At 41.5% G+C, this 72,089-nt stretch overlaps 1 protein-coding gene across 4 annotated transcripts; it reads left to right on the forward strand.

Annotated features, from left to right (window-relative positions):
• The first annotated feature begins 4,798 nt into the window (after nt 1–4,798).
• mki67 (marker of proliferation Ki-67) lies at nt 4,799–52,697 on the forward strand. 4 transcript variants are annotated; one of them, XM_078223441.1, is made up of 16 exons: nt 4,799–4,934; nt 12,310–12,419; nt 12,512–12,593; nt 12,685–12,800; nt 17,987–18,071; nt 23,030–23,111; nt 26,486–28,345; nt 28,973–29,223; nt 30,608–31,274; nt 32,741–32,856; nt 33,106–33,280; nt 37,177–37,332; nt 39,617–40,449; nt 43,868–44,012; nt 47,796–51,062; nt 52,087–52,697. In XM_078223441.1, the coding sequence occupies exons 2-16, from the start codon at nt 12,328–12,330 to the stop codon at nt 52,215–52,217; spliced, it is 8,058 nt and encodes a 2,685-aa protein (XP_078079567.1). In that variant the 5' UTR covers nt 4,799–4,934; nt 12,310–12,327; the 3' UTR covers nt 52,218–52,697. The 4 variants fall into 4 exon arrangements, with proteins under 4 accessions (XP_078079567.1, XP_078079568.1, XP_078079570.1 ...); XM_078223442.1 differs by having other exon boundaries at nt 28,976–29,223; XM_078223444.1 differs by lacking the exons at nt 12,310–12,419; nt 12,512–12,593; nt 12,685–12,800.
• Nucleotides 52,698–72,089: the final 19,392 nt, after the last annotated feature.

The following is a 72,089-nucleotide window of genomic DNA, read 5'->3' on the forward strand; positions in this document are numbered from 1 at the left end:
GAAAAGAGGAGAATGGGGGAAGTAGAGATGGCTACCCCAAGGAGTCAGTGACACGTGCCTGGAGAGACTTTTCAAACTTAATGAACCTCATCACACCTGCATTGGTTGACAGCAGGCACAATTTGGCTTGAACAATGCCTCCATAAAGTTTGCAAGAGTTTTAACAACACCAAGTTAAAGTCCAACAGGTTTATTTGGTAGCAAATGCCATTAGCTTTCGGAGTGCTGCTCCTTCATCAGATGGAGTGGAAATCTGCTCTCAAACAGGGCACAGAGACACAAAATCAAGTTACAGAATACTGATTAGAATGCGAATCTCGACAACCAACCAGGTCTTAAAGATACAGACAATGTGAGTGGAGGGAGCATTAAGCACAGGTTAAAGAGATGTGTATTGTCTCCAGACAGGACAGCCAGTGAGATTCTGCAAGTCCAGGAGGGGGTTACTGATAGTGTGACATAAACCCAACATCCCGGTTTAGGCCGTCCTCATATGTGCGGAACTTGGCTATCAGTTTCTGCTCAGCGACCCTGCGCTGTCGTGTGTCGTGAAGGCCGCCTTGGAGACCACTTACCCGAAGATCAGAGGCTGAATGCCAGTGACCGCTGAAGTGCTCCCCCACAGGAAGAGAACAGTCTTGCCTGGTGATTGTCGCGTGGTGTTCATTCATCCGTTGTCATAGTGTCTGCATGGTTTCCCCAATGTACCATGCCTCGGGACATCCTTTCCTGCAGCGTATCAGGTAGACAATATTGGCCGAGTTGCAAGAGTAAGTACCAGGTACACGGTACTTACTCTTGCAACTCGGCCAACGTTGTCTACCTGATACGCTGCAGGAAAGGATGTCCCGAGGCATGGTACATTGGGGAAACCATGCAGACACTATGACAACGGATGAATGAACACCGCTCGACAATCACCAGGCAAGACTGTTCTCTTCCTGTGGGGGAGCACTTCAGCGGTCACGGGCATTCAGCCTCTGATCTTCGGGTAAGCGTTCTCCAAGGCGACCTTCACGACACACGACAGCGCAGAGTCGCTGAGCAGAAACTGATAGCCAAGTTCCGCACATATGAGGACGGCCTAAACCGGGATGTTGGGTTTATGTCACACTATCAGTAACCCCCACAGCGTGCCTCCTGGACTTGCAGAATCTCACTGGCTGTCCTGTCTGGAGACAATACACATCTCTTTAACCTGTGCTTAATGCTCTCTCCACTCACATTGTTTGTATCTTTAAGACCTGGTTGGCTGTAGAGATTCGCATTCTAATCAGTATTCTGTAACTTGATTTTGTGTCTCTGTGCCCTGTGTAACTTGATTTCCACTCCATCTGACGAAGGAGCAGCGTTCCGAAAGCTAATGGCATTTGCTACCAAATAAACCTGTTGGACTTTAACCTGGTGTTGTTAAAACTCTTACTGTGTTTACCCCAGTCCAACGCTGGCATCGCCACTCCATAAAGTTTGTCAGTGTTGAATCTCAGCACATCTGACAGCATCTGTGGAGAGAGAATAGAGCCAACGTTTCAACATTGGCTTTATTCTCTCTCCACAGATGCTCTCAGATGTGCTGAGATTTTGCAGCATTTTCTGTTTTTGTTTCAGATTCCAGCATCCACAGTATTTTGCTTTTATATTACAGTCCGTGTCAAAGATTTGTTTATCATTGACCACTTGGGTGCTTATACAGTCCCCAAAGCCTGGTATGGGATCAGCAGGAGGAAGAAATCCATCCCCTTTGGAGGGTCCATGGAATTTCAAGGATAGAGCTGTCAATGCTGGAATTTCCTGTTAGAATTCCTTCAATGTTCTTCCTACGTTCAGAAACATCAATTTAAAGGCACATCCAATGCAGAAAACAGTTGAGCACTATTTATTTGATTGAGTTCTATCATTTCATGAGCGTATTTGTTATTTTTTGAATGCAACTTTTCCCTTCCCTTTTTCAGACTTTGTTAATAGTGCCTGTCTATGTCTGCAGAGGTTTAACCAGGTGCTCTGTTTCCTCCCAGTCTTTGTGCAAGTTAGGTAAATTGCCCCTTAGTGTCCCAAGACATGTAGGTCAGGGTGGATTAGCGGGATAAACGTGCAGGATTACAAGGAATAGGCTGGGGAAGAGGGCCTGGGTAAGACACTCTGTCAAGAGTCAGTGCAGACTCAATGGGCTGAATGGCCTCCTTCTGCACAGTAGGGTTCTATGAGAAATGTGGGTTTCCAGCAATTTCTGATGCTGGATTTTTTAAAAAATGAAGTGCAACTTTTTACTCTGAAAGAAGAGGTGACTATGGATAGGTGAGTATCTGAATCTGATGCCTCCGGTGGTTGGGGGGGAGGGTACATCCAGTGGGTGGCACAGTGGTTAGCATTGCTGCCCTCTTTTTAGGTCAAACCAAATAAACAAACTCAGATGAAGTCAGGACAAAGTAAAAGGGGCAGCTCCCCAAAAGGAGGGAGAACAGCCCGAACAGAAATCAAAGTACAAAGGAAACTTAAAAACATCAAATTAAAATGTGATTGTCAGGGTCAATAACGCACCCCAACCCCTGCAGTGCCCAACGGGCGCGGAAGGCGTCAACCACGCCCTTGGACACTGCATGCTCCCTCTCCAGGGACACCCGGCTGCGAACGTAGCCGCGGTAGAGGGGCAGACAGTCAGGATGGACGGCCCCCTCGATCGCCCGCTGCCCTCTTTTTAGGTCAAACCAAATAAACAAACTCAGATTAAGTCGGGACAAAGTAAAAGGGGCAGCTTCCCAAAAGGAGGGGGAACAGCCCGAACATAAATCAAAGTACAAAGGAAACTTAAAAACATCAAATTAAAATGTGATTATTAGGGTCGATAACGCACCCCAACCCCTGCGGCGCCCAACGGGCGGGGAAGGCGTCAACCGCGCCCCTGGACACTGCATGCTCCCTCTCCAGTGACACCCTGCCACGAACGTAACTGCGGTAGAGGGGCAGACAGTCAGGATGGACGGCCCCTTCGATCGCCCGCTGCCTGGACCGGTAAATGGCGCGTTTCGCCAGGCCCAGGAGCAGGTTCACGAGGAGGTCGCCATCCTGACCCTCCCCTCTCCGCACCAGGTGTCCGTAGATCAGGAGCATGGGACTGAAGTGCAAACAAAACATCAATAAAAGGTTCTTTAGGAAAACAAAAAGGGAGTGCAGCCGAAGACACAAAACATAGTCCACAGACTCCACAAGGCCACAGAAAGGGCAGTCTTCGGAGCCCGTGAACCCTACGGTTGTGCGGAACTGCTGCATGCATCACCCTCCACCCCAGGTCCCTGACATAATTGGGGGAGATCCCTCCGTAGAGGGACAGCATTGCTGCCTCACAGCACCAGGGACCAGAGTTCAATTCCGGCCTTGGGTGGCTCTGTGCACTTTGCACAGTCTCTCCATCTCTGTGTGGGTTTCCTCCAGGTGTTCTGGTTTCCTCCCACAGATAGGCAGGTTAGGTGGATTGGTTATGCTAAATTGCCCCTTAGTGTCCATGGTAAATGTGCAGGGTTACAGGAGTAGACTGGGGGAACGCAGGCCTGGGCAAGACATTCGGTCGAGAGTCGGTGTAGACTCAATGGGCTGAATGGTCTCCTTCTGCACTGTAGGGATTCTATGAACTGAGAAATGTGAGTAGCAGTTTCTAATGCTGCACCTTCTTTAGAAACGCAACTTCTCACTCTGAAAGAGGAGGTGACTTGGGTTAGGCAAGTATCTGAATCCCAGGGGTGGAGTGGTGGGTTAACTCCAGTGGGTGGCACAGTGGTTAGCACTGCTGCCAAACAGCACCATGGACTCGGGTTCACTGTCTGCGTGGAGTTTGTATGTTCTCCCCGTGTCTGCTTGGGTTTCCTCCCACACTGAAAGACATGCTGGTTAGGTGGATTGGCCGTGCTAAAATTGTCCCTTAAGTGTCCCAAGATGTGTAGGTTAGGGTGGATTAGCCATGGTAAATGTGTGGTCATGATGTGGAGATGCCGGCGTTGGACTGGGGTAAACACAGTAAGAAGTTTTACAACACCAGGTTAAAGTCCAACAGGTTTATTTGGTAGCAAATGCCACTCTACCAAGTAAACCTGTTGGACTTTAACCTGGTGTTGTTAAACTTCTTACAATGTGTGTGTGTGTGTGGGGGGGGGGGGGGGGGGGATGGTGGATAGAAGGTCTGGGTACGATACTCCATCGAGAGCCAGTACAGACTCGATTGGCTGAATGGCCTCTCTGCACTATAGCGATTTTTATGAGCTTAGAAACGTGGGTTTGCAGCAATTTCTGATGGATTTCTTTTAAAAGAAGTGCAACTTTTCACTCTGAACGGAGAGGTGACTGGGAATAGGCGAGTATCTGAATCTGCACTCACTCAAACCCGCTCCATCCTACTTCAAAGCGGACCAACAACAACAACAGCTTCCACCATACCGCCCGGCCAGAACCAGCGCAAGCGCAGTGACTGCGTGTCAGGTTTTTAACCTGATTGGTCCAGAACATGAACGTCAGCGGACCATCAGCCAATCGAATCATTTGGCGCCAGAATTCAAACGGCTTTTTTAAACCGGCAGGAAAGGCGCGCGGCGTCTGGGGGGGGATTTAAAATTTAACCGTTAAAGGTGGGAAAGCAGGGGGGGGGGGGAGGAAAATTAAAGAAAATACTCCATTTAATCGATAGGTGATTTTTTTTTTCTCCAGTGTAATATTTCGGTGAAGATATTAGTCTCCTCCGGGCATTGCCGGGGGGTGGAGGTGCGGCTGCGGGTTTTGACGGTTGGGGTGCGGAGGGCCGGGGATAACTGTCAGACGCGCAGAGGAAGCGGGAGTGAGGGGAGGGTTTGGCGGAGCTCCGCGATCGCCCCAGTGCAGCCCAGCCAGGGGGGAAATTAAATATCGATTTAACATCCCAGCCGAATGGACATTTAAAACTTGGTCTACAGGTGAGTTGCAAGTCAGCGAAAGATGTGCTCTTGAGAGGGGAGGGTGGGAGAGGTGGACCTGCAATCCTGCAGGATTGCACCGTTTTATACACGGGTTTTATGCATGTCTGCATTTTATTTTAAATTTCTGCTCGTTGTCGAGTTGATTTATTATTGTCACATGTATTAGTGTAGCGTGAAAAGTATTGTTTCTGCAGCATCTCTTTCCCCCTTTGCTGTGGTCGAAATACTTCAATTCCCTCTCCCAGGGTTAGGGTTGGAAGATGAACTTTGGAAGTGTCTCGAGGGGGTTTCGGTGTAAGGAGCTGCCGGCATCCTTTTGTAATTTTGTTGTTTTTTTAAAAAAATATTCCCCATGTAATTTGACATTGTCCCGCTTTTTACATTCTCTCTCCCCCCCCCCCCCATCCCATTTACAACAGGGGATTTTGTTTTACTGTTTTTAAAAAATACTGATCCGCCAAGTATTTGTAAAATATTAAAGGAAACCCGCGAGGTGAGGCGGCTGAACATGCGACTCTCTCAGATTTATTTATTTGCCTTCCATCTTCTCTACCCGCACCCGAGCCAAGGAGGGAGCCCGCTCTTTTTGAGATGTTAATCCGCACTCTATCTTTCCCAAATGTGAGTGGGTGTTTATATCCCCCTCCCCCCGTGCCAGTGGGTAAGATCTCTCGGGAACGCCATTCCCACCCTTATTTTTATTTACAGCTACTTATTTTGCCTGTTTTATTGTGTTTTCATGCCCTTTCCTCTGCTAACTCCACCGTCCACCCTTTCAGTTTCCTACTCGGTAAGTAAAATGGGTATCCGGGAATTGCATGTTTTTGTTTTGTCAATGCTAAATTAGAGTGCAACGGTGCTGTGACTTGTTTTGACCGTGCAACACCAGGATAACGTTTTGATGGATGAAGATTAATTGGAATACAAATCCCAACTGGATAACAGGCACGAGTAAAGAAGAACCTACTCGTGTCAAAAGGAATGGCTCGTATAGAAATGCCACGTATGTAAAGGGTTACCCAAAAGTTGTTTGCTATTAGCCCAATTTCGCCCGCCTCTTGTCTCAACTCGTGCACCGCCCAAAACGCCCACTCGTACCTGTTCAAGGTTTGGATATTCTGATATCAACTCTTTCTGTCAACTTGAATTCATTCTGACGCGCTCAAAGTCCTGTTCGCCTCTGTGCTCGCTAACTGACGTTAATTCCTAGTCCAGCAGCATCAAATAAAAAAAATTCTCACCTGTTTTCAAATTCTTCCAAAGTCCTGTTCCCACCCCTTTTACAACTTTCGCCAGCCATTGAACTCTCCCAGAACTCACCTTTCCAGGCCTCTTGCACATTTTATTTATTTTTTGTCCCAGTGACATAGGTGAGCTGTCTGGCCCAAAGATCTGGAATTTTCCCTTTAAACCTCTGCTTTAGAAGACGGAAACCAACCTCTTTGACCAAGATTTTGGCCATCTGTCCTTATCTCAAAATTTTACATGGCTAAATGTTTAATAATGCTGTTATGCATAGCTTTTACTATGTTAAAAGTGATTTATAAATTCCATTGGCTGTGTGCAAAATTGTCCAATTTAGTACTGCCACACTTTCATGAACACTGCAATTAATCCACATTTTCCTGACTTTTTTGTTATATTTCTTTGTCAATTTATTGTGTTCCCTCAACAGGGAGTTGGTTAAGAAAGGTAGGTAACAGTGAGAAAAGTCAGTTTGTGATTACTCAAAAGATACTTTGGCTAAATCCAATAGAAAAGTTTAAATTACTTAGGTATCATGTGGGTTGATTGAATGAACTTATGATAGCTGAGTGGAATCTTGTGCACCCCTGAAAGTGGTGGGGTGCAAAAAATACTGCTTGATTGAGGAATCCAGTATCAAGTGGGGAGGCCTTCTGGGAGCCACCCTTTGCCCTTGCTGTTGATGTCTCCCCCTTCTGTCTTCACTCACCTGTGCCTGGGTACCTCTTCCTGGGCCTCAGGTGAATGAAGCACTGGTAGCAGCCACCACCTTCCCAGTGGTACTGCTGAGTACAGAAGAGCTGCTAGCCTCTGATTGTCTGGCAGTTCTTTGGCATGTAGAACTTGTGCCTATGGGGTCCATTATCCCAGGTTAGGGCCACTGCCGGCCTGTCAAGTACCTGAATGACACAAGATGCGGTGGATCTTCCTGAAAGGTGACGCAGATGTGAGGATCTAGCTGGTGGGAGTGGCTGCAGTTGTTTCCACAAGATTTTGTCCTTTTTATTAAATGTGGTCATTTGTTAGAATTGTTGACAACAAAGTGCTAAGACTACCTACTTTTTCCCCCCGATTTATTTCAAAGATAACAGTTGTGAATACTAGGTAAACTGTACCTACTGTCACCAAACACTTGCTGTATTTTAAGTCATGGGATGTGGACATCACTGGCAGAACCAACATTTATTGCTCGTCCCTAATTGCCCTTCAGAAGGGCCTTCATCTCTTATTGGTATCGTGCACCATTGACTCTTGGTGCTCCTCCCGGAACTGGAAAAATTTATCAGTTAGTCAAAATTAGAGCTCATGATATAGGGGGGTAACGGTACTAGCGTGGATAGAGGATTGGTTAGCGAACTAGAAATAGGGCACGGAGTGGCAAAATGTAACTAATGGAGTGCTAGAAGGATCACGTTTAAGCTCAACTACTTGCAATCTGTATCAATAACTTAGATTAAGGGACCCAATGTATGGTGCTAAATTCGCTGATAACAAAGATCAGCAGGGGAATAACTTGTGAAGAGGATGTAAGGAGTCTGCAAATGGACAGAAATGGGTTTAAGTGAGTGGGCAAAATTTTGACTAATATAGTGTAGGAAAATGAATTTGTTGACTTTGGCAAGAAGAATAGAATAGCAGCATATTATTTAAATAGCGAGCGATTGCAGAACTTTGCAGTACAGAGGGATCTGCATGTCCATATACATGAATCAGGGAAATGTAGTATGCATGTACAGCAAGTGATTGGAAAGGCAAATAAAATGTTGTTGCTTATTGTAAGACAAATGGAATGTAAAAGGGATGTTTTGCTATAGTTTTCAGGGCATTAGTGAGACCACATCTTGAATATAATTGCATTCGAAGCCGTATGGCAAATGTTCACTTGACTAATTCCTGGGATGAAAGGATTGTCTTGAGGAAAGGTTGCAACTGTATTCATTGGAGTTCAGAAGAATGAGAAGTGATCTTATTAAAACAAAAATATCTTGAGGGGACCTGACAGAGTGGGTGTTGAAAGGATGTGTCCTCTTATGGAAGAGATTAGAACTAGGGGATACGGTTTAAAAATAAGGTCTTCCATTTAAGACTGGATGAGGATAAATCATTTCTGAAGTTCATTAATTATGGAATTCTCTTTCTCAGCAGTGGAGGCAGGCTCATTGAATACATTTAAGACTGAGTTAGATTCTTGATTGACAAGGGTTTCAAAGGGTATAGGGGTAGATGGGAAAATGGTGTTGAGGCCACAATCGCTTTATTGAACAATGGAACAGGCTTGGGTGACCAAATGGCCAACCCCTACTTCTAATTCATGTTTGCATGACTACACTTCTTTACATCCTGCCTCTTGAAAGAACTCCATCTCTGCTGCATCTGTTCTGATGATGCTACCTTCCAAATGCTGCTTCTGCCATGTTTTCCTCTTTCCTCACCTGAGGATTCCTTCCCCAGTCTGTGGTTGATAACCCTAATCTGTGTCCAACCAATTTCCTACACTTCTGTCCTTGCCCCTTCCCCATTTCCCCAGAGCTGTGATAGTATTCCCCTTGTCTTCACTTTCACTCCACCAGCCTCCACATTCAAAGGATCATCCTCCACCATTTCTGCCACCACCAAACACACTTTCCCTTTCCATCACTGTCAGTATTCCAAAAGGACAGATCCCTCCACAGCACTCTGATTCACTCATTTATCACCCCCAACGCGTCTTTCATGGTACCATTGGCCATCACAAGAGGTGTAACACCTGTGCTTTTACCTCTTCTCTCTTCACTGTCCAAGGCCCCAAACACTCCTTTCAGGTGAAGCACCAATTTACTTGTATTTCTTCAAATTATATATACTGTATTTGCTGCTCGCCATGTGGTCTCCTTTACTTTGTGAAGATCAAACGCAGATTGGGTGACCTTTTTGCAGACAACTTCTGCTCAGTTCTCAAGCATGATCATATTTCAGTTGCTTGCCATTTTATTGGACTACCTTGCTTGCACACACATTTCTGTCCTCAGTCTGCTGCAATGTTCCAATGAATTCAAAGCAAACTTAAGCAGCAACTGTTCTTCCAATTAGGCAATTTACAGCCTTTTGCACCCAACATTTGAGTTAAACAACTTAAGATCATGAAGCCAAAAGGGAAAATGATGGAAAATCTCAGCAAGTCTGGCAGCATCTGTAAGGAGAGAAAAGAGCTGACGTTTTGAGTCCAGACGACCCTTTGTCAAAGCTTTGATTTTTATTTAATCTCTCCTGCCTTCTAATTTATTCATGACTTCCCCTACCTGGCCCTCCCCAAACCACCTGAATTTTTTCCAGCACTTGTTATTATTTCAGATTTCCAGCATCAGCAATATTTTTATCTTATTTTGCTTTTATTTGTGTGGTCCTGTTGAGGTTTTTCCTCAATGGTAAACGTAGAAACAGAAAATCAAAGCAGGAGTATGCCATTCAGCCCTTAAAACTGGCTCCCATTCATTATGATCACGGCTGATCAGCTCATTAGCCTAATCCCGCCTTCCTCCCCATCTCCTTTCCCCTTTGCCCCAAGAGCTGTATCTAACTCCTTTAAAACATACAATATTTTGGCTTCAATTCCTTCCTGTGGTAGGAAATTCCACAGGCTTACCATTCTCTGGATGAAAACATTTCTCCTCATCTCAGTCCTAAAAGATTTATCTTGTATCCTTAGATTATGATGCCCCCACCATTGAGAACATCCTTCCTGTATCTACCCTGTCTAGTCCTGTTAGAATCTTATAGGTTTCTATGAGATCCCCCTCATTCCTCTAAACACCAGCGAATATAATCCTAACAGACTCGATCTCTCCTCTTGCATCAGTCCCACTGTCCCAGAAATCGGTCTGTTAAACCTTTTCTGCACTCCATCTATGGCAAGAACAACCTTCCAAAACTGAACGTGATTTCCAGGTGTGGCCTCACCAAGGCCCTGTATAATTGCAGCAACACATCCCTGTTCCTGTACTCGAATCCTCTCGCTATGAAGGCCAACATACCATTTGCCTTCTTTACTGCCTGCTGCACCTGCATGTTTACTTTAAGTGACTGGTATGAGGGCACCAAGGTCTCGTTGCACATTCCCCTCTCTCAATTTATTGCCATTCAGATAATCTGTCTTGTTTTTGAAACCAAAGTGGATAACCTCACATTTATCCACATTATACTGCATCTGCGATGGATTTGCAGACTCACTCAGCTTGTCTAAATCATACTGAAGCATCTCTGCATCCTCCTTGCAGTTCACCCTCCCACCCAATTTTGTGTAATCTGCAAAGTTGGAGATATTACACTTAGTTCCCTCATCTAAATTAATGTATGGTGTGAATAGCTGAAGCCCTACCACTGACCCCTGATAGTCACTGTCTGCCATTTGGAAAATTACTTGTTTATTCCTACTTTTTGTTTCCTGTCTGCCAACCAGTTTTCTATCCATCTCCGTACACTACCCCCAATTGTATGTGCTTTAATTTTGTGATAATCTCTTATGTGGGACTTTGTCGAAAGCCTTCTGGAAGTTCAAATAAACCACATCCACTGGCTCCCCCTCATCAAATCTATTAGTTACATCCTCAGTAGATTTGTCAGTCCCTTTCGTAAATCCACGCTCACCCTTCCATTGTTTACCAAGTGCTCCGCTATAATATCTTTCATAATGGACTCTAGATTTTTCCCCACTACTGACGTCTGGCTGACTGGTCTATAATTCCCTGCTTTTTCTCTACCTCCCTTTTTAAATCGTGGGGTTACATTAGCTACCATTCAATCTGTAGGAATTGCTCCAGGATCTATAGAATCTTGGGAAATGACCGCCAATGCACCCACTATTTCTAGGATCCCTTCCTTAAGTACTCCAGAATGTAGATTTTTAGGCCCTGGGGATTTATCGGCCTTCAATCCCATCAATTTCCCCAACACAATTTCTCTAATACTACTTCTAATACTGATTTCCTTCAGTTCCTCCCTCTCACTAAGCCCCGTGTTCCCCAACATTTCTGATATTTGTGTCCTCCTTTGTGAAGACAGAACCAAAGTATGCATTTAGTTGGTCAGCCGTATCTTTATTCCCCATTATCAATTCCCTTGTTTTTGACTGTAAGGGATCTACATTTGTCTTCACCAATCATTTTCTTTTCACATAACCCCAGGATGATAGTTGGGGTTTTCTACAATGTTAATGATCCTGAATGTGAAGTGGGGGTATATGGTTAGACAATCGTGTTAGAGCTGACCACAGCTGAGCACCTGCCATGAATGTTACTTGTAATTATTGGCCCCAACCTGAATGTTGTTCAGTTCTTGCTGCATGTGGGTATGGGCTACTTGGTTGTTTTTGCTAAACATACCTTGCCTATTTTGTTGCTGGAATTATAAACCTGCAATAAAAACCCTGCTCTTACATCATTGGAATAAAGAAACATAATTAGGTTTTGCAGGTTTGTGGGTTGCTGCTCAGACCCTGGACTTTCTACATTCAAACTAAACAAAGTGTATCAGCTGCTTAGTTACCTCTGGTGCCTCAATCTCCCAAATACACGTATATTTTCCGAGGGCCACATCTCCTAACCTATGATGTTTGGGGGGATGTCCAAAAATTGTTCAGTTAATTGTTTTGTGCTGTATACCTACACAAGAAATTTCACTAATGCTGCCCGGACATATTGCAGGCTGGCATTTAACTTTCAATGTCATCAATCACCATGTAGTTTATTTAATGTTCACCTGAATTTGAGGCGGGTTATAATTTCAGTGTATCTTTTAAAATAACTCGGACAAAAGATTGGCAGCTATCAGCAATTTTTTTTCAGGACTTGGACCAGATTTGAAATCCATGCATTTTGGTGACAATTTGTACTGCAGTGTGGTTAAGATTGTTGCACCTTTCTATAAATTTTATGTTTAAGGGAATGTGAGGATTTCATTTTTGTATTTCAGTAATAGTTCTAACAAAAGCATGTAGTTTACTTTTGACGTCATACAAGGTAATATGTGCATGTATTGCTGATATCACTGAATAGTTATGTTTTGACCACTTTGGGAAAAGTGTTGTTTAAAATAATGAGTATATAAATATTTCCCCATGCAAATTTTCACGATTGAATTCCTCTGTTTGCAGGTAAGAAGTTGTTAGAAAATGCCGCTCTATGGTAAAATAATAGTAATCAAGCGTACTGGAGCAGATGGATATAATTTTCCTTTGACATCATCTTCATGCTTGTTTGGAAGGTAAGGGTCGTGTTCTGCATCTATGTTTCCAAACATAACTGTCCTACAAATAAATAAATGTTCTTATTTAATCTGTGATTCGGTATCTTTAGGAAAACTGACTGTGACATCCGTATCCAATTGCCTCATGTTTCGAAAGAACATTGTAAGCTTGAAGTGAATGAAAATAATGAGGTAATTTTTAATGTTTTAGTTATTTGGCTTTAATTCCTTCAGTGTAGAGCTTTCCACCTACATCTTAGATATGTTGCTTTTTGCTTTACAGGTAATTTTAACTAATTTGAGTGAAGTGAATCGAACACATTTGAATAGCAAAGTTGTTCTTCATTCTGAACGTCTAAAGCATCGCGATGTGTTCACCATTATTGATCGATCTTTCAGGTAAGAGGATCCAAATAAAATCCAACCCTTTTGTTTTAATAGTTTATACCATTGATAGGAAGGTAACATTGACATTGCATTGTTTATTTTGTAAATTATTGTCAATAATGAAATATTTAAATGTTTTACTAATTGTTCCTTGCTATGTTATCAAGTTATCCTGTCCAGCTATCATCAAGGATCAGCTTCTGGGCTTGGTCAAGTATATATTGCTGCAGATCTTCCATATTTCATGTATCAATGTTAAAGCTTCATCTGGTCACAGGTGACTGACTCTCATTTTAGAACCTGTTACCAAACAATTTTTCCATTGTTGATTCTAGCTTCAAAATGGATGCCAGTGTTCAGATAAAAAATAAAGTGAAATGCTTTGTTTATTTCTTTGGAAAATGTACAGAAGAGGATATGTTAGTAGGAAATGAGATGTATCCTCAGTCAATGAAAAGCTCAGTATGGAGGTGCCAACGAAAAAATATCATAGCTGATGCTTGATAATCAATGCCATTAGACGGATGTGGCATTGCAAAAATGACAATTGCGGTGAGACTGAAAGTATTGTACAAGTGAAGGAGCACAGGAGTTTTTAATTCAAAAATATAATGAGCTTCATCAATAAAATTCCATAAGTAAAAGGCAATTCTAAAGAAAGTACAGCTTATGCAAAACTATATTTGCCGAAAAATCTTTTAAGTATAATTTTTGCCATTTATGGTGATCTACAAGGTTGGCTTCTTTCCCTACCAGAGTTTCCTGAGGGAAAGTATCTTTTTGAGTACATCTATTGCAAATAATGGATGCCATTACTGTCTATAGGCCATCTCTTCCTCTAGCAGAACAGGAGTGGATCCCAGAGATCAAAGTCAAAGCACCTTCCAAAGCTTCTTTACAACCTATTGCTTTGGTTTCATTATCTGTGGTTAGATTTAAAAAAAGTTAAAGATGGTATTAAGTTTAAAGAAAAAGCATATATTTGTTCAAAGCTGAGTGGCAGGTTAGAAGATTGGACAGAATATAAATACATCAAAGGTTGAGGAGGAGGGAGAAACTCCTACAAAAGCAAGCTAGATAGTAATGTAAAGACAGGTAGTAAGAGCATATGGGATGATTTCCCCCATCAAAGGGGACCAGCTTCAATCCCTGCTGTCAGTGGGCAGATCGGGGGCAGGGGTGATGCCAGCCTGGCACTGCCCACTGGGCACCAGGGGGGAGGTGTCTGCTGTGCACTCTGCATTAGGGATTGGTGGGGTTGGGAGGAAAGAGGTGATTGGGGCTGCCCATGGGGAGGGTGGATCGGGCTGCACATGGGGTTGGGGGGCAGTGCGCATGCGCTGATCTCTTCTCCCCACACACACCAGAGTGAATCACGTTTCATTAAACTAAGTTCGCCCAAAGACGGCAGGAAAAACTCCTGTATTTCCGCCCGTTGAGCACTTAGTTTTCTATTTTTAAATAAGACAAGAGTTAGCAAAGTGAGCATTGGTCTTGTAGAAAGTGCATCTGCAGAATTGATAACGGGGAAAACAGGGTATGGCAGATTAATTAAAGAGTTATTTTGAACCAGCCTTCACTATAGAGGACACAAACAACATCCGAGCTGACAAATCCCTAGGTCTAGATGGACTTCACCGATAACTCTTGAAATAAGTGGCTGATGAGAGAAATGATGCACTGGTTCTAATTTTCCAAAATTCCCTAGATTTGGGGAAGATTCCATTAGATTGGAAGATAGCAAATGTAACTCCTTTCATTCAAAAAGGAAGCAAGGCAGAAAGCGGGAAACTACAGATCAGTTAGTCTAAAGTCTGTCATAGGGAAACCAATAACCAATTTACTGGAGTTTTGACTGGTCGTCTCCTTATTTAAGTAAATATGTGAATGCATTAGAAGCAGTTCAGACTAGACTAATCCCAGGAATGGGCAGGTTGTCTTATGAGAAAAGGTTGGAGAGGTTAGGTTTGTATCCATTAGAGTTTATAAGAGTAAGAGGTGACTGACAGGTTCAACGTGTAGTGGATGTTTTGTCTCATCAGTATCTAGAACCAGGGGTCACTGTTTAAAAATAAGGGATCTCTCATTTAAGACGGAGACGAGGAGAAATTGTTTCTCAAGATCCTGAGTCTGGAACTCTTCCTCAAAAGGCAGTGGAAGCAGAATCTTCAAATATTTTTAAGGCAGGATTAGGGAACCAGATCAGAAATCCTGTGTGTTATAAGACCATAAAATATAGGAACAGAATTAGGCCATTCGGCTCATCGAGTCTGCTCTGCCATTGAATCATGGCTGACAAGTTTCTCAACTCCATTCTCCTGCTTTTTCCCCATAACCTTTGATCCCTTTACCAATCAAGAACCTATCTATCTGTCTTTACAATCAATGATCAGGCCTCCACAGCCCTCTGGCAATAAATTCCAGAGATTCACCATCTCTGGCTGAAGAAATTCCTCCTCAATCAGTTCTAAAGTGTCGTCCCTTTATACGGAAGCTGTGCACTCGGATCCTAGTATCTTACTAATGGAAACATCTTCCCCACATTCACTCTATCCAGGTCTTTTGTTGTTCTGTAAGTTTCAATGAGATCCGCCCTCATCTTTCTAAACTCCATTAAGTCCAGACCTAAAGTCCTCAGGCGTTCCTCATACGTCAAGCTTCTCATTCCTGGGATCATTCTCGTGAACCTCCTCTGGACCCTCTCCAAGGCCAGCACATCTTTCCTTAGATACGGGATCCAAAATTACTCGCAATATCCTAAATGTGGTCTCACCAGAGCCTTTTAAAACCTCAGCAGTACATTCCTGCTTTTGTATTCTAATCCTCTCCAAATGAATGGGAACATTGCATTTGCTTTCCTAACTATCAAGTTAACCTTAAGAAAATCCTTAACTAGGACTCCCAAGTTCCTTTACGCTTTCGATTTCTGAATTCTCTCCCCATTTAGAAAATAGTCTGCGTCTCTATTCTTCCTACCAATGTGCATAGCCTCTCACTTTCCCATGTTGTATTCCATCTGTCACTTTTTGCCCACTCTACTAATCTGTCCAAGTCCTTTGGCAACTCCCCACCTCTTCAATGCTACCTGTCTCTCTGCCTATCTTTGTGTCATCTGCAAACGTAGCCATAATGCCCTCAATTCTTTCATCTAGATCAATGATTATATAAATGAAAAGTTCCAATGCTGAGTCCTGCAGAACTCCATTAGTCACCGGTTGCCACCCTGAAAAGGAACGTTTTATCCCCACTCTCTGCCTTCTACCAGTCAGCCAATCGTCTATCCATGCTAGTACTTTGCCTCTAACACCATGCGCTCTTCTCTTACCTTGTCAAAGGCCCTCTGGAAATCCAAGTAGGTAACATCCACTGGCTCTCCTTTGTCTAACCTGCTTGTTACCTCTGCAAAGAATCCTATCAGATTTGTCATGCAGGATCTTCTATCTTCTATGGATGATATCTATCTTCTATGGATGATATCTATCTTCTATGGATAATATTGGAATAGTGTAGATTAGAGGGGCTTTAGATTGGTACCACTGGTCGGTGCAACATCGAGTGCCGAAGGGCCTGTACTGCACTGTAATGTTCTATCTCCCCTTGATGAAACCAAGCTGACATTTTACCATGCACTTCCAAGTATTCTGAAATCTCATCCTTAATAATGGACTCCATAATAATTACTAATAGTCTACTCTACTATGAAGCCAGAGTAGACCCCAACAATTTTCTAGTTTGGCATTAGCTATAAGATGTTTCACTCTAGGCGTGATTCTACAGACAAACTAGGAAGCTTTTATCAAAACAATTTAATTAATAACAGTATAGTTAAAACAAATTTATTTGTTTAACTTTTAACAATTGAACAATACTTAAACATGACAAGACACAATTCTTAACTGCTAACCTATCTCTGAGGTCCAATCAAGCAATAGCCTGAAATCTCTCTCTAAAATTATTTAGCAAAACACAGGCATACTTGGGTTACCAGGCTTGGAGCTTTCAGAACACCTCTGGAGAGAGACAGATACACTGCTTTCTTCAGGCAGCAACTGTTTGTATTTTTAGATGAAACTCTTCCTTTCCTCGGTGGGAATATGGGGTTGAGGTACAATTGGATCAGATATTATTGAATGGCGGAGCAGGCTCAAGGGGACAAGTGACCTACTGCTCCCAATTCTTATGTTTGTAAGTCCTTTGCTCTTCTGATTAGTGTTCATTTTTCTTTTTTGAAGTGGCATTGGTGACTATATTAACAGCACTACATAAGGAAGCATACCCAGAAACTGAAAATTTCAACTGTTAAAATTGGCAGTATTTTGGAAGTGAAGTAATTCTAGATTTGTTTACCAAAAAAGATGCATTTTCCTCATTCCTTTTGTAGTATACCTGGGTCCACAATCATCTTTACCAGGCACAACTGGGCTACAGGTGTAGTGGATCAAATGACTTGCATCATCAACTTTTTTTTAAACTTCAGGTTTCCATCAATTACATCTTTAGTTGAACTACAGATTGGTTTCAGTACTGTCCTTAATTTCTCCTGGCCTCAATCTTGCTCTTATCCATGCTTCTGTTATCTTCCGTCTTTTTTTTCTCAGATGTACTTTTTCTGGTCTTTCATCTCATTCTTCATAAACTCCAGTTTGCCGCAACACTCCCTCCTGAATTTACTGATGCTAACATAACAAGTTCAAAATCCTCATCCTTGTATGACAAATCCATGACTTCATCCCAACCTACACCTGAAATATGTTCCCACACTTGGCTTGTCTTTCTGATATTGGCACTTTGTTTGCATTCCTATCTCCTGTGCATGAACAATAAACTCTTGATCCCTCATTCAGGTTGCTGCAAGTCTCCATCAAAAGGTTTCTCAAGATCTGCCTTGACTATTCCTTTAGTTGGCTTGCCATGAGAGGTTCACTGTATTCAAGGCACTGTAAAATGCATACTGTTAGTATATTTCTTGATTGTCAATTTGCATATTTTTTGGCAGATGCTATTAACTGGATGTTTTAATTTAAAATCAGAATAAGACGTGGCATAGAAGTTTGGGTGGACTATTTGGTGCCGATGATGGCATGCTCTTTCTGTTTATTTACTTACAACTTCTATAAATACGTGCAGTAGAAACAGTTGCTTACTTCAATGTGGCAAAATTCCTGGATATGAATGTCTTTTTCCCCTTTTGGTGTTAGGTTTGAATATCCTTTGGATTCAGTGCACAACACCAGCCCAAGAAAAAGACGGAGTTTGTCAAGCCTGAAGAATGAAACTCTACAAGTATGTACCTGCATCTTTATATAGCAGTGGGGAGGAAGGAGCAGGGAAGAAGATGGAGTTATCAGTATCAATCTTTGCGAGTAGTTAAACTATTTCAGATTTCCTTTAGATGGATTAGCTTCTTTCTGTAATCTATTGGAAGGGAAACTTGGAAGTGCATCTTTGTTCTCACTACCCCAGTTAGTTACTGTTGAAATTGCGAGTTGGAGAAATAATTACTAATAGTATTGATTTTCTTTATGTAAAGAGGAGAGAAAAGTCTTCTACACTGGAACTTTTTGCACTAGAATGCTCTGATTTAGGATCTCTTGTAAAGGTCCCCTTGGAATGGGTTCATAAGTTGCTGTTAGGCTGCAACAACAAATCAACCTGTGAATGAGTATGAATTCATAGATATAGTGAATGCTGCTTGATCACCTGACCACTGGATGACAGCTGATGCAAGTGAAACCTAAAGGATCTTATCTGTTGTCGCTGAGATCAGTTGTCGACTGAAGTTTCCTCTCGTGGGCAGGCACAAGATCTGCAGCAAGTGGCTGCCCACAGATTGCAAGACTACTTATCCTCTGATCTGTTAGTTCTACATTTACTGTAGATTTTCTACTTTCTTATTTTGGATCAGCCTCAGTTGAGTCCTTGGGACTTTGAATGTATCTTCTTTGTGTAAGTAACTTTTTAGCAGCATACCATAAATAATGAACAGAAAAATCTTTTGGTGTTTTAACGAGTGCAGTAAATCTGCATCAGCAGGAGTATTCTGTCCGCAGTAAGTGGTAATCACATCAGACCTCTTTTTAGTTCTAAACTATCAAGGAAATTTATTGAAAGAAAGGTGAACAGGCAAAATGAGTAATATACAACATTTATAGTAGCTATACTAGGTTGTCAAAAGTCATTCCCAATGTTAAAATCATATTGAACTACATCTATGCAATATATTTGTTTCAATTTCTCGCCACTGTAGAAACAATTAGCCCAATAGGCATAATAATAACCTAATGATTATGGTACTTGACGAGAAAGCTAAGGGGTGAGAATTCAATTCCAGCATTGCAAGTTGTGAAATTAAGAGACAAATTGGTAATTTTTAGTACAACACCAGAAAAATCTCAAAGTTGCGGGGTTGTTGTCAAATATCCATTTGTTAACTTTTAAAGAAGGAAACCTGCTATCCCTGACCCAGTTTGCAACCAGTCCTAAAATGTTGAAATTTAACATCCTCTGAATTGACCCTGAAAGCCTGTGAGTAGTAAAACAAATTCTTTAGCGATCACTCACTGACAAGTATGATTGTCCACCTAGAAACTGAGCCACTGATCATGGGTTCTGTGTGTCCTTGCATGGCTGATGAGCCTGATCCTAAAGCCGCATCTCTGACCGCACGCTTTTGGCCAATGTTTCCAGGAGGTGGAATTGGTCCTTGGACTCGATTGCTGGCATTCATTTCTCAGGCTTGTTTTCTGGAACTCCTCCTACCATTTGGTCTTTTTGAAGAATTGTGTCCCTTTGATCAGGAGGTTCCACCAGGTAGGTTTCTTCTGAGAAAGGGTCTCCCAGCAATTTACATTCATATTGCATTTCTTGAGGTAAACCTTCAGGGTGTCTTTGAAGTGCTTCCTTTGCCCTCCTCTTGTTCGGGTGCCTTCCTTGAGCTGGGTGTAGATTTGCTTTGGCAATCAGGACTCTGGAATCCTAAGCATGTAGCCAGCCCAACGGAGTTGGTTTTGGATGATCACGGTCTCGATACTGGAGCTCTTGGCTCCTTCAAGGACACTAATGTTGGTAAGCGTGTGTCCCCAGCTGATGCGGAGAGTCTGTCTCTGATGGCATTGATGCTTTGAGGTGGCGTCTGTATGTAGTCCAGGTTTCCAAGTGTTGGGAAGACAGCCTGCTACATGAGGATCTTAGTCTCAGCACGAATGTCACAGTTGGTGAAGACACTTATCCATAGCATTTGGAGGTGTGCTCACAGATTGGATATGATGTTGGATCTCCATGTTGATGTCAGCCTTAGATGATGCGTAGCTCCCCGGGCAGGGGAAATGTGGGAAGATTTCTCAGTTGATCTTGATGGAGGGAGAGACCGATAAGATTGACTTCTGAGGGTACAGAGTGACAGCAGCTGGACTGAAGCCTACACACAACAACGTCAAAACCATTCATACTCTTCTGACCGGATCTTGCCCTGGGGCGGGTTGGTAAAGGATTCGAGTCTTGAGGTTGAGGCTGAAACCAATTCTTCAAAGAACAAAGAAAATTACAGCACAGGAACAGGTCCTTCGGCCCTCCAAGCCTGTACCGACCATGCTGCCCAACTGAACTAAAACCCTCTACCCTTCTGGGGACCACATCCCTCTATTCCCATCCTATTCATGTATTTGTCCAGTCACCGCTTAAAACTCACTGTCGTATCTACTTCCACTACCTCCCCCGCCAGCGATTTCCAGGCATCCACCACCCTCTGTGTAAAAGAAACTTGCCTCGTACATCTTCAGTATGTTTCCGCGAAGGCGTAAAGCATAGCTTGGAGATTCCCTTCTGAGAGTGAGTGTATCATTGAATACTGAAGTTCCATGAGTGGTCAGGCTCATTTTCTTCTTAGATTTCAACCAGTTGAAATTGAAAAATTTTTCATCCATCCTGGAGACAATGTCTGGGAAGCTTGTTCTTGACAAGGTGAAGGATGGTGATGAGGAAGATGGAGGAACGGGTGGGGTGACGACACATCCCTGCTCGACTCCAGTCTTGACCTCGAAGGTTTCTGTCATATTTTCATTGGTGAGGAGTGTCTCTGACAGCATGGTTTGGCGGGATTGGATGATGTTGAGAAATTCCTCTGGACAGGCAGCTTTTCACAGGGTTTTCCATAGCCCTTCCTGATTGACTGAGCCGAAACTTTTGATCAGAAGGCCACGTAGAGTGGTGGTTGTTGCTCCTGATGTTTCACTGTTGAGCAGTGAAAATCATGTCCATTGTTCCACGGTTTAGTTGGAAGCCACACTGGTTTTCTGAAAGGATTTCTTCAGAGATTTGGTGAAGGCAGCTAGCGAGGATTTGGTCAATGATCTTCCTGGCAGTGGAGACTAAGGAGATTCCTTGGTAGTTCCCACAGTCCGCTTTGTCTCCTTTCTTGAAAATGGTGGTAATGATGGCATCCCTGAGATCGACAGGGATTCCTTCTGTGTCCAAGATTTTCAGGAACAGCTAAAGGAGATGACTGGTGATCTCTTTTCCCCTCAAGTTTGAACTCTGCTGGAATCCTGTCCACTCCTTCTTCAGCTTTTCCGTTCTTCATGTGCTAAATGGCAACTTCAACTTCATCTATGCTTTGTGGGAGTCCAAGATCATTGGGGAGTTCGGAGATTTCCTCGAACACGTCCTCATCTGCGATTCTATCATGGTTTAGGAGTTCTTTTAAAGTGTTCTCTCCATCGAAGGCTGATATTTTCTGTCTCTTAAAATGGTTCCATCTTTACTCCACGGTAGTTTGAGGCCGAGGGTGTTAGGTCCCTTTTATGGCTTTGGTGGCACTGGAAAACTGGGGTGTCGTGCTTATCAGCGAGGCTTTGCAGCTCCTTAGCTTTCTCAGTCTGCCATTGGTTCTTGATTTCCCTAATTCCTTGTTGTACTTTGCTTTTGCTGTTTAATGAGTTCTCCTCTTTGTCTTGCTGGTTTTGCCAGGTGTGGAAAGCTTTCCTCCTCTTGTTGATGTGGTCATTGTTAAACCAGTCTTGATGCTTCTTGGTCTTATAGCCAATGGTTTCTTCACAGCTTGAGGCAATGTCTTCAGTTCTTTCTAGTTTTCCTCCCTCCATGAGAATGAATGACTTGGAGATCTTGGTGAAGACATTGTTGGAGGTATGCTTGGTTCTTGAAGCCGTTCAACATTGATCTTTTTTCTGAGCTGTTTCTTCATCGTCCAGTACTTATGGTGGAATTTGATTGACATGGAGGAACAGATGAGTCGGTGGTCTGTCCAGTAGTCATCTGCACTAGCCCTTGCTTTAGACCCTTTTGGTGTTGGGGTTGGATGATGACATAGTTGATCACGTGCCAGTGCTTTGATTGCGGATGGCTCCAGGAAGTCTTGAACTTGTCTTTTTGGCAGAACAGTGTGTTAGTGTTGACAAGCTGGTGTTCCGAATATTTGATGAGCAGGAGAACCCTGTTGGAGTTACAGTTCCGAACTCTTTCCTTTCCAGAGTTGGGAGTACTTTCCGACCTTGTGGTTGAAGTCCCCAAAGGATGATCTTGTATTTAGGAATGTGGGAGAGTATGGTGTCCAGGGTGGAGCAGAAAGTGAATTAATGTATGTGATATGTTTTTCGTTTTTCCTTCCTTCATACTACTGTGCACCTGTGTTTGAACTTATTTTTCCACTGCTTTGCTTAGTTTATTCTATAGCTTCTGAAATGTGTCCTTGGAATTTATAGACACTCCTAGATTGCAAATTTGATTAAGTTAAAATAGATTAGAAAGTTTAGTGGCATTAAAAAATGAACACTGGACACTCTGCTCAATGTCATCTTCACACTCTGACATTACTTCTCAAACCAGAGCATTCATTTAAAAAAAAAGATTCTCATGATTTACCCTGAATCCTATCAATGTTGTCAGTGCCTTTTCACAATTTGGGCAGACATTCAAGGTTTTCTACATTGCTTGTCTTTTATTTCAATAAGTTCTGATTGTTGAAGCATGGCTTTCTCCTCCTGGAGCCATGCTCATTGACATTTATTAGATTATTGTACATAAAATTAGATTTACCCCTGAAGGTTCCATTATTTTATGTGGAATTGAAGTTTATCAACCTTTTTGAATGTCAGTGCCTTTGCCTACTTCCAGGGTACCTCTACCTCAGAAATTAACCTCCTAATATTTGGCAATGCCTCACTATTCTGGCTATGTTCTCAAGACTCTTAACAGTTCCTTTAATGTAATAATGTTTCAATTAACAGGTTCTTCATGTTCAACAGGGAGTAGATGACAGTTCACAACCTTCTGGTATTGCTCGTCGGTCAACAAGTGGACGTAAATCTGGTTTGTATTTCTTGTAGTATATATTATACATTTTTAAAAGTTAAATCACGAGTTTGAATTAGATGCTTTACAAATACACTTCTGGATCTTTGATTTGCATGTGAGCCTCACTGGCAAGGTTGACATTTATTGACCATCCAACAGTAACATCTGCAAAATGCACTGCAGCAACTTGCCATGGATTCTTTGATAGCATCTTACAAACCCATAACCTCTGCCACCTAGAAGAACAATGACAACAAGATGTATGGGAACACCATCTGTAGGTTCTCTTCCAAGTCGCAGACAGTCCTGATTTGGAACCATATTATGATTCCTTTGTTGTCACTGGGTCAAAATCCCAGTGACTACTTCCCTAATACTGAGTGTAATTATATCACATGGACTGCAATAGTTCAAGTAGGTGTCTCATTACCACCTTCCCGAGGACAATTGGAAATGGACAATAAATTTTAATCCTCCTGACAAAGCTCGTAGTGCATGAATGAATAAAAAATAGACTGAAGCAGCCAAGTGTTTGTACTCGACCCATTACTTCAAACGAGGTTGCAGGACATATTTCTGTGAATGAAGGTGAACGCCAAGGACATTCCCTAGTTGAAGCATGTAGGGCAGCCGTTTGAGATGGATAGAAAGCTGGTTAGCAAAGAGTTGACATAAATGGATCTTTTTCGGTTTGGCAGTCAGTGACTAGTGGGGTTCTGCAGGGATCTGTGCTAGGACCCCAACTGTTCACATTATATATTAATGATTTGGAAGAGGGAACCCAATGTATTATCAAAGAATATAAGAACTAGGAGCAGGAGTCGGCCATTTGGCCCCTCGAGCCTGCTCCGCCATTCAATAAGATCATGGCTGATCTTTTCATGGACTCAGCTCCACTTACCTGCCCGCTCACCATAATGCTTAATTCCTTTCCTGATCAAAAATCTGTCTATCTCTGCCTTAAAAACATTCAACGAGCTAGCCTCAACTGCTTCACTGGGCAGGGAATTCCACAGATTCACAACCCTTTGGGTGAAGAAGTTCCTCCTTAATCAGTCCTAAATTTGCTCCCCCTGATTTTGAGGCTATGTCCCCTAGTTCTGGTTTCACCTGCCAGTGGAAACAACCTCCCTGCTTCTATCTTATCCATTCCCTTCATAATTTTATGTTTCTATGAGATCCCCCCCCCTCATTCTTCTAAATTCCAATGAGTATAGTCCCAGTCTACTCTGTCTGTCCTCATAAGCCAGCCGTCTCAACTCCAAAATCAACCGAGTGAATCTCCTCTGCATCCTCTCCACTGCCAGTATATCTTTTCTCAAGGAGGCAAACTGTACACAGTACTCCAGGTGTGGCCTCACCAGCACCTTTATACAGATACAACACAACCTCCCTGTTTTTAAACTCTATCCCCTCCAGCAGTGAAGGAGAGAATTCCATTTGCTTTCTTAATTACCTGCTGCACCTGCAAACCAACTTTTTGTAATTCATGCATAAGGACACCCAGGTCCCTCTGCACAGCAGCACGCTGCAATTTTTTAACCATTTAAATAATTGTCCGTTTTGCTGTTATTCCTACCAAAATGGATGACCTCACATTTACCAACATTGTACTCCATCTGCCAGACCCACGTCCACTCACTTATATCCCGTTGTAGACATTCCGTGTCCTCTGCACACTTTGCTTTACCACTCATCTTCGTGTCATCTGTGAAATTTGACATACTACAGTTGGTCCCCAACTCCAAATCAACTATTTAAATGATAAAAAGTTGGGTGGAAAGGTGAGCTGTGAGGAGGATGCAGAGACAATTTGGATAGGCTGAGTGTGTGGCCATATGCATGATGGATGCAGTATAATGTGGATAAATGTGAGGTTATCCACTTTGGTAGCAATAATAGGAAGACAGATTATTATTTGAATGGATGCAAATTGAGCAAGATGGATACTCAGCGAGACCTTGGTGTCTGTGCATCAGTCGCTGAAAGTAAGCATGCAGGTACAGCAGTCAGTAAAGAAGACAAATGGTATATTGGCCTTCGTTGTGAGAGGATTTGAGTATAGGGATGTTGTGCTGCAATTGTATAGGGCATTGGTGAGGCCACACCTGGAGTATTGTGTGTAGTTTTGGTGTCCTTATCTGAGGAAGGATGTCCTTGCTGTAGAGGGAGTGCAGTGAAGGTTTACCAGGCTAATTCCTGGGATGGCAGGACTGTCATGAGGAGAGACTAAGTCGGTTAGGATTATATTCACTGGGGTTTAGAAGAGTGAGAGGGGATTTTGTCAAAACTTATACAATTCTAACAGGGTTAGACAGGGTAGATTCAGAAGGAATGTTCCCAATGGTGGGGGAGTCCAGAGCTAGGAGTCATAGTTTGAAGATAAGTGGTAAACCTTTTAAAACTGAGGTAAGGAGAAATTTCTTCACCCAGAGCGTGGTAAATGTGTGGAATTCACTATCACAGAAAATAGTTGAGGCCCAAACATCTGATTTCAAGAAGAAATTAGATATAGCTCTTGGGGCTAAAGGGATCAAAGGATATGGGGAGAAGGGTGGGATAATATTGAATTCAATGATCAGCCACGATCAAAATGAATGGCAGAGCAGATTCGAAGGGCCGAGTGGCCTACTCCTATTTATAATGTTTCTATGGATGCCATATTTGGATTTCACACTGCCCCTCCATTATCCTTTTCCTTATGAAGGCATGTTGCTGACATTTTTTACTTTAAAGAAAGCTTACATGTCTTCTAGTCTTTAGCTCTTTGGAGGCACCGTATATCTCCATTTCAATTTAAATTCTCCTCCAGAAAATTTAAAATAACAACATTGAAGGCTATTTGGCTACTTGCACCTGCACTGGTGCTAGTTGTGTACTAATTCCTTTTCTGTTCTCTTCCCTATGTTTTGTTATATCCTATTTTAAATAGAGCTTAGAGTGTTGCAATCACTGAAGGTTACTTCTATGAAGGCCTCAATTTCTGTCCTCTAATTTCCCATTTTTATCCTGGAGAGTAATTTCTCCTGTCCACCAACAATGGAAACAGTATTTTTAGTTTGTTTGCTCGCTCAAAACCATTTATCATTTTGTAAATACTCTACTAGAGATTGTTGCTGTGCAAAGTGCCCAGACTTTGCTCAGTTTTTTTGGCTTATCGTTGCTGATATCTAATCTACTCTCAAATGGGAAACCTTACCTATCAGTAGTGCATTAGAAAAATCATGCACTGTGTTGTCAAGCGGGTGTCTAAGCTAGGAGCACAAAGTTAGAAACTTACTATGTGTGTGTGTGTATATATATATATATATATATATATATTGAACTTTGCTTGTTAACTAATATTGTGAATGGCTTTTATCCTTTTTAATTTTACGGTTTTTTGTCAGATAAGAGAGATGTGGATAAAATCTTTGAAGCACCAACTAAATCTGCAAAGGCTACGCCAAATGAAAGAGATGGTTCAGCTCCAAAGCACCAGCGTAAAAGAAGCTCCACAAAAATACTTAATGATGAACAACCTACAGATGAGGAATACTTATCACCTTTTTCCAAACTTTATGAAATATTCAAGCAGGAGGTCACAAAACCAATTCAGGTTAAACCGAATGAAATTAATATGCACATAGCAGTTAAAGAAAACCATTCTGACCTGACAAAGCAAAGTGGTGTTCCAGGAAAAGAATCCGATGCTGCAATTTCTCAATATGGCAAGAATCCTCGAGTTTCACTGAGTGCAAAGCGAATGTCTGGTAGGAGGAGCAATATGACACCTGAAGAGGGAAAGATTGAAAACAATAATGAATATGAAAAAATGAACAATTCAGAGACACTGTTACTTGAAGGTATTGCAACTGCAGACCTTGCAAAACCGATTACTAACATAAACGACCCAAATAAAAATAATATTTTATTGGAATTAAACAAACTTCAAGAAAATGCCTCTTCTGCGATAATGGTTACATCTCCTGCATTTTCTAATGTAGGTCTTAAAGGGAAAGAGCCAGATAATTACCTGTCCCCTAAATGTACACCAAAAACAAAACACAAAAGTCAAGATTTCAACACTCGCAAATCCTTAACTGCTGATGAAGCTGTAAAGAATGCTCAAGAGATGGTTCAGTCTGCAATGGAAAAGGAACCAAGCATAGTTGTGAAAACTGTTGGAATGGAGCAAACACCCTCAGTTAATGTAGGTAAGGAAAAGGCTGAAACACCCAAAAATCGTGGCAGGTCATCGTTGCGTAACAAAAATGTGGAATCCACGGATATTCAATCAGAGCAGGCTGAATACACTGAGCCTTTGGCTGCAAAATCAGTAGAAATGGAACATACAGCAGCTAATGTAGGTAAAGAAAAGGCTGAAACACCCAAAAGACGTGGCAGACCATCATTAGGTAACAGAAATGTGCAACCTACAGAAATTCAAACAGAGCAGGCAGAATCTACAAATGTTTCTGAGCTTTCGGCTGTAAAATCAGTAGAAATGGAACATACAGCAGCTAATGTAGGTAAAGAAAAGGCTGAAACACCCAAACGATGTGGCAGACCATCATTAGGTAACAAAAATGTGCGATCTGATGTTCAATCAGAGCAGGCTGAATCCACAAATGTTTCTGAACTTTCGTCTGGATATTCAGAAGTGGAAGATATTTCGGTAGAAATGGAACATACAGCAGCTAATGTAGGTAAAGAAAAGGCTGAAACACCCATAAGACGTGGCAGACCATCATTACGTAACAAAAGTTTGCAGCCTACAGATATTCAATCAGAGCAGGCTGAATACATGAATGTTTCTGAGCCGTTGGCTGCAAAGTCAGTAGAAATGGAAAATACAACAGCTAATGTAGTTAAAGAAAAGGCTGAAACACCCAAAAGACGTGGCCGACCATCATTAGGTAACAAAAATGTGCAACCTACAGATATTCAATCAGAGCAGGCTGAATACATGAATGTTTCTGAACTTTCGGCTGCAAAATCAGTAGAAATGGAACATACAGCAGCTAATGTAGGTGAGAAAAAGGCCGAAACACCCAAAAGACGTGGCAGGTCATCATTACCAAACACAAATGTTCAATCTACAGATATTTGGTCTAAGCAGGCTGAATCTGCAGCGATTTCAGAGTCTTCAGCAGCTACAAAGTCACCTGCCTTGATTAAACAGAAACGTGGCAAAAGTGAAAGGTTTTCATCTGGAGATGGTGAACTTGGTCTCTACACCAGCAGCAAAGAATCCCCTTCGTCTACAGGTAAAATCTAGTCCTGGGAACTGATGATTATATATATGGGAAAGAATGGCTTGCATACATTAAGTTTGCCATACATTAAAACATTCAAATCTATATTTTTAAAATTATGTCTGATGCAGCTTATTGGTTTTTTTCTGTAGTAAAGGTGCTTTATAAGTTTTCTTTTAATCCAGTAAGTCTCAGTAAACAGTGAAAAATAATGGGCATTATGTTTTTAAAAAATATTCGATCAAAATTCCAGTTAAGTCACTTGAATATGTATAAATGTGATTAAGAATGCGTATTTAAAAATGAGTCACTTGCTGATTTAGCCAGTCTGATTCCCTTTTTTTTCCTTTTATGTGTACCTGTTGATAATGAAGCATTTGAACACACTTGGGACATTTCTTTTGTTGTGGACTTGACATACTATAATGCAGCACTGCTGTTAATTATGTTGTTCGAAGAGTGGAAGCTTGATGAAACTTTGCAGACTCTTTACAAGTTTACACTCATTGTTAAAATTGGTGGTTTTTTAGTTTACTTAAAAATTCTGGGGCCTGCAATTTTAACACTAATATTTCTTTGCATAGATTTTTTGTTTTTGGTCCTTTTTAACCACATTGTTCCATTTTAATTATTTCTCAGTAGCTGCTATCTCACACTTATCCAAAAAGCGCAGAAGTGAAAATGAAGAAAATTATGGCTCAAGTTTTAAACGAAAGCGAGTTTCTTTTGGTGTAAACCTGAGTCCAGAAGTATTTGACAAACGTATGCCACCAAGCTCGCCTCTGCGAAAAGGAGGTACTCCAACCCGAGTGAGCACGCCATTTCGATGTACTCCACGTACAGTGCTGAAACGTGCTTCCAGCATAGGAATACACACGTGTACAATTCAGGTAATTATTAATGTGCATTTTTGGACCGCTTAAATCTTTTAATGCATGTAACTATTCCAGTTTATCTGCGTCAACAGGACAGGGTTATTTCTAATCCAGTTAAACTTGAAGTTGTTATTGTATAGTTGTTCCCGTCTTTGACTGCTTTGTTAAAAGAATAATCATACCCACAGTAAAGACACAATATACATGGAATGATAACTCAAGTTGACATATTTCTAATATATATTATGTCCTTTTTGTGGATAACTATTTTATTTTGCAGTTGATTACTTGAAAATCCACTGACACATTGTAAAACTACATTGTGGCACTTGTGCCATGTAGAAATGCCGTGTTCGTGTTTTCCCACAGCACATTTCTTTCAATTGATTATTATAATCAACATTAAACTGTAAAAGCTTGGTGATAGTACCATCTTGTGGCAAGAATCTGGTATAACAGGTATTACTCTGAAAATGTTGTGTTTGCATGGGATTTAAAACTTTAAAAAATAAATAATGGAAAACAAAATTACAATGTTGAAATGCCTTCATGCTTCAGAGAACTTGTATCTGCGCCATAAACTTATAAAATTGGTTGGTCCGTGGAATCAAACAACCATTTCTCATCATTTTGGAGACAGATTGTACAGGGTAGTGATGCTGCTTTATTGTGAAGTACCAAACCAGTCAAAGGTGGATTTTGAACTGCCTTTTAAGCCAATAGATCTCTTGTCGCCATTTTTTTAATGGTGATTGGTTCAATTTGAGTTTACAAAGCCAGTAGCGATGTTCTGACAGTTTCCATACAGATCTGGAAATGACATAGTTACTGGGAAGCTATGTGGACCAGAGTGGTTGGGTAACTATTTGATTGATTGGACTTGTGTTACCATGCTAGGGAACTTGTTGTAAATATCAACGATACTTTAAAAAAAAACTGCCAATTTTTCTGGTTACCATTTAATATCCGCCTGTCTCAAAAGTCAGCCGTGGAATGTTGAGCCATCACTGCCAATTGCTGATAGGCACGTAGAAAATAAAGGCCGAGTAAAATCTGCTTTTAAACAGATTTAGACGCCTGATTGTTCAAAATATAAACCGTCAATTTAGTGCAGTTTTTACAAAGTATTTTCAAAAAATAAATTTTGAAAACATGTTAGTGATATTAGATTGGCTGTGGAAGCTGCATTCCTAAGTCACAGAAATTGGTTTTGAAATCCTGGAATTCCAGGATCCATGCTTTTACTTTTCATCTCGAAGGTAATATTGACTTTTTTTTACTATTTGTGTTTTAACTCCATTTTGGATAATTGAATGCCCATTAGACTACAAATAACAAGTAGTCATTTTACTTTAAAGTCTTGCCTGAAATAATATAAATTATACTTGTTTTCTCTCAGGAATTCAGTGAGCTAAATGAAAGTCCCATGACGTCAAATATCCCATCAGCAGGAGCCTCCCCCAAGCAAACAAAGAAATCACCAACCAAAGTTCCCTCACCAAGCAAGGGTTCCTTGTCAAAAGCTAGCATAAATCCATCCCCAAAGCGGACACCTTTGGTCAAGATGCCGAAATCAACCAAACCACCTTCCTTGTTAGGTACCAAGCAGTCACCTGATGCCAAGTCTCCTTTGCCAACAAAAACACCCCCCTTGACTTCTACAAAGAGGTCACCCTCTACGAGAAGTCCTTTACAAAACAAAACTCCATCAGCTACCAAGAAGTTAGATGTTGCTAAGACATTGCCTACCTTGTCACCCAGAAAATTGGTAGCCAGTAAAATGTCCTGTCCAATTACTGAAAGATCCGTTGATTGTTCTCCACGTATACGTGGGCGTTTCTCCATCTCACATGTTGCTACTCCTCCCCACTTAACCCGGTCCAAATCTCCTCACCATACACCATCTTCTCTCGATCTGGTGCTGTTTGAACAGCCTCAGCAGAAAGCAAGTTTAGTGGCAACTTCTGGGAAAAAATCTTCCAGAAAAAGCACGAGAAGAAGTGGCTCATTACTTGCAGCAGGGCGTTGCAGAAGGCAGACAGGTGCTTCAGCTGCCAATCTATTAGGTAAGGCTTTTCCTACAGTTGCAATATTATTACTGGAACCAATTAGAGTTTTTACTAACTATTTATGACGGCCTCAAGTTCCCAACTGTTCATTGTTTTGGTAGCTGGTCAGTGACGTAGCCTACAAAATTACAGTACTTAAATTGCTGGACTTTGGCACAAATCATTGAACTTTTTCTTGCTTGGAGAATGCTGTGAGTGACTCGAGCTCATTGGAGTAAAACTTGGCATCCTGTTTCATGGCATTGATTGGATGATATGGATCATAATTAAGCAGAATTGTCACAAGGGTTTTAATAAAGCATACTGTGTGAGAAGTTTTTGAAAGCATTTTACAATTGGATTGCAGATTCTGCCTATCTGCACTTTGTATATGGAGAGTATTTTGAGCTCAGGGCAATACAGTATGCAATTATCTTGAATTATCACAAGAAGCATGTTAGTATAATATTGCAGTGTCACAAGCTGTCTCTTCCATTGTATCTAACCACCTATATCCAATCCCCATATCTTTATTTTCACATGCTGATTAACTGGGCTCACATTCCAATTATTGAGGGTGGTATTAAGGTTCCTGTCCTCATTGGTGACTTGGTTTATGCCAAACATTTCAAAAATCTTAATCCTCAAGGTGTCCCTACATGATACAGAACAAACAAATGACCTTAATACGAATAATAGACTAATGTTTGCATGCTATTTGCATAAGATTGTTTGAAGGCTTTTTTGCCGATGATTAGTCATCTTGGGTTATTGTAGTTGAGCTCATGTTGCAATGTTTCTAACTCGGGAAAATGATCATCACTTGGGTGATGCACAAAAGGCCCCAATCTTGTAAGCGGAAACCAACAAGAAATGTTAAAGATCACATTACTCTTGCTGTGGCTACTTGGTGGTCTTCAGTTCATCCGAAGAACAGGCTTGGGGTTTTAATGTTGGGATCATACTACAATGGAGGGCATGTTTAATTTATAATTGAGAGCAGCTGCCATCAATTGGGGGAAAGATTAGGGAATTATTCCAACCAGTTTATACCAGATGCAATGGAGTCTGTGCCTATACTCTGGTTTTGTGAATAAACCTGGATTAGGGAAAAGTGGCTGGCGATTCATCCTTTTCTCAATACATGAACAGTGACTCTAACATGGGGCATATGTTTCAGTGAAAGAATTATGGCACACAAAAGCTTCTCATATTTCCTTTCCCACTTGGTATGATTGTTTTTATTATATAGTTTGGACTATATAATAAACCCAAGTAAATTGCTAACAACAGAATAAATAATTTTCGTAAAAGCTGAGTTCCTAAGTGATTTGGGCACAGAATGGAAGTAATATCTCATTCACATGTGGAAATTGTATCTACTTCAAAGAATGGAATATGTTTGACCAAAGATGGGTAAATTAGCAGGCGAATTAAGAGTCTAGTTGATTATTTTAAATTGAATATATGCAATTTGATTTTAGTGACAAAGTCGTGGGCACAGATAGTAAAGGAAGGAGTGGCAAGACCTCAGTTGCGGTGTGCTAGAAAGAAATCTGCAGTGATAAAAAAACGGACCAAGAAAACATCTTTGAAAATGGTAAAAGATTACTTAACCTTGTAATGGGAAATTATATTAAATGTAATCATATTATGCAAGACCACATTTCACAGTGCTGAATCAATTTGTAAAGTTCCTTATTACACTGATTGTACAGTGTATTTCAAGCTTACTGCAACTATGTGGTCTCAATTATAAAATAACTAATCTTGGTCAGGGCATATAAACTTTGAATCTTTGTTCTCATTTTTTATTCCATTCACATTATGCAACATTTTGTTTCAACAGACACCTGTTCATTCGGTGAACAGCCACGTTAGTACTGGCCATGCAGCTTCCCCAGCAACAATAGTCATTGGCAGATCACAAGCTACTAGAATTAAGCCAACTCGAAAGGCCCCACTGGTTGTCAGGCCTGTTTTGTTGAAAAGCAAAGATTATGATATGGATGAAAGCTTTACAGGTACTAGTTTTTAAAAAAAAATTCTGTTCTGTTGATCAATTTAGACTTGACATGGAAGTGAAGTCAATAAAGTTCAGTTTCATCCAATGCGATAGGTTGAATTTTACAGTTTATACCACCCAATTTTGTGGTAGTGCTTTGGCATGGTGTTTATAATTGGGTGACATGGGTGGCACAGTGGTTAGCACCACTGTTTCACACGACCAAGGACCTGAGTTCGATTCTGGCCTCAGATCACCGTAGAGTTTGCACATTGTGTCAGCGTGGGTCTCCTCCCACGCTCCAAAGATGTACAGGTTAGATGGATTGGCCATGCTAAATTGCACCTTGGTGTCAGGGGGATTAGCCGGGTAAATATGTGGAGTTACGGAGATAGGACCTCGGTGTAGGCTTGATGGGCTGAATAGCCTCCTGCCCTGTAGGGATTCTACAATTGAGGTAATGATGTGTGAATCCTGTTTCCAACTCCTATCTACTGCACTCCTGATAAAGCAGCTTCTATTGATGCGAATGGTTAAGAAAGAAGTTTATGTAAAGGATCCAGCAGGCACTTTGAGCAGAAATATTGAATTTTGTAGCAATTTTGTTTGCTTTTTGTTTTGTTTTGCTGACCATTGCATCATCATAAACCTTTATAATTTTTTGTTGGTGGGCTCCTAACCGTGACCATGTAGTCAGTAGGGCAGTAACTTCTTCTATGGCTTCTACTGCAGATCTGCCCAGACTTGTCACATAAATAATAAGATGATTAGTAAGTTCTCGAGGTCAGCACGTTTTCTATATTTGCCTCATCCTTTCAATGATTTTTTTTTGTATTAAGACTAATTTTATTTAAGGGCTAACATCTCTGATTCTCTGGGGTGGGCACAGTAAAAAGTCTCACAACACCAGGTTAAAGTCCAACAGGTTTATTTGGAATCCCGAGCTTTCGGAGTGCTGCTCCTTCGTCGGGTGAATGACCCACCTTACGAAGAAGCAGCCCTCCGAAAGTTCGTGATTCCAAATAAACCTGTTGGACTTTAACCTGGTGTTGTGAGACTTCTTACTGGGCCATAATAAAACTAACCCTTAGTGTCCTGGGATATGTAGGTTAGATGGATTAGTCATGGTAAATGTGTGGGGTTAGGGGAGAGGGCCTGGATAAGATATTCCGTCATGGTCTGTGCAAACTCGATGGGCCAAGTGACTTCATTCTGCACTATAGGCGTTCTATGATATCAGAAAAGAAATTGTCTAGGGACTTTAACTGAGCATACATTATTAAACATTTAAATTATGATGAGCACAAAAATTAAAGGGCTGTCCAGATCCATTAGGGTGTGGGTATCCATGAGGTACTATGGCCCTTTAGCAGGCAGCAGAATTGTATTCCTCCGTAGTCTCATGGCCGATATGTCTCTCACTTTACTATTGCCATCAAGCAAGAAGATCACCCCGATTCAATGAGGAGTTCGGGCATATCTTTAAAAAAAAGGTGCCAACCTGGTGATCCTACAACACAAACCATATGCATGCCAAACAGTAGAAACAAGGAGCAATGAACAGAGTTAAGCGATCCCTTTACAAATGACCGAATCAAAGCTCTCCAGACCTGCCTTGTTCCATAGCGAATGTTGATGAACAATTTTTAAAAAACTAATAGGAGGAGGCTCCATAAATATTTTCATTGTCTGTGATGGGGAGCCCAGCATGCTAGTGCAAAAGAAAAGGCTGAATCATTTGCAACCATCTTCAGCCAGAGCTGCTGAGCGGATAACCCATCTTGGAAAATTCCTGAGGATTCATCTCTGATGCCTGTCTTCAGCCAATTCATTTCACACTGATGTCAAGAAACGGCCGAAAGCACTGGATATAGCAAAGGCTATTACATTGACAACATTCCGGCTGTAGTACTGAAGATGTGCTCCAGTATTAGCCACATCCCTCTCAGTATTTACCCAGCAATGTGGAAAATTATTTATATTTTGTCCACAAACAGCAGGACAAATCCAACCTGACCAGCCCCCTCAGTCTTAATCATAAAAATGATGAAAGGTTTCATCAACAGTGCTATCAAGTGGTACTTGCACAGCAGTAACCTGCTCCCTGCTCTGTCAGGGTTCCACCAGGACCCTTGACCTCATTTATAGCCTTGGTCCATGGACAAAAACGCTGAATTCTAGAGGTGGGAGTGACTGCCCTTGACATCAGGAGAGCATTTGGCTCAGTGTAATATGAAAGAACTCTAGCAAAGTCAATGGGAATTGGGAGTAGGAGGAAAACTTTACACTGATTGGAATCATATCTAGTATAACAGTTGGAGCCTTATCTAGCATAAAGCAAGATTGTTGTGGTTAGTCATTTCGTAGTATAGAATTTGAGTATTACTAGAAAAAAGAGACATCCTATCAAAGCTTTTTGTCTTGCACTCATCAGGGAAGTTTGAAAGAAATTACCCAACAGTAATGGGAGAGCAGCAATTACTGCATGAGAAGAGAGCTTTGATTGCAAGTTGAAGGCGTTGTCGTGGAGAATGCAACATGGAGCAATTCAAATTGGGCAGGTTAACTCTGGTCTGTGGCCATGCCTCCACTGAGCCGAGTTCACTTGCCAACTAACCAACACTCTTCTCATGCAGTTTAAACTACTGTTCCCTGTTAATGTTGGTAATTTCTTCTGAACTATCCTGATAAGTGCAAAACAAAAAGCTTTGATAGCAAGTCTCTTTCAGCAATTCTCAAGTTATGTTTGTGGTTGTTCTCATTCCCTGGACATTGCTGCAGGAGTTCCTTGGGGTAATCCTCGGCCCAATCATTTTGAGCTGGTCATCAATGACCTTCCTTCTATTATAAAGTCCGAAGTGGGGATGTTTACTGATGAAATCACAGTGCCCGGTATCATTCGTGATTCCTTAAATATCGAAGCAGTTGGTATCTCTGTGCAGTAATACCTGGACAATTCAGGCTTGGATTGATAAATGGCAAGTAACATTTGCATTACATAAGTGCCAGGCAATGGTCATCTCCAAGAAGAGAGAACTTGATTATCTTCCTGTGGCATTCAGTGGTATTACCATTGCTGAATCCCCTACTATCAATATCTTGGTGGTACCATTGACCAAAGATGTAACTAGTTCATCCTTATAAGTACTGACAACACAAGCAGGATAGAGGCTGTGAATTCTGTGGCAAGTAAGTCACCTCATTCCTTGAATCCTTTTCACCAAAATAATGGTACAAATCAGGAGACTGATGGAATATTCTCCACCTAACTGGATGAGTGCAGCTCCAATGACACTCAAGAAGCTTGACACTATCCAAGACCAAGCAGTCTGCTTGATTGGTACCCCATCCACCATCTTAAACCAGCCTTCTACCAAACAGTGACAGCAGAAAGTATCTTGTACAAGATGCACTGCAGTGATCCTTCAAGTCTCCTTTGAAAGCACCTCCAGAACCCATGATCTCCACCAAATAACAAGGACAGCAGACACATGGGAACACCAATATATGCAAGTTGCCCTCAAAACCAAACACCATCTGGTCTTGGAACTCACATCTTTATTGTTGTAGGGTCCTAACAGCATTTTGTGTGCAGCTAGACCAGATGGACTGCAGCAGTTCAATAACTACATAATCTAGACTGCTAAAATAACTAGATTCATTTTGAGTGAATAGATAAGTTTTTAAAAAATGTACGTTGTAAGTGTAATGAATTTCCTCAAACTGAAAACCTATACAATCTTTTTTCTTCTGCATTGACAACCGTCATTTAATCTGTATGGGGAATTCAAATTAGCATGAGGCAAGTCTTTTGTCTAAGGAACCTATGGTCTATCTGTTCCTTTTTTAAAAATTACTGTTGTTTGACAATATTATATTTCTGCTACTTGTATTTTATCTATCATTTTAATACAGGTATGGCTGAAATGTTCAGCACTCCTATTAATGAAAATGAGAGCACACATCCAGTACTCTGTACCTCGAGCATTGTTGATGATTCTCAAACTGCTCTGGCCAGTCCAGTAATGCGGAAGTCATTTGCAGACTTCATCAAAACACCTGAAGAAACTGGTTAGTGTAATATAACTTGCTATTGTCTTAAGAGGATTGCGCTGTGCCCTCTTGGTCCAACTCGATTGGCTGAATGGCCTACTGCACCGTAGGGATTTTATGATTAATCGATGAAGCAGCTGAAGATGGTTGGACTGAGGACACAACTTTGGGGATTCTATGATTGCTACCCCAAACCTATATACTATTTCCTCATTCCTTTATTTTATTCCCATCGTCCTGCATTTGTTATACCTGCTTGCTTTCATTGCTCTCGCCCTGCCTCAAACTCCTTCACTTCCTGACCATCTTTACCCCACAATCCTGGTTTCCTAACTTAGAAAATAGTGTACATAATCTATAAAGTTCCTGCCTTGTTATTTTATAAGTACATTAAGTGCTTCAAAGAACAAATGCCTGTTAGAACTGAAAAACTGATGAATAAGAGGATATTTGGCAGGTTGAGGCAACTTAAATTGTGACTCAGGAATGACATTAGTAAAGTAGAAACTAGATAGGGGATAAAATTGAGGCACAGAGCTAGGAGCTGGGGTGTGGGTGAGCAACCTAGAAACCTATCTTGGCAATAATGATCGAAGGAGAGCATAAGAGGTGCAGTCTTTGTAGATATCGGAAAGGATACTCATGCACAAGTATAGATTTCTGAATAAGTGACAATAGATTGGCCAAATTAGAATCCGTAAGAAATATTAAAAATCGCAGTTTGCTGTTTCCTCTGATTGCAGGTAAAATCTGAATCTTGCTTCCAAGGCTGATGTGGTTCAAAGCTGAGTTGGTATTTTTGCCCCTCTGAAGGCACTGCTGAATTGAAATTTTAAACAAAAACTTCTGTCTACTGCAAATGGATACACGGCCAAATTAGTAGACAAGGTCCAAGATTGCCAGGTGGGCAGAGAGGGAGAGAGTGGCCGGGGGTCCACTTGGCTCAACTGCTAGTCCTGTTTTGCTGAAAAATACATGTCTAAACACAATTTGGTTTGTCCCATGACTTCTCTCTCCAACTACCATTAATTTGAACAAATAATTGTCTATATATTCCAATTACAACTCGGTTAGTTTGCTGGAGAGCTGTCAAAGGTCTTTTTTTCCAAACAACTAACCTTGGGATGGTTCGTCTTCCACTATTGATGTGGGTGTTTGTCATCACAGTTTTGTCTATAGGTCAAGAAAGAAAGTCTTTCACAGTCCCAAGGAAAGTGGGAGGTGTCATAGGCCTTGGTGAGTTTTGCAGACTTGCCATCTTCTCTCTATAGGTTAGAATGTGCAAAGTATGGAATAATAAAATATTCTTCATCTGGATGTAGCTTGAAGTTGCTTTAGCATGTTTTTTAAAAAATCTGTCTTTAAAAGTTCAATTTCCATTTCCAGCCAATAAAATCAAAATTAATATTTGATATAAGCACATCTTCATAATTTATATAGCCCTGTTAATATAGAATTCCAATGTGCATCACAAGAAGATTATCAAATAAAATTTAACACTGAGCCACATAGTACGAACCATAGAATCCCCACAATGCAGAAGGAGGCTTTTCAGCCCATCAAGTCTGCACCGACTCTCTAAAGAGCATCCTATGCAGACCCTCCCCTTTGCCCTATCTCTGTAACCATGTGCATTTACCATAGCTAATCCACCGAACCTTCACATCTTTGGACTGTGGGAGAAAACCCACGCACACATGGGGAGAATGTGCAAACTCCACACACACACACACACACACACACACACACACACACACACATTAGGATTAGCGATCAAAAGCTTGGTTAAAAAAGCATAGGGAGACTGGGGGAATCCCAGAGCTTTGGGCTTAGATAGCCAGAGGCACTCTTGCCAATAGTGGAGTTATGAAAATTGGTGATGCACAAAGAGGCCAGACTTAAGGGAGTGCAAAGATTTTAGAGGGGTTGTAAGGTGACAGAGAAGGATGAGGCATGAACTGGAGAGATTTGAATCTGATGAGAATTTTAAAATCAGTAAATGTAGATCAGCAACCACAGGGCTAATGGGTGAACAGGAATTAGTGCACATTAGGATATGACCAGAAGAGATTTAGATTAGCAGTTTATTTAGGGTGCACGGTAGGAGACTGAACTGGAGGACATTGACATTTTTCATTGTAAATGTGGACATTAAAATTTATAACTGCAAGATCTGGCAAGAAGTATGCACAGCTAATTTGTGTCCAGATGACTGATTTCACAAATGCTATGTTGTCTTGGTTTTTATCAATATTGAAAATACTTTATATTTTAAGGTGTCTGTATTGCTTTTTTCTTCTAGGTGTAATGGCTGTCTCGCCACTAACTACCCCTGATCCAAGAAGTAGTAGAAAATACAAAAATTCAGTTTCCCGTTTATTGAGATGTAGAGCTGATTTCTCTTCTAGTTTGAATTATCTTTGTGAAAACATACCCCAGGTACCAAAAGTAAAAGGCAAGCTAGTGAAAGATGTAGTTGATGTAAAAGGTACCATAAAGACACCCAAAGTAAAAGGAAAGCCAGTGGAAGATATGGCTGGCGTAAAAAGATTCATGAAGACACCCAAAGTAAAAGGCAAGCCAGTGGAAGATATGGCTGGCGTAAAAAGAATCATGAAGACACCAAGGATAAAAGGCAAGCCAGTGGAAGATATGGTTGGGGTAAAAAGGGTCATGAGAACACCCAAAGTAAGAGGCAAGCCAGTGGAAGATATGGTTGGGATAAAAAGGATTATGAAGACGCCCAGAGTAAAAGAAAAGCCAGTGGAAAACTTTACTGGGTTACGTAAGCTTATGTCGGAACCTAAACCAAAAGCAGAATCTCCTGAGGTTAACTATGTTGGAGTTAAAAATTTGTTTCAAACAGGTAAAGAAATGGAAAGCTGTAACTATAGTGGTTTGGCTGAAATGTTTTCATCTCCTATAAAAACTGAAGAGAGTTCAGATTCAAAGCAGCAACAAACATCAAGAAGAAGTGCAAATGAAAAGGAAACAAATAGGCCATCTGCAACCCCTGAGAAGATGTATAGCGAAAATAAATTGAGCCAGATTGTAGAATGTCAGAGTGATCAACAATTGACAGAAAACCCTCCCCATGAAACTGGTGGAAATTCAAGCCTGACCTCAGATGTTCAGGTAAATAAAACCTAAACATTTTACATGGTAATAGAACCAATAATGGTGTACGATTAATACCTAATATAAGTTGTACGTTCTCATGACTAAAGTCACCAATTTTCATGAAGATTGTTTTCCCACACAGAACATCTGATATCAGTTTGACTAGGGGCTGATTGTCCCTTTATTTGTATTGAGCTTTGTCATGCTATCGTGAATCATTATTTCCTACATTGTCCTATCAGAAATACCATGTTCTTATGCATCATGTTAGGGATCAAATCAGGAACTCCAAAGGTATATTATGAAGTTAACTTAGATCCCAACTTTTTTGATTTTGGCATTAGTGCTCTAGCTGTGATTCTACTAACCCACTAGGAAGGTTTTATTGAAACAAACTTTATTTAACAACACAGTTAAAATATAACAAAAAGATTTAGCATAACTTATTGAAATACTTAATTAAACATGAAGAGGCATAATTTTTAACTGCTGTATAGTTCCAATATCCCCACAGACATACATCCCTCTTCAGAAACATTAGCATGAAAAAAAAAACATAGGCTCACGTGGATGCTAGATTTCCAGCCTTTTAACCCTTCTGGACAGAGATACAGAAAGACACCCATTTTCTAACTTCCATATAGCAGCCTCCAGGGAAAGATCTATCTTCAAACAGCAGAACTTCAGAGAAAGAGACTTCCTTCTTTGCAGATCCCAGTCTCCAAATCCAGAGAGGGAAAGAGAACTACTTCTCTCCAAAGATCCCAAGCAGCAACAGAGCTTGTGTGCCTCTGTGAGCCTAGCCCTGCCCAGTCACATGACTTTCCTATCAGTCAACATAATCAAACCCTATTCTGAAAAAGCCCCCAGAGGAAAACGCAAAAATAAAAACACTGCATTAGCCAGATTAAAACAAACATTCGAACAATTATTATCAATTATACTTCTGCAGCATCAACAGGTAGGCTGCCAGTTATAGACAGAGTGGCACCAGGTGAATAGAACAAACTGCTTTAAAAAATCCTGCACTAGAAATGTGACACATATATTTTTTAAAGGCACAGTATCGTCACAATCAGCGAAAGTTATTGTATTTGCCTTTAAGGCATTGCCTCTAAACGTGTAGCATTTGAAAGAAAACAGAAACTGATATTTGAAGTGGAAATGAATAATTAATATGATCTGATTGGCATTACGGAGAAATGGCTCCAGGGTTTTATAGATTGGGACCTGAATACTGAAGGGTATTGACATTTAGTAAGGACAGCAGGTTAGGAAAAGTTGAAGGGATGACTGTTAATTAATGATGGTGTTAGCACATTAGAGAGAGATGATCAAAGTTCAGGAAGCATGAATGAAGAAGCCATTTGGGTTGAGGTGGGATGTAATAAAAGCAAAAGTCACTTGTGGGAGTGATGTACAAGCCCCTAGTTGTAACTACATGGTAGGAGAGGATACAAAAGAAGAGATCGTGGGAACTTGTCATAAAGGTATGGTGATAATCATGGGGGATTTTAATCTATGTATAGAAAGGAAAAATCAGATGGGGGGTACATAGAATGTTTTCATAATTTCTTAGACCAGCACTTATAACCAGAAGGCAGGCTATACTAGACCTGATATCGTGCTATGAGAGAGGATTAATAGATAACTGCACATAAAGCATAATATGATTGCATTTTACATTCATTTTGAAGAAGGGAAGCATGTGTCCAAGACCAGTATTTTAAATCTAAATAAGGGCAATTATGAGGACAAGAAAGTAGAGCTAGCTAAAGTGAACTGGCAAATGTGCTTAAGGGATGGATAATAAAGTTTGTGGCAGACATTTAAAGGGATATTTCAGAATACACAGAAGGCATATTCCGATGAGAGAAAAGTTCTAAGGGGAGGACCTGTCACCAACTAAAAAAGGAAGACCGTATTAAACTTAAAGAAAAAGCATATATTTGTGCAAATTCGAGTAGCAGGTCAGAAGATTAGAATACAAAGAACATCAAAGAATGACAAAGATTGTCAAAGAGGGAAAAACTAAACTGAGTGAAAGCTAGCTAGTCATATTAAGATGGCTAATGAGTTTCTATTGATATTTAAATAAGAAAAGCATTAAAGTGAGCATTGATTATTGCATTTGGAATATTGATGATGAAGCTAGGGCAATGGCAGTGAATTAAACGTATTTTGCACCTGCCTTCACTATAGAGTGCACGAATAACATCCCAGAAACAGTGGGAAATGGAAGGTAGGGAGTAGCTGTGGGAAGATTACAATCATCAGGGAAGTGGTATAGAGTACATCATTGAATCTGCAGGTTGACTAATCCCTAGGCCCAGATGGACTACATCTTGCGCTTTTGAAGAAGTGGCTAGTGAGATAGTTGATTCATTGCTTTTAATTTTTGGAAAGTTCCTACTTTCAAAATCAGGCAGAGTCACATAGTTTTAGGAAAGGCAAATCATTTTTAACAAATTTATTTGAGTTCTTTGGAGTCGTGTGCTGTGCATAAAAGGGGAACTGGTATAGAGTTTAGAAGAGTAAGAGGTGACTTGATCGAAACCTTTACAGTTTTGAATGGGTGGATGTGGAGAGAATGTTTCCCCTCGTTTGAGAATTTAAATCTGGGGGGTCATTTTAAAAATAAGCAGGTTGTGCATATGAGACTGAGATGAGGAGAAATTTTTCTGAAGATCATGAGTCTCTGGAACTCTTCTTCAAAAAGCAGTGGAAATAGAGTGAGTATCTTTAAGTCAGAGTTAGATAGGTTCTTGCTTAACAAGGTGGTGAACTTTTTGGGGATAGGCAGGAATGTGAGGTTTAGGTTACAATGCGATCAGCTATGATCTCACTGGCAGACCAGGTTCGAGGAGCCAAGTTGCCTGCTCTTGTTAATTCATATATGTTTATACATACATTCATAAATGACACACTTGCTCGGTGGAATCATCAACTGTTACTGCCTCGCTTGGACTGCTGTCTTTTTATACATTTGAAACCGGTTCAGTTTGCCAGAAACTTTGGTTTACAAATCTCAGATTGTTTTTATTTCCTAAAAAATCCAGTTTCCTTTCTTTGTTAATTTGTTTTTCTTTCCTGTTCGGTTCAGTTTCTGTTTATTTAGGGTCTGCCTAAAGAAACACAAATTTAAGTTAGAAACATATATCCTCTCGCAATAGTTTACTGAATTAAATTTCCCTCCACTCATGCTCTATATTGGATGGAGTTATAATTGATATAAAATATGACCAACGAGAAGGACGCTTATTTCTTCTGCTGATGCTCCAACAATGCTAAAATGCTTAAACTAAGTGGTGTTTCTTTCCACTTAAGTTAACACGAGTGCAGTGTTTATTAAATATGTGAAACAGGAATCTTGCACATTTATGTTCTGTACAACTTAACTATTTCCTGTGTATCTTTTTTCATGTTGCTTCAGGTGACTCGGGAGGGACAAGTTCGCGCCAAAGGTGTGACCTCTCCGTCTTCCAAAGAAAAATCCAAACAACAAACTGAGCAGCTTGAAGCTTCACAGATGTTTCCTGAGGATGGACATGTTGATTTTTCAGAGAGGGAAATAACAGGTATGGTTTTTTCAAGTTATTAAATAGTTATTTAGGCTAAATCTTCCATTTTCCTCAGCACGTCACTCACTTGGAATATTTTTAATGAATTTCTCGGGAGTGAAATCTGATTTTAGGCTTCTAATAATTTTGCTAAAGAATCCTTTTTTGAGGGTGAAGACCTCTCCTAATAGAAGTTGTGACCCACCGCCAAAATATTAACAAACCCAGGTTTTAATGATGTGAGTTCGGTCTTGAATTTCTTGGACTGGTTCTCCTCTCTTTTTCATGCATTACTATGGTTGAAGCAGATATGACCCAGTGCATTTATTTCTCATCCGTGATGAACAGCATTGTGTTGGCTGCTGATTTCACCATGCTCTGTAATACACACTCTTAGACTGGGATCAGTTCCTCGGCTTATTTGGACTCTGTACCAAGCCTAATTTCTCCATATCCTGCCAGACTTCAAGACTAGGGCTGGAATTGTACGCAATACGCCTCAACTGGAGGTTGGCTGGCTGGGCACACAGGTGTAAAATGTGGTGGGATATAAGCATGTACTGTTCCTATCACCTTCCCACCCACACTGGTATTTTACCAGCAGCAGACTAGATGTCAGGTAGACAGTCTTAAGGGTCTCCTCTTCCCACCACTGGTATGTCACTACAAGTAAGGCACTCATGCCATATGACAGGACAGCCAACATGGGGATGGAGTTCCCTCCTTTTCAGACACCCAGCAAAAAAGCTTGACTCTACCCACCAGCATTTTGATTGCTGCTCCCAACCTCCTTGCCAGTGCCTGTCCTGTTTATCTTTTCCAACCTCCATTGTTGGCTTGGTCTGGGAACACTTCCAGTGATGCCACTGGGACTGATGAACTACCAGCCCTCAGATTGGCTGGCGACTCTTGAAGGCAAGGCATTCTGCTTCCTGGATGCTGAATCCATGACATCGGGCCTTTGCCCTGCAAAATAGTGTGTGGATTCCCGAGCTAATGGAGGCTGGCTTGAGCCTGACTTTCCAGCTGGTAGGCAGGACACTACTTCCGTGTTAAATCCCAGCCGTAGCGTGAAAGTGGGCAAGGCACTAATTTAGATGCTGGCTATTTACTTTTGGGATTTGAATTCCTATACAATCGAGAGTTAATACTGGATTTGAACAAAGAACAAACAAAGAACAATACAGCACAGGAACAGGCCCTTCGGCCCTCCAAGCCCGCGCCGCTCCCCGGTCCAGGATTGAATCTTGAATCCAGGATCCCCGCCCAATTTTCCAGCCTATCTACATACCAATATCCTATCCACCGAGCTGTCCCTCACTGCTACGATGCTTTGTTCATTACAACCTATTAACTCACCCCCACCCCCCCATTCCAGACCGTGTGATCTCCAGGGAGAGGCGAAAACCCAGAGTGAAAAACCCCAGGGCCAATATGGGGAAAAAAAATCTGGGAAATTCCTCTCCGACCCCCTGAGGCGATCGAAACGAGTCCAGGAGATCACAATGGCCCTGATCGGAAAATGCTTCCCAACCCTAGTCATTTCCACTTCCACGAACACCATATGAATTCCCTGCCCCCGAGACAGGTTCCCAACTATCCGCAGTCTCGCTCTGTACTGGCACCAGCAAGATGATCATAGAATGAAGCCTTGAAACGAGAAACAAGGAACAATTAGCCCGCGCCGCTCCCTGGTCCAAACTAGACCACTCTTTTGTATCCCTCCGTTCATATAGCTGTCTAGATAAGTCTTAAACGTTCCCAGTGTGTCCGCCTCCACCACCTTGCCCGGCAACACATTCCAGGCCCCCACGACCCTCTGTGTGAAATGTGTCCTTCTGATATCTGTGTTAAACCTCCCCCCCTTCACCTTGAACCTATGACCCCTCGTGAACGTCACCACCGACCCGGGGAAAAGCTTCCCACCGTTCACCCTATCTATGCCTTTCATAATTTTATACACCTCTATTAAGTCTCCCCTCATCCTCCGTCTTTCCAAGGAGAACAACCCCAGTTTCCCCAATCTCTCCTCATAACCAAGCCCCTCCATACCAGGCAACATCCTGGTAAACCTCCTCTGTACTCTCTCCAAAGCCTCCACGTCCTTCTGGTAGTGTGGCGACCAGAACTGGACGCAGTATTCCAAATGCGGCCGAACCAACGTTCTATACATCTGCAACATCAGACCCCAACTCTTATACTCTATGCCCCGTCCTATAAAGGCAAGCATGCCATATGCCTTCTTCACTTGAGTTCAATTTATGTTGTCAACATCTATCACTAGTTTGAAGAAAAATCTTTTGAAGAGCAAATAGATGTAGGTTTGAACCAATATCACTACATACTGCTTATTTTGGGGAAAATAATTTGTAAATTGGATTGGTTTAATTTTTTAATTGATTTTTATGGGATGTGGATATCATGGGTTTAGTTCCTGCAGTGCATCTTGTATATGATGTACATTGCTGCTACTGTGTACTGGTGGTGGATGGGGTGTCAATCAAGCAAGCTTCAAGTGTTGTTGGAGCTGTACTCACCCAGGCAAGTGGGGAATATTGCATTATACCCCTGATTTTACCTTTTAAATGGTGGGCAGACTTTGGGGAGTCGAGAGGCGAGTTACACTCCACAGAATTCCCAGCCTCTGACCTGTTCTTGTAGTCACAGCATATATATGGCTGGTCCAGTTTTGTTTCTGGCCAATGGTAACCCCCCAGGATGTTGATAGTGGGGGATTCAGCAATGGTAATGCCAATAAATGTCATGGAGATATGGTTAGATTCTCACTTGTTTGAGATAGTCATTATCTGGCACTTGTGTGGTGTGCATCTTATTTGGCACTTGTCAGCTTAGCCTCTGTATTGAAGTTGTTGAAATTCATTGCCAGAGTTACTAGTTAACTGCATGTATCTAGTGAGCGAAGTAGTAATTACGGATGTGCATTAGGCCAATGAGTGCATTCAGATGAGAATCCTATTTGAGAGTCATAATGGTTGGAATGCATTGAATTTTTTTCCGGCTACACTGCCATTTCCATTTCCTGTGAAGATCATCCAATGTTGAAGTTCTTGCAGCAATACTTAAAAGTGCACCTAGATTTGTACATTTGTATGATGAAATGTTTTCAATTTTCTGTTGCCAGAACATTTGATCTTCCAGTCAGAGAGCCTGAAGACTAATTTAATTTTCCTGCTAGTGTGGGATCTTATCAGCCTTGAAAGAATAAAGCCAATTGAATAAAACCCCACCTTTATCCATGCGTTTGGGATGTCTAAGAATTCATAAACATTAAATTAATAATGCTTTTCCTTGTGTAGTTTTAGTCTCATTGAAGCATATAATACGTAGTTCTAAAGTTGTTGAGCACCAACATATTAATAAATGCAGCTAGTTTTAGATGGGAACAAATGTTAAGGATTCCACTAATTCTGTAACACTTAAGAGTCAAAAGTGTTTCAGGCTCTGAAGAGAGAGCTGAGCCCAACATTCAGTCTGACTCCAAAGGAGATGCTGTTTTTTTCCCCAGAAGGGGTTTATATCGAAGTCCTGTCTTCTGCTGAATTGGATATGGCACTATTTTGAACATCAGGAAAATTTTCTGTCCTGGCCAACTATCATCGCTAAAGCACAGATTGGTCATTGTCACAGTTGTTTTGTGAGCACAATCTGTGTATAAATTGGCTGCCATATTTCTTACATTGCAACAGTAATTACACTTCAAAAAAGGAGTAAGGCTCTTTAGGGTGTACTGAGCTTGTGAAAGGATTTATATCAATAAAGTGTTTTTTTTTTTCATTTTAGAATCTAAAGATGGACAACCTGCAATGAACAAACTGATTTCACCAACAAGGAGATCCTTAAACGAAAGGAAGGAAATGAAAAATACTGGTGCAGAAGAATTCCCAACAACAGTAAATGCCATTCCAAGCAAGAATGGATGTTCAGTTGAACTCTCGGAGGAAGTAGGTAAAATGGCTTCAACAAGGAGATCATTAACAAGGAAGAAGATTAATGATGCTGAAGTGAAAATGTCACTTACACCAAACAAAACTACGCCAGGCAAAAGAGAATATCCCCATGAACACAGCGAGGAAGTAGTTGTGTTAAAGCCACAGACGAGGGGATCATTGAAAGGGAAGGGTAATTTTCAAAACACTCCTAATGTTGAACTGAAAGAATTGCTTAGCTCAACAGTAAAGAGCCCCACATCAAGCAAGAATGAATCCCCAGGTAAAACAACTGAGGAAATAAACACACTGGTTTCGCCCAGCATTAAATCATTGAGAGGGAAAAAGAAAGTCCAAAATGTTCACATCAACGAAAGGAGGGAATTATTCGTCCATGGCAAAACTACACCAGGAAAAAAAGAGTCTCAAGATGGGCAGGTGGATGACGTAAATGAAATCACTTTAGTAAAAAGCTCATTAGAAAGTAAGAAGGAATCCCAGCATATTCAAGAAGCTGAAGCACCAAGTCCACCTACTTCAACAAAGACCTGCACACAAGATGAGAAATCAATTCCAATGGCAGAAGTTGAAGAAGTGGTGCATACAGCTTTGAGAAGAACACAAAGAAGAAAGAAGGAAACTGAAAATATCCAAGCTACTGAAGTGAAAAAATCACCTGCTGTAGCCAAGAGCTCAAATGGTAAAAAAACTCAATATGAACAAATTGAGAAAGTAGACAATTCATCTTTGAAAATTATAATGCAGGAAAAGAATAATGTTGAATCAGGGATACTGAAAAATGGATATGTATCGCCAAAAGCCTCCATAAAAGATATAGAAGAGGTTAAAGATCATCCAGTTGAAAATGTAAAAATGCTCAGAGTAGGAAGACCACAGAGAAGAAAGAATACAAATGCTGAAGAAACAGAGGCACAACCACCTGGAGCAACAAATGGGTACACAAGGAAGAGGGGTGCTCGCTGTGCACGTGTTGAAAACATAGAAGAATCAATTGGCTCACAAGATAGTTTAAAAGATCAGGAAGAGGTTGATAAAGCAGGAGCGAATTCTGATCCAGAGGAATCTGTGAGAAATGGAGTAAAGACTGAAAACATAAAAATACATGAAAAGAAAGACCTGCCTAGCTCAAAATCTAGGTCCACACGAGGAAAGAGAGGAGTTAAAGACTTGCTTTTGGAAGAACTTGGACAGGATTCTGTTCCAACAAAGAGATTGCGAAAAGAAGAACTGGATGAAGCTCCAAGTAAAGCTGTACACTGGGATCCTAACATTGCACAGCCTAAATTAGCAGACTGTACAGTCGAGACATTACAACAGACAATTAATGAAACAGAGCCACCTGTACGTGAAAGGAGGTCACGAAGAGGAAACACTGCAAAAAAGGAAGTAAACCTGCATGTTTCAGTGGAGTCAGGAAAAATGTCAAGAAAACCCGTAGTTGAGCATGCAAACAGTAAAGTAAATACTGATGCACATGTAGCCCATGAAGCAGCTGAACAGAAAGGAAGGCCAAAAAGGAACAAAAAAGACATTTTGTGTGAACCACCGGCAGTCACTAAAGAAGATAAATATGATGATGCTGAAAATACCAATGAAGTACCACCAGTAATGGAAAAGACTAATTTATCACCAACACCAATAAAAAGATCACTGAGAGGAAAGGTAAGACAGGAAGTAACTCAAATTAAGGAAGAGCATATAAAGGAAATATCTTCTAGAAATTCGAAAAGAAACACAAGAGGGCAGAAATCAATGGCAATTACTGGTGAAGAACCACATGTCCCAGTAAGGGGAGCTTCAGGGAAAGAAGAAAAACAACTGACTGTGCCTTCATCAAGGACAATGGAGAAAGGCGAGCAAGCAAAGGAATTGTTGGTTGAATGCAAGGCTGTACCAGAACAAATAGAACAGCAGCAGACTACAACTACAGTTGACGTGCAATTGGATACTGCAAGCAAACGAGGGTTAATGAAGGCAAATGAACCAATTGCTCAAAAAGGCAAAAGTAAAGTTTGTCAAAGGACAAAGGCGTCACCTAAAGGAGCTCCTGCTTCCCTGTCAAATATTGATATTGCTGTCGGAGAAATGGCCCCAGTAGAGAAGAGAAGTCATTTGAATGCCCCTATTGGTGGCAGTGAAGTGGTTGATGATTCAGATATCCCAAGTAACATTGAAGCTACTAAACAAACTACAACTAAAAGTAAAGTTTCTAATACAACAGAGAGGGCCTCTGATGTGACGAGTAATACAAAGAAAACGGATGTGGTATCATTTAATGAGCATGAAATCAAAGAGAACACTCGATCAAAAAGGGGTGTTGGAAAAGGAAGATCTTCAAAGAGGATTGCAACAGAAAGTGAAGTGGAAAGTTTAGTTCTTGATACTGCAGAGGAAATTTCAGAAACATTGAATTTGCCCAAGAGGGCTTCAAAAGCATCTATTCAGTTTAAAGATGCTCTGAAAACAAAATCTGATGGTAAAAAGTTACCTGAGCCAGCTATTAGTAAACGCGGTAGAAGGAAAATTGTGACGGAAGATGCTCCATCAGTTCCTCCTTTGGAAGAAGAGCTCCAAATTGAAGAAGCAGTTGATCCTGTTAAGGCCCCCAGAAAAGGTGGCCGTGGAATGGTTAAAAGAAACACTTCAGCTGTAATCAATCAGGAGTTAAGCATGGATGTAACTGAAAAGGAACAGTTAAGTACAGCCAACAAAGCTGAAACAAACAAAAGAGCCAGAAGAGGACAAACGTGCTATGATGGGGAAACTGCTATTACGGTCGTTCAAGATAAAAGGAGGAAGAGAGTTAATCCTGAAGCACAAATAAATGACGATGAGTATATTCAATCCAGGAAGGATGAGATAGAAGATAAAGTCAAAGATGAAAATACTAACTTCCTGTCAGTGGAATCTTCAAAACCAGCTAGAAGGGCTACAAGGGCTAACAAATCTTGTGAAGTTGCAACAAAAGAACCAATTTCAATCCAGCCACTTGACAGTGTATCGCTTAAGCCAGCATCCTTGTGTCCATCAAAAAGAGCCCTCCGAGGAAAGCTTGTTAGTGCAGAAACCTCTAATCCATCTCCTAAAAAATCAAAAATGGGTAAGAACTTATTTTCATTTGGCTGTAAAATGTTTAGTAAGGAAAAAAGCAAACCAATAACACTTCTTTAATATTGCACATAAATTGCTTCTAATTCATTAATAAAATTATATGGCAATAGTTTTATAAATGCAACCTTATGCACGGCCCCCTCAATTACAATTATGCTAAAAGGCAAAAACAAAAGTCTTATTTGACTCTATTTTAAATTCCATTTTGGTCTACACTCAAGTACAATACTTTTTTCACACAATTACAGTTTGTTTTTATTGTGTCACTTTACAGACCAGACCAATGCATCCTATGGTTTTATCAGAAATTCTCTGGCTTGCTTGTCTATGTTATAAGGATATAAGAAATAGGTGGAGGAGTAAGTAATAGCCCATTGACCATGCTCTGCTATTCACTAGATCATGGTTGAACTTTTGCATCAAATCCTACACATCTCCTATACCCATACTATTCTTTGAATATACTGTGACTAATTTGTTCTTTTTTTTGCAGTAATACCTGTTTACTTGTAGCCATATTCTGTTGCTGTTCTGTTCTGTTCTGGTACAGCCTCAAATTCAAGAATTCTAAAGATCGTTGGTCCTAATTGGCTAACTTCTTAACCGAGACAGTGATCTTTAGTTCTAGACTCTCCACTCAGGGAAACAAACTCTTAGTGTCTAGACTCATTCTACCCTATCTGTTATCGGATAGCTCTCTTATGCCAGGCCTCAATCTATTGCACCTCTTTATGTGGAGTATCTCCTTCCTCAGTTAATCTAATTTACCGATCTACCTCCATTAACCTGCACCTAAGTAATTGGTTTAGTTAAAAAAAACTTTAGACTTGATTATATCTCTATGAAACCTGATGTGAAATTCATCATATGATCACTCTTTCCCAGAGGATTCTTTTTTATAAGAGTAATAATCAATCATGTCTCATTATACAATGCTAAAGTTTATATACATCACTGGTGTCTTAAAAGTTGGCTTTTAAGTTATAATTTTCTGTATTTCTATGACTTTACAGAAAAGGTGATTGAAAAGGTAATGACACAAAGCAGAAAAACAACTAAAGCAGCTGTGAGCACAAAAAAGGCACTTCCTGTCACACCACAACCAGCCAAGCCAACTGGGCGTTCTACCAGATCTCGAAAATAGAAAACCCTACATCCAGTTGTGCTCTTGTAATCCATCTGCATATAGATTGGAGAAATTGCATTTTATGGCCTTTTTAATTTCCCTACCTTTTTTATTTCCCTACCTTTTTGTTTGCTTTTGGCATGGGTGAGCTTATGATATGTATGTTGCAAAATTTCAGTAGGTTGCTTGGCAGTTGAAAAGAATATATTAATGTTGTATTGGAATTTTGGTAGAAGGACCAATGTTTTTGTGATTTTTCTTTTTACGTTTCAGGTTTCAAGTTTATAGCTGGTAGGGATGAATATAAAGCAATTATCATTTGATGAGCAAAGTGTTAATTGTGAAGATGTAAACTCTCAGCTACAAAAGCTTTTTCTTTCTTGCTTTTAAGTACCTGCATCAAGTATTGGAATTGTACATTGATATAAAAAAATGCATTTTATACTCTAAATTTCTGTTGCAAGAGATTTAATTTTAGCAATAAATTTTGTAATTATGTTCCTTGTCTTGCATCTTGATTTTCCTTTTAAATGGGAAAGGCTTCAAAAAAATTTTCAACTGCTTAATTAAATAAAAAATAAATGTCTTTACCTTGCTCTACTGACTAGGATTAAAATGGCATGAAGAACCTAACATTTAAAGAGTCCAAGCAATACTTGCAGGTTAGTTGCTAGATTATTTCCTCTGGCTACTGGTCAACTTTTAAATGCTCCTGGAGGTTTTCCAGGTGGTTGATGTTCAGTTACACTACATGGTGTCATTTTGACTGGACTTGTAGACCTATATGTGCCATTTAAAATATTCTGGTGTAAAGTTGCTTCCAAGTATAGGAGGACTAGTAGGCCTTACTCTGGGAATTGAACATGATTAGGAAAACAGAGAGGGGGCACATACAGGAAGATGAGCTACAATAAGCAGACTAAAGGCCAAAACTGGAGCATCTTAAGGGAGGAATTCTGTTAGCTTTGACAAGGACCAGTGCATGCAGGTGCATTGATGCTGACATCTCCACATCACAAAAAGTTGGCTTGCAGGTGAGGCAGGTAATTAAGAAGGCAAATATAACGTCCTTCATTGTAAGAGGGAAGGTTATCTTGCAGCTGTATATGGTGCTGGTGAGGTCACACCTGGAGTACTATGTACAGTTTTGGTCTCAAGAATGTACTGGCACTGGAGGGGATGCAGAGGAGATTCACTAGGTTAATTCTGGAGTTGAGAGGGTTGGCTTATGAGGAGAGGCTGAGTAGACTGGGACTATACTTGCTGGAATTTAGGAGAATTTTGAGGGGGATCTTATAGAAACATTTAAAATTATGAAGGGAATAGAAAAAATAGAAGCAGGAAAGTCGTTTCTACTGGCGGGTGAAATCAGAACTACGGGGCATAGCCTCAAAATAAGGGGGAGCAGATTTAGGACTGAGTTGAAGAACTTCTTCACCCAAAGGGTTGTGAATCTGGAATTCTCTGCCCAGTGAAGCAGTTGAGGCTACCTCGTTGAATGTCTTTTAAGTAAAGATAGATTTTTGAACAGTAAAGGCATTAAGGATTATGGTGAGCGGGTGGGTTAGTGGAGCTGAGTGCATGAAAAGATCAACCGTGATCTTATTGAAGACCTATATGCCATGAGCAGGCTCGAAAGGCCAAATGGCCTACTCCTACTCCTGTTTCTTATGTTCTTCTATGGGAGGAAGAGGGGAATCAGGATGTGAATTCGATGATCAGCCATGATCAAAATGAATGGCAGAGCAGGCTAGATGGGCTGAATGGCCTACTCCTAGTTTCTATGTTTCACTAGAGAGGTAGTCACTGAAATATGTCAATTGCTGTAGTCTCAACAGGGCAAGGACCCTGTTTTCTATGGTGTCAAGATGACTAGCTTTGAATTTCTTTTAGTCATTCTCTTTCAGGCTGCTGCTGAAGATAAAAGTAATCTCATTTTACAGTGCATGACTAAAACAGCTGACTGAGGATCTCTAATGAGAGAACTATATCCTGTCAGAGGAGCTCAGAACTTTACTCATTCAAACTTATCTAGATATGGTGACATAGAATGCAAGCTCCTCATCCGCATATTGCCATTTTAGTAACAAAGAAGTTCTTTCCACTTCCTCAATGTGCAGCTTTCCAGCGACCACAGGCAGGTGAATGCCTGCTATCCTCGGTCTAATCACACACCTGCACAGCATGTGTAGAGTGAAAAGACTTGTTACAAGGAATATAGAATAGACAATTAGTTTCCTCAAACAGTGCCCATGTCACTGAGGAGCTTGTAGTATTCAGCCATGTGGGCTCTGAGATTTGTTGTGGCATGTGCCACTATCTGTCCAGTATAAGGGCACCACCAATCAGGTGGCAAACTCAATGGAAGTTACAATTGTGATCCTTTTCTGATGAGACACCACATGATTAGAGTTTTTCATGAACATTAAGCTCTACTTATTCCATGTTCACCAATATTTGCATACTTACCTCTCCTCTTCCTGAGCATCGCATCACAACTTTCTAACAACATTTGCTGATACCGTTGAATATCTTTATTTGTACATTCAAAAACCAAACTATTTTTTGAACAGACCCTAATGTAAGCCAAAACGAACCTCACTGACCCTTTGTATGGTGTATTCGTATGTTAATGTTAAGAATTTGTATGCTTCATAATGTAATATATTACCGGTGTAATAAGTGTGAACAGGTAAGAAGCAGTATACGCAAGTTAACAAATGGAGAAGCAACCTAGTTATTGTAGATTATAGCAATTGTAATGCAAGTAGGTCTGGGCCTACTGTATATGTGATAGCTATAATAAATCGGAAAATATCTGAATACTGAAGTGCAATCGGCCACAAGATAAAGGATACTTCTTGACCTGTACCTCCCTCAGTTTATTTCATTCAGTCAAATTCACTATATGACCAAAAATCCACCTTCAGTTTTTTTTTTGTGCCTTTACTTATCTAGTGCTCCTATAAGGTGGCTGGGGAAATGGAAGTCTGCTGATGTTCAATCAAGACTTTAAATGACTGTGAAAGGTCACACTTGAACAGTTCTGGAACTGGAAGGCCTAGCTGCTGGTTGTACCATCTCTGCATAGGCTGCAGTAGTCTGGGCTGAAAGGCAAGAGTAATGTTTGAGTGACTCATGGGAGCAGGAATGCTGACATCCTGAGAAGCAACAAGTTTCTCTTGTTTGGGGCAGCATCTCAATAATCCAAGTGATTTTCTGGAGAACAGATTGTTGGGCTGTTTTGATGTCAACAGTGGCATATGAAACTATAATGGCAACAGTTCCATCTCAGTAATTTGGGCCTCCTTGGAGACTCTTTATACTTCTATAGCAATAGAAGCTGTGAAGCAAGCAGTGGAATATTCAATTGAAGTTTAGTATTAGATATTGCATGATGGTGAGTTCCACAAGTGTCTTAAGGGATTTCACCATGACATCACTAGAAATGAAGTATGTCATGTGATCCAGTTTTCACTTGCTTTCAGTGGAGCACACACACAGGATTAAGTACAGTACAACATAATGAGCAGTTCTGAATCATGCTACATGGCATAAGATGACCCTTGGGTTTGTCAGGCTGCAACAAAGCTGCAGCATGTTGTGTCAAAATGACAGCCTTGTGACTGCACAGAAAAGCTTTGAAGAGACAGTGCAGGGATAGTGCTCAAATAACTGGTAAGCAAACTGATTCCTTGTGAGTAGGATAGCACGTTGAGAGGACCAGCACCAGGTTGGCTCAGTCAGGAAAGGTAAGTGATCAGGGTATGGACTCGATAAATAGCGAGCGAGGGAGAGTCCAACAATAAAAAAAGTCATAAAAATCAGGCTAGACAAGGTTGCAATTATATTGGGTGGAACATCTGAAAAGCTTGTAAAAGTTGTTATGGTGACATCTCAAGTAGTAGAGGAGAAGGAAGGTCAAAGGGATATGGTCAAAATGTCCACAAAATTCCCCAATCTAAATTGGGAAGCAGCTTACTATCTCAATGTTAAATCTTTAAACTACATACCTGTATGTCTGAACCTGTAAAGCAATCAAAATATTTGCCTAGCAATTGGGAATGAAGCTCAGGATTAACAGCAGAACAAGTAAAGGATCCCCAAAAGATACGGACTACATTGGAAGACTGGGTCAAAATCAAGTTACACTTTAATATTCTTTAACCAGTTTCTCATTTTGGCAACAGTACATAATCCACAGATCACTTCGTGAGCAGATGCAGACAAATGGCTACATACTGTGATTTTTAAAAATTTGAATTGGTGATCACATCCTCTCCCATGGAAGTGTTCCAAAAAGATTTGCTAGACAAACACAAGGCCTACAGCATTGAAGAGCTACTGAAGGAATAGGTGACTTAAAGCAATATGACAGTCCGGTACCCCGTCAGGAGCATAGAGGTGACCTGATTGAGAAGCCAGAAAATGACAAATGATGTGCACAATGAGATGAGCAATTGAACACAGGTTCTACACTGTCAATCTATGGAAAACATAGATGCCATCTTGCCCCCTGAAGCATTTGTCAAGATTTGAATTTTCTGCCTTAAGAAAGTTTGTAACTATTCAGATTGACATGGGAAAGGGCCAACATACTTCTCAGAATTCTAATGCCACAGGCATGGAAGGCTGTGGTGAACCTACCACCATGCAGCTTTCATCATACAAAGGTTTGCTAATTCCATGTGCAGAGTTCATAAGTCATTACCACATTCATGTTCTTTAACCTCTGCCAGTTATTTTCCACTACCTCTAGAAAGTGTTTTGAGGGTCTCCTGCCCAGTCCTGCTTCCCCACCATGCCCTGCACCAAAGCCCCCAATGCAGCATCAGAAAACTATGTTGCATGCTCCTTAGTTTGAGAGATTATTCGAAGTATAAGAGCACCAGTTCAGTACATAGAACCATAGAAAATTACAGTTCAGAAACAGGCCTTTTGGCCCTTCTTGTCTGTGCCGAACCATTTTTTGCCTAGTCCCACTGACCTGCACTTGGACCATATCCTTCCACACCCTTCTCATCCATGAACCCGTCCAAGTTTTTCTTAAATGTTAAAAGTGACCCTGCATTGACCACTTTGTCCGGCAGCTCATTCCATACTCCCACCACTCTCTGCGTGAAGAAGCCCCCCTTAATATTCCCTTTAAACTTTTCTCCTTTCACCCTTAACCCATGCCCTCTGGCTTTTTTCTCCCCTAGCCTCAGTGGAAAAAGCCTGCTTGCATTCACTCTATCTATACCCATCAAAATCTTATACACCTCTATCAAATCTCTCCTCAATCTTCTACGCTCCAGGGAATAAAGTCCCAACCTATTCAATCTCTCTCTGTCACTCAGCTTCTCAAGTCCCAGCAACATCCTTGTGAACCTTCTCTGCACTCTTTCAACCTTATTTACATCCATCCTGTAACTAGGTGACCAAAACTGTACACAATACTCCAAATTCGGCCTCACCAATGCCTTATATAACCTTACCATAACACTCCAACTTTTATACTCGATACTCCGATTTATAAAGGCCAATGTACCAAAGGCACTCTTTACGACCCTATCCACCTGTGACGTCACTTTTAGGGAACTCTGAACCTGTATTCCCAGATCCCTCTGTTCAACTGCACTCTTCAGAGTCCTACCATTCACCCTGTACGTTCTTCTTTGGTTTGTCCTTCCAAAGTGCAATATCTCACACTTGTCTGCGTTAAATTCCATTTGCCATTTTTCAGCCCATTTTTCTAGTCGGTCCAAATCCCTCTGCAAGCTTTGAAAACCTTCCTCACTGTCCACTACACCTCCAATCTTTGTATCATCAGCAAACTTGCTGATCCAATTGACCACATTATCATCCAGATCATTGATATAGATGACAAACAACAATGGACCCAACACCGATCCCTGCAGCACACCACTAGTCACAGGCCTCCACTCAGAGAAGCAATCCTCCACAACCACTCTCTGGCTTCTTCCATTTCTACAAACATTCTTCCATTGAGCCAGTGTCTAATCCAATTTACTACCTCCCCATGTATACCTAGCGACTGAACCTTCCTAACTAACCTCCCATGAGGGACCTTGTCAAAGGCCTTGCTGAAATCCAGGTAGACAACATCCACCGCCTTCCCTTCATCCACTTTCCTGGTAACCTCCTCGAAAAACTCTAATAGATTGGTCAAACATGACCTACCACGCACAAAGCCATGTTGACTCTCCCTAATAAGTCCCTGTCTATCCAAATATTTGCAGATCCTATCTCTTATCACACCTTCCAATAACTTGCCCACCACCGACGTCAAACTTACTGGCCTATAATTTCCCGGATTTCTTTTGGAACCTTTTTAAACAACGGAACAACATGAGCCACCCTCCAATCATCCGGCACCTCCCCGGTGAATACTGACATTTTAAATATGTCTGCCAGGGCCCCTGCAAGTTCAACACTAGCTTCCCTCAAGGTCCGTGGGAATACCCTGTCCGGTCCTGGGGATTTATCCACTCTGATTTGCACAAAGTACAAAGGCTGGAGGCCTGTGACTAGTGGTGTTCCGCAGGGTTCTGTATTGGGACCTCTGCTGTTTGTGATTTATATAAATGATCTGGAAGAAGGTGTAACTGGGGTGATCAGTAAGTTTGCGGACGACACAAAATTGGCAGGACTTGCAGATAGTGAGGAGCATTGTCAGAAGCTACAGAAGGATATAGATAGGCTGGAAATTTGGGCAAAGAAATGGCAGATGGAGTTCAATCCTGATAAATGCGAAGTGATGCATTTTGGTAGAAATAATGTAGGGAGGAGCTATATGATAATTGGCAGAACCATAAAGGGTGTAGATACGCAGAGGGACCTGGGTGTGCAAGTCCACAGATCCTTGAAAGTGACGTCACAGGTGGAGAAGGTGGTGAAGAAGGCATATGGCATGCTTGCCTTTATAGGACGGGGCATAGAGTATAAAAGTTGGGGTCTGATGTTGCAGATGTATAGAACGTTGGTTCGGCCGCATCTGGAATACTGCGTCCAGTTCTGGTCGCCACACTACCAGAAGGACGTGGAGGCTTTGGAGAGAGTACAGAGGAGGTTTACCAGGATGTTACCTGGTATGGAGGGGCTTAGTTATGAGGAGAGATTGGGTAAACTGGGGTTGTTCTCCCTGGAAAGACGGAGGATGAGGGGAGACTTAATAGAGGTGTATAAAATTATGAAAGGCATAGATAGGGTGAACGGTGGGAAGCTTTTCCCCAGGTCGGTGGTGACGTTCACGAGGGGTCATAGGTTCAAGGTGAAGGGGGGGAGGTTTAACACAGATATCAGACGGACATATTTTACACAGAGGGTGGTGGGGGCCTGGAATGCGCTGCCAGGCAAGGTGGTGGAGGCGGACACACTGGGAACGTTTAAGACGTATCTAGACAGCCATATGAACGGAGTGGGAATGGAGGGATACAAAAGAATGGTCTAGTTTGGACCAGGGAGCGGCGCGGGCTTGGAGGGCCGAAGGGCCTGTTCCTGTGCTGTATTGTTCTTTGTCTCCCAGTAGGTCAACACAAAGTACAGTACACAAAGGTCTCCCAGTAGGTCAACCACAATACATCTTCCCTTGGAGTGTTGCAGGCTGCTTTAATGGAGCACTGGCCACTTGTAATATTTAGTGTCTGCTCTCAACAGACAGCACAAATTTAACATGCTACCTGCAATGCAATGCAATGAACAGGCATAGGCTAATCGTGTACTGTGACCTTTACATCCTCTTTCAGAGGTTATTCAATTAAATCTTCAGCAATTTGAAAACATTGAGCAAATTTTCATCGGGCATTGGTTTCTGCATCACACCATAAGTTTCTCAGCAGACTTTGGGTTGAAAGGATTAACTAACAAAATTAAAACCTAATATGGTCATTATCAAACTGCTATTTGTGGGACTTCCTGTGCACACATTGTCTGCTGCATTCCTACATTGTAACAATGGTTAAACTTGAAAAAATACATTAGCTGTGAAGTGCTTTGCAACATTTGCAACTGGATATTAATGGTGCCAAATAAATACAAGCCTTTCCTTTTTTTACATAGAATTTTACAGAAACAAACTAGTGTTTCTTCTCCACACAAACCTCCTCCTGCCTTCTTTCATCTCACCTTATCACTATATCCTGTTTTTCTATGATCAACTTACCAAGCTTTCCCTTAAATGTACCTGAGCCTCAACTACCATATGTGGCCGCATTTGGTTCCACAATCCCACCACCTTGAATAAAGAAGTTTCCCTTGACTTCTTTAATAGATTTATGTGTGACTACTTGGACTCTGTGTCTACTCTGTCAAACCTTTTAATAAAGACCTCTGCGGGTGACTTCATTTGTAGATGAAAGAGCTCAATAAATATACCCTCTCAGTTCTGGTATCATCTTTGTAGCCCTGTGTTGCACTTCCTATGGTTCTAAATCATTTTTGTAATATGGAAACTGGAATTATGCACTTTTCCTTTTATGAATAGATTTACTAGCAAATTGCATAAATGTCAGATCTGTAACTTGTCACCTCCATTCCTGAAGCAGTTAAGTAAAAATTTGTCACATTCTAAAAGGTCAGATTTAATTTGTTTTGAAGCATCACGTGTGAAGTGGTGAGGGTTTTAGCAGTTGCCTGGTGAAGCTTCATTAAAACAAGCTGCTTAACTATAAAATCACACTAATGTGGTTGCTTGTAGTGGGATTTGTCTCGCAACTTATTTTGCTTTCATTTCAAGATTCCTATGGGGTCTATTGGAAGATACAAGCTAAAATTATCTGGGATACTAACTGCTTTGTTCCTGGTTTATTTGAAACAGAGGAATTTAATTTCTTGCCTCCATTTGGTAAATTAGCATGTATATACTCTATCCTTTCTCTGGGGGAATGCATTGCTTCTGACTTAGGACTAGACAAGTAACTCATTCCAGTGTAGCTCCTGATCTGAAAGGTGGGAAGTCTGTTCAGGTAGCTTTTCACCTGTTTTTAAATGTTGACTTTTGTTCTGTGCTTTCTTGCTTTAAACACTGCATTTTCCTCAGTTCTCTGCTTGATTCTCCTGATCCCCAACACTAGCTAATCAGGTTTGACCCATCTCCATTTCTTGAGGCACCCGCCATCGATGATGCCATCTTCAGATATATTCATTTCACTCAACATTATATCAAGCAATGGCTGAGCACATTGGATACAACAAAGGCTATGGTCCTTCTTCCTGGTAGGAGTGCTGAAGACTGATGCTCAAGAATGTCTCTGGTCAAACTCTTCCAGTACAGTTGCAAGGTTGGCATCTGCTTGAAAGAATAGAAAATCATTTGTCCACCAAAAAAAGGACAAAACCAATCTTGTGAATTGTGTTATAAAGTGTTAGCAGATGGGATATGCTAATGTGCAACATAAGACCTTAAGATATAGGAACAGAATTTAGGTCATTCAGCCCATCGAGTCTGCTCCACCATTCAGTCATGGCTGATAAGTTTCTCAACCCCATTCTCCTGTCTTTTCCCTGTAACCTTTGATCCCCTTACCAATCAAGAACCTGTCTATTTCTGTTTTAAATACACTCAATGAACTGGCCTCCAGAGCCTTCAGTGGCAATTAATTCCATAGATTCACCACCCTCTGGCTGTAGAAATTCCTCCTCATCTCGGTTCTAAAGGGTCATCCCTTTACTCTGAGGCCGTGCACTTGGATCCTAGTCTCTCCTACTAATGGAAACATCTTCCCCACGTCCACTCTATCCAGGCCTTTCAGTATTCTGTAAGTTTCAATGAGATTCCCCCCTCATCCTCTGAATTCCATCAAGTACAGACCCAAATCCTCAAACGCTCCTCATGCGTCAAGATAGATGATGATGTCATATGTTAGACTCACGAGCTAGAGGCTGGGAACGTGCCTCGGAGCTATGTGCCTACTCACTGACCTGTTTAGATAAAGTACTGATAAACAGTGATAAGCAGATACTACAGTCTACGGCCTGTCTGAGAAACAAAGTCCCACACCTCAAGTCCAAGACAGAAGAACACATCTCACAACAGCCTACACGCAACCATTAGCAAAGTGATAGAAAAGGTTGGTAACGTTGCTGTCAAATGGAACTTACCTGTTCAGCCCTACCCATTTTGTGCTCTGCCAGGACCATTCAGCTCCAGACCTCATTCCATCCTTGGCTCAAACATGGACCAAAGTACTTAATTCCTGAGGTGACCTGACAGTGGTTGCCAGTGGCACCAATACTGCATTTAGTGGAATGTGACACTAAGGCATCATGGTAAATTTGAAGTCACCAAAGCAGTCCACTGGATTAACACCCCCGCCACAACCTTAAACATTCACTGCCTCCACCACCAGTGCAATATGCCTACAGTACCTACAAGATTCATTGCAGCAACTCACCAAGGCTTCTTTGACCGCACTTCATAAAGCTTTGACCTCTGTCATCTAGAAGAATAAGGAGGGCAGGCATATAATAACACCACCGCCTGTAAGTTCCCCTCCCAAATTACCATTCTGATTTAGAAGTTTATCACCATTCTTTCATCATTGTTAGATCAATATTTTGGAACTCCCTCCCAAAAGCACTGGGAGCACTGTCACCACTGGGACTAAGTATCACCAACTTCTCAAGGGAAATTGGAGATGGAAATTAATATTGGTCTTGCCAATCGGATAATTAAAAAAATGAAGAAAAGGATTAAATATGTTATTTGGGCCCTCATTAGCAGAATTCAGTATCTGTTGACCATGTCCTTCTAAATGGTAGTGGTCATGGGATTAGAATTTGGTGCCTAAGGAGCCTTGATGACTTCCTGCCATGCATCTTGTGGATGTTACACATTGCAGCCACTGTTCATGGTTGATGGATGGAGTTGTGGAAGGGGTGCCAATCAAACATGCTGCCTTGTCCTGGATGGTATCAAGCTGCTTGAGTGTTGTTGGAGCTGCACTCATCCAGGCAAGTGGAGAGTGTTCCATCACACTCATGACTTGCGCTTTGTAGATGGTGGGCAGGTTTTGGGGAGTCAGGAGGAGTTATTTGACACAGGATTCCTAGTCTCTGACCTGTTCTTGAGCCACAGTATTTATATGACTATTCCTCAGAGCAGAGAGCTACATGGATGGCACCTTCGGGAAGTTGCTCACAGTGCAGCTTAAGGGCCTGGAGTCAGAGAGGGAAGGGGTGACCACCAAGCAGTGCAAGTGAACTAGGCAGCTAGTGCAGGAGTCGCCTCGGGTCCTGCTCAGAGATCAGTTTTCAGTTTCAGAAGTTGGTGAGAGCATTGGTTCCTCAGGAGAGTTTGTGGCACCACAAGCGCCTCGGAGGGGAGGAAGAATAAGGGAAGAGCAAAAGTGATAGGGGATTCATTAGTTAGGGGAACAGGCAAGCCTTTCTGTGGCTGTAGGTGTGACTCCAGGATGGTATGTTGCTTCCTTGATGCCAGAGTCAAGGATGTCACAGAGTTGTTGGGAGGGTGAACAGCCAGAAATCGTGGTTCACATTGATGCCAATAACAGTAGGACTGGGAATGGGGTCCTTCAGTCAGAATTTAGGGAGCTAGGCAGAAAATTGGCAAGCAGCAATTCAAATCAGGGTTACTGCGCATGTATATGAATGCACAGCATATAGCAAATAAGATTGGGGTAACAGGTGTGGATTGCATTGTGGTAATATGATGTTGTGGTGATAACAGAGACCTGCCTCAAGGAAGGGCCAGACTAGCTGATAAATATTCCAGGATACAAAGCTTTCAGAAAAGATAGGAAAGGAAGGGAAGGGACAGAGGTGGCGGTATTGGTTAAGGAGAGCACTGCAGTGCTGGAGAAAGGATGTCCCAGAGGATTCAATGATAAATTAATTTGGCTAGAACTAAGGAGCAAAAAGGGTGCGATTACATTACTTGGTGTAGTCCATAGACTGCCAAGCAGTGAGAAAGATGTAGAAGTACAAATCTTCAGGCAAATTACAGAGAGATGTAAAGTAGTTATACTGGGGGACTCTATACCCAAATGTAGACTGGGACAATGGGACAATGGTAAAGGGCAGAAAGGGACAAAAATTCCTAGACTGTGTTCAGAAAACATTTCTACGTCAGTATGTATCCAGTTGAACAAGAAAGGATGCACTGTTGGACCTGGTTCTTGGAAATGAGGTGGGCCAAGTAGATCAAGTGCCGGTGGGGGAACAGTGATCATTGCATTATAAGGTTTAGGGTGATGATAGAAAAGGATAATAGACAATCCAGCATAAAAACAATTAACTGGCAGAGAGCCGACTTCAGTGGGACAAGAAGAGAACTGGGTTGGTTAAACTGGAATGAAAAGTTGAAGGAAAAACTGTAGCTGTACAATGCACCACCTTCAAAACAGAAATGGTGTGGACAGAGTCAAGGTATATTCCCTTAAAATGGAAAGGTAGGGCAAACAAATCCAGAGCTCCCTGAATGAAAAAGAAGATCGAAATTAAGGCAAGGAAGAAAGATGGGATTTATGACAGGTATCAGGTAGAAAATGGAGTTGAGAGCCAAGAGAAATACAGAAGTTTCAGAGGGGAAGTGAAAAAGCACATAAGAGAAGCAAAGAGAGAGTATGAGAAAAGACTGGCAGCCAACATAAAGGGGAATCCCAAAGTCTTCTGTAGGCAAATAAATAGTAAAAGGCTGGTAAGGAGTAGGATCAATTAGGGACCAAGAAGGGGATTTACACATGCAGGCTGGGGCCTGTCTGAGGTATTAAATGAATATTTACATCTCTCTTTTCCAAGGATGTAGATGCTACTCAGGACATAGTGATAAACGAGGAACTTATTTCCCTAAAATGGTTCAAAATTGATAAGGAGGAAGTATTGGATAAACTGTTGATATGTAAAGTTGACAAGATATCTGGACCAGATGAAATGCATCCAAGGATATTGATGGAAGTGAGAATGGAAATTGTAGGGGCACTGGACATAATCTTCCAGTCTTCTCTAGACTCAGAGGAGTACCAGAGGACTGGAAAAGTGTAAATGTTATGTCCTTGTTCAAAAGGATTGTAAGGATAGCCCCAGCAGTTACAGGCCAGTCAGTTTAATATCAGTGGTGGGCAAGCTTCTCAAAATAATTATTAGGGATAGAATCACATGGAAACATTAGGAAGAGCCAGCATGGATTTCGAAAGGGGAATTTGTGTCTTTACTAATTTGCTGGAGTTTTTTCAGGAGGTAACACAATGGTTGATGAGAGTAATGCTGTTGATGTGATGTACATGGACTTTCAGAAGGCATTTGATACAGTGCTACACAACAGACTTGTGAAAAAGTGTATAGATCATGGAATAAAAGGGACAGCAGCAGTGTGGATACAAAATTGACTGAATGATAGGAATCAGAGTGGTCATTGGATATTTTTTGGGCTGGAGGAAGATGTGTAGTGGTGCTCCCCAGGGTTGGTATTGGGACCCTTGCTTTTCCTGATATATATTAATGATCTAGATCTTGGTTTGCAGGGGTCAATTTCAAAATTTGTGGATGACACAAAACTGTGAGGTGGACAGTGTAGAACTTCAAACAGATATAGACATTGGCGGAGTATGCAGAGACAATATAAAATAAGGGGTAAAATTCTTAAAAGGGTGCAGGAGCAGAGGGACCTGGGTGCATATGTGTATAGATCATTGAAAGTGGCAGGACAAATGAAGAGAGCTGTTAATAAAATATATTGAATTCTAAGCTTTGTTAATAGGGATAAAGAGTTCAAGAGCAGGGAGATTATGCTGAACTTGTTGAAGTTTAGTTAGATTTCAGCTGGAATATTGTGTACAATTCTGGGCACTTCACTATAGGAAGGATGTGAATGCATAGGAGAGAGTGCAGAAGAGGTTTACAAGATTGGTTCCAGTGGTGAGAAACTTCAGTCATGAGGATAGATTGGAGAGGTTGGACTGTTCTCTTTGGAGAGAAGAAGGCTAAGAGAAGATTTGATAGAGATATTCAAAATCATGAGGGGGCTGGACAGAATAGATAGGGAGAAACTTTTCCTGCTCCGAAAAGGACTTAGAATGAGATGGGAACAGATTTAAAGTGATTTGCAAAAGAAGCAAATGTGATGTGAGAAAAACTTTTTCACACAGCAAGTGATTCATCTCTGTCTGGAAGTGTGGTGGACGCAGGTTCAATTGAGGCATTCAAGAGGGCATTAGATGAGTATTTAAATAAAACAATGTGCAGGGGTATGGGGAAAAGGCCGGGGAATGGCACTAAACCACAATGCTTGTTTGGAGAGCCGGTGCAGATACGATGGGCCAAATGGCCTCCTTTTGTGCCATAATGGTTCTATGATTCTGAGAGTTTCTGGTCAATGGTAACCCCCAGGCTGCTGATATATTGGTATCCATATGTGGGGCAATCATTAGTATATTGAATAGCAATTTCTAGTGTATTGGCCTGCAGCCTTTTCTCTCAATAAAACAAAACTCAGTTTTTCAAGTCTGCATTTCCTCATACCAGGCAGTATCCTATTGCATTGCACTGTATCATCTATAAGGCCTGAATGACCTCCTTATGTGTGGAGCCCAAAACTACATACAAGAGGATAACCAGGGAAAGAGTCGGGCCCATTAGGGACCAAGGGGGCAATCTGTGGATGGAGCCAAAGGACATTGGTAGAGCGTTGAATGAATACTTCACATTCGTATTTACCCAAGAGAATGAGGATGATGGTATGGAGCTCAAGGAGAGAGACTGTGAAGTTCTTGAGCAAATTGACATAGGGCCAAGGTTTTGGAGGTGTTGGCAGCCTTAAAAGTGGATAAATCTCCAGGCCCAGATGAATTGTGCCTTAGGCTGCTGTGGGATGCAAGGGAGGAGATTGCAGGGGCTTTGACCCAAAATTTCAATTCCTCTCTGGCCATGGAGGAGGTGCCAGATGACTGGAGAACAGCTAATGTGGTTCAGCTGTTTAGGAAGGGTTCTAGAGATAAACCAGGGAACTACAGACCACTGAGTCTCACATCAGTGGTAGGGAAACTGTTGGAAAAACTTCTGAAGGAAAACATCTATCTCCACTTGGAGAGGCAAAGCTTGATCAGGGATAGTCAGAATGGCTTCATCAGAGGGAGATCACGCCTAAGAAATTTTATTGAATTTTTTGAGGAGGTGACCAGATGTATAGACTAGGGTAGTGCAATCGATGTAGTTTATATGGATTTTAGCAAAGCCTTTGACAAGGTCCCACAAGGTAGATTTGTAAAGAAGGTAAATTCACATGGGATACAGGGTAATTTGATAAAGTGGAAATTGGCTAAAATTGGCTCAGTTGTAGGAGACAGAGAGCGATGATAGAAGGCTGATTTAGTGACTGGAAGCCAGTGTCCAGTGGCGTACTACAAGGATCTGTGTTGGGCCCCCTATTATTTGTCATTTATATAAATGACATAGATGACTATGGGGGGGTGGCGGGGGGGGGGGGGGGGGGGGGGGGGAGGGAGGCGGGGGGGGGGTGGTAGGATTAGTAAGTTTGCGGATGACACAAAGATTGCACGGATGGTTAACAGTGAGGCGGAGTATCTTGTGCTACAAGAAGATATAGACGGAATGGGCAGATAAGTGACAGATGGAATTTAACCCTGAAAAGCGTGGAGTAATTTGGAAGGAGTAATTTGACAAGAAAGTACTTAATGAATGGTAGGACAATAGGAAGTTCTGTGGAACAAAGGGACCTTGGCATGTTTGTCCACAAATCCCTGAAAACTGAAGGGCATGTTAGTAGGGTGGTGAAAAAGGCATTTGGAATACTTGCCTTTATCAATTGAGGCATAGATTACAAAAGCAGGGAAGTCATGTTGGAGTTGTATAGAACTTTGGTGAGGCCACAGCTAGAGAACTGTGTACAATTCTGATCATCAAATTATCGGAAGGATGTGATTGCACAGAAGGGCTGCAGAGGAGATTCACCAGGATGCTGCCTGGGATGGGACATTTATGTTATGAACAGGCTTGGGTTGTTTTCATTGGACCAGAGAAGACAGAGAGGCAACCTGATCGAGGTGTACAAGATTATGAGAGACATGGATAGAATGGATAAGGAGCAGCTGTTCCCCTTAGTTGAAGTCATGAGAGGACATAGGTTCAAGCTGAGGGGCAGGAGATTTAGGAGGGATGTGAGAAAAAACATTTTTTACCCAGAGAGTGGCGACAGTCTGGAATGCGCTGCCTGGAAGGGTGGTAGAGGTGGGTTGCCTCACATCCTTTGAAAAGTATCTGGATGAGCACTTGGCACACCATAACATTCAGGGCTATGGGCCAAATGCTGGAAGATGGGATTAGGTGGAAGTTCAGGTGTTTGTAAAGGGTTGGTGCAGACTCAATGGGCTGAAGGGCCTCTTCTATGCTCTATGATTCTATGATACTCTGATTTGTTAAATGACAAGAATGCAGCTGAAGCACTGGGCTTAACTAGTGGACTTGTAGGGGAGCTCCCTTTAAGATAAAATTTTCCTTTGAAAACCATTTGCACAAAAATTGGGAAGCTTCAAAATCATTAGGAGAACATCAATCAATCCAAGGTATAATTTCCAATTATCAGAGGAGGCCTTTGTAGCGAATAGCATAAAGCATACCATGTGAGTTTTTGAAAAAAAAACTTTCTGGAGAGAATGAGATGTTTGGTGAAAAAATAAATAGGGATAATCTTAAAAAAAACATTTTGTTGGGATTTTAGCTGCTTCTAAAATCTCGTATGGAAAGAGTCTAGCACTTGGGTAGGTCACATTAACATTGGCAGCAATCCAAAACTTCAGGTAATTTTTAGCACAAACAGTGACTAAGATCCCAAATTTCCTTGGATCATAATTATGGTGGGCAAGGACAGGGGTGGAGGGTAGATTGGGCAGAATCCAGTAATATTAGGACTTTCTTCAAAGGCACTTACATGGAAATTTCTTCAAGAAATGGGGACAGTCATTAATTACTGTTGCTGTCTGACAGTTATCTTTATTTTGCAGTCTTTCAGCTATAATAAGAACATAAGAATTAGGAGCACAAGTGTACAATTCAGCCCCTTGAGCCTACTTTGCAATTCAACATGTTATTGGCAGATTCTACCTTAACTCTACTTCCCTGCCTGCTCCTCATATCCCTTGACTCCCTCAGAGACCAAAAATGAATTGGTTTCAGTTGTGAATATACTCAAGGAGTCAGCATTCACAACTCTCTAGGGCAGATAGTCCCAGTGATTCACAGCTCTCTGACTGAAGAAACTTCTCCAGATCTCAGTCCAAATTGATCGACCCTTTATCCTGACTGTGTCCCTATGTTGTGGATTCACCAGACAGGAGAAACAACTGCTCAGTAGCTGTTAGGGATTGCTAACTTTTAAAGCAGAAATCCAAGTACCCAGCAATCAACCAACAGAAAAATGCCACAAGATTCATGACTTTTAAGAAAAACAAGCTATTGTATAGATAAAGAGAAGTTAAACAAAGCAAGTGTCACTAACTTAACACTATAGCTAATAAAAACTTACGCTACAAACTCAAGTTATACTTTTTCACTCCCCTCCCAACCCCCTGTAAAAGTTCCCTTGTCTTATGAAAACTTGAGGGTTCATTCACTTTTCCTCCGACCAACCTAAAAATACTCTCCCCTTGCCTGGATGGGTGCAGCTCCAACAAAACTCATGAAGCTTGACCACAGCCAGGACAAAGCAGTCCACTTGATTGGCTTCCCTTCCACGAACATTTACTCCCTCCACAACTGACAAACAGTGGCAGCAATGTGTACCATCTACAAGACGTACTGCAGAACTCACCAAGGCTCCTTAGGCAGCACCTTCCAAACCCCCAACGACTACCATCTATAAGGATAAAGGCAGCAGACACATGGGAACGTGACCAGCTGGTAGTTCCTCTCCAGCCATTCACCAGCCTGACTTGGAAATATATTGTGGTTTCTTCAGTGTCACTGGGTCAAAGCCCTGGTACTCCCTCCCTCCCCACACTGTGGGTGCACTTGCAGTGGTTGAAGAAGGCAGCTCACTATCACCTTCTCCAGGGCCAATAGGGATGGGCAATGAATGCTGGCTAGTGATGCCTATGTCTTGGTGAACGAATAAAAAATACTAGTTACTTACTGCCCCCTATCTTGGAGGTAAAAGATCATTCAGCAGCTACTGGAGGTAAAATAAAAGGAATACACAGCAGCACCTTCTGCCTCAGCTCCCCCTCCCCCCTGTTGAGAAGTCCCATATGCACCATTTCCCAAGTTTGGAACTCAGTTTATGAATCACTCTGTTCCTCCATCGCTCTGCGATCCACATTCATCTCCTAGCAGCCTGACTGTTATCTTCCTGTAACAGCCTAACAGTTGCCTTCCTCTTGCAGTCTGACCTTTCAAAGGGAGGTGGAGCCACTGGGATGACAGAATTTACACTGCTCCTGTCTTTGAAGAATTCTGTGGAAGCGGATGGAAAACCCAAAGTAAGTGGACCCACCTTTGCAAGCGTTACTTTACAAACAGGTTTTAATTGTGAACTGAGCACTTCAGGGAAGCAGCGCGCAATACATGGAAACAATCTTTTCCCTTTCCTATACATCTTTCTATTGCTTAGTAGCCATAGGGCACACTTCTTGCGCTATGTTATTGGGGTTGAAAGATGCACTGACAACCAACACTGCTTTCAGAACCGATATGCCTGGTGCATTGGAGTGTCTCAGAGAAGGAAAGATGTGTACCAGCTGCAGGGATGGCTGTCTGGGTGCTCTGCCAAGTTAGAACATCTGGATGCTTTGTTTGTGCTACAATGGAAAGTTTGCTCACAACTACCTCAAGCAAAGGCAGAATGGCAAGAGAGATTTCAAAGCAAACAGCTGTCAATATTTATGATGGCGCTGGTATTTTTGGCCCCAGGTTTGTTGAGGAATTAGTGAAGGGGGATTTTAAAGTCATGCTTCCATGGCCAGCTAGTATTCTCCTTTTATTATTCTCGTTGTTATCCGTGTGCTCACTCAGCAATACAGTGGCATACACTGCACACATGTTACATTGGCAAAGGGCTAGTGGTAATGTCGCTGCAGCAGTAATCCAGAGGCACAGGCGAATACCCTGGTGACAGACCAGACAGCTAGTGGAATTTAAATTCCATTCAGAAATCTGGAATATCATAGAAACCCTACAGTGCAGAAAGAGGCAATTCGGCCCATCGTGTCTGCACCGACGTTCTGAAACTGACTGTCCGCACCAGGCCCTCTTCCCCCTCTACCCCCGTAACCTCACATATTTACCATGGCTAATCCCCCTTATTTACACATCTTTAGACACAAAGGGGCAATTTAGCATGGCCAGTCCACCTAACCTGCACATCTTTGGACTGTGGGAGGAAATCGGAGCATCCAGAGGAAACCCACGCAGACACGGGCAGAACGTGCAAACTCCACACAGACGGTGACCCAAAGCCAGAATTGAACCCAGGTCTCTAACTCCATGAGGCAGCAGTGCTAACCACTGTGTCACTATGCTGCCCTCTAGAGGCCAGCTGAGACAGTAATGGTGACTGTGAAATTATAATCAATTGATACAAAACCCATCTGGTTCACTGTCGTCCTTTAGGGAAACAAATATGCTGTCCTGACCTGGTCTGGCCTACATCTGACTCCAGACCCACTGCAATGTTGTTACACTTAACTGTCCCCTGAAATGGCCTTGCAAGCCACACAGCTGCATTTAAGAATCACAGTGAGAAGTCTCACAACACCAAGTTAAAGTCCAACTGGTTTTTTGGTAGCGAGTTTTTGGAGCGCTGCTCCTTCATAAGGTGAGTGGCGGAACGCTTTGAAAACTCGTGATACTAAATAAACCAGTTGGACTTTAACCTGGTGCTGTGGGACTTCTTACTGTGCCCACCCCAGTCCAACACCGGCA

Source organism: Mustelus asterias, chromosome 11 (genome assembly GCF_964213995.1).
Source record: "Mustelus asterias chromosome 11, sMusAst1.hap1.1, whole genome shotgun sequence".
Taxonomy (NCBI): Eukaryota; Metazoa; Chordata; class Chondrichthyes; order Carcharhiniformes; family Triakidae; genus Mustelus; species Mustelus asterias.

Coding starts and splice junctions, on each gene's coding strand:
- mki67 (XM_078223441.1), top strand. CDS start 12,328: ATGCCGCTCTATGGTAAAATAATAGTAATCAAGCGTACTGGAGCAGAT. Junction 12,801..17,986: donor ATTATTGATCGATCTTTCAG/GTAAGAGGATCC, acceptor TTTTGGTGTTAG/GTTTGAATATCCTTTGGATT. Junction 29,224..30,607: donor TACACACGTGTACAATTCAG/GTAATTATTAAT, acceptor GTTTTCTCTCAG/GAATTCAGTGAGCTAAATGA.